Genomic DNA, 72,089 nt, shown 5'->3' on the forward strand with positions numbered 1-72,089 from the left:
ACAACTGTGTTGAGGCAGCATTTGGGGGGGGAACAGAGTAGGTGTTTTACACACTTGTGCACCATAAGGGAATGCAGGGATGCTAACGGAGGCACACAGAACCGCCTATGGAAGGATCCAAGGAGGCAACTGCCCTGAGGCCTGGTTATTCGAAAGGGCCTGGGGCTCCTAGTCCTTTAAATCGCCACTGGAGCACCACACAGCACACTCTGGGTGCCTTATAGGGCTGCCTGGGGACAGGGAGATGTGGCATGTGTACTCCAGGTAGCACTGAGTGCTGGCTGCCCCTTCTGGGAGCATGGAACCAACCCCCGCGCCCCGCACCTTGCCCAGGGGCCCGGCAAGTCTGTTGTCCCCCCTTGGAGGCTCAAGGTATGAATACAAGGGGACAGGCTGGATCCACTCACCATTTCTCCCTGTGGAATGGGTGGTGGGCTATACAAACAATGGCTTGGTGGTCTCAAAGCTATAACTGCAGTTGCTGCATGGCTCCACTGCTGTCCCATGGTCTGATAGAGAATTCCTCTACATCTGCTCAGTTACATCCACTCAGGAAGCTGAGATACCCAAACTCATTTCCAAGTAGGAGGCAGAATGTAACCCACAAGTGTGGGTTTTACCTACGAAAGCTCATGACCTAATAAATTTGTTAGTCTGAGAGGTGTCCTGTGGTGCTTTGGAGACTATTAACAATTAATGTTCAAACAAACTATCACCTTAAGCATTTTTGTTCTAAGATAACAAACATCTGACTTCTAGTTTCTAAAGTTCACATCTCTGAATTTTTTGCATAAGAGTCAAATTATTGTACTTAAAAAAATAAACTTGTGAGCATGAGGTGAGAAAAGCAGGGCTAATAGCACACAGCCTGGGAATATTTTAGGATGCTCTTAATAAATTGTATGGTCCCTTATTTTATCGCAGGCTTTGTTGGCATAGATGGAGCAGGAATCTGGTATGTCAGCCACACAGTCACCACAAGTCCAAGAAGAAAGGAATTAACAGCCTTCAAAAACTGAAAGGTTAAAGAGATACTTAAAAAGTTTGACATACATCCAAGTGTTAAATGGCAAATTCAAGTTTAGTCTCTTAATGATGGAAATGAAGTATCATAATTCAGCATCACCAAATGGGACCTCTTACTGGGGGAGGCGAAAGAAGAAAACTGAACCAGTACAAAAGGAACCCCCTCTAGGGAAGATCTCACACATTTGGGCCTGGAGCCTACTTAGAACAGGCCAAAACCTGATACTTTTATCTCCAGCCTTTGACCCAGACATCTGGAAACTTAGTTTGAGTCAAACAGAAGGAAGTTTTCTTTTCTATTTCAAATACTCTATAGAAGAAAAATGTCTAGAATCTACAGTCAAGCCTGTTAGTACTAACTTCTTTTATTTGTGCACTTGTAGTGAACTCTAAAATATGGAACATTTGTGCAGGATATGCATGCATCAGAACTTTTGGGAAAAGAACAACTTGGCAAGACTGGAACATTGTTCCATGCTTGCATGGGATCCAGATAACAGCCCAGATAAACATCTCCAAGGGGGAGCTGAAGTGTATAAAAGGTCCAATTCCTTTGATGTTCTTAGATGTTCTCATTTAATAGATATCATTCCTGGTGCCAGAAATAACAACATGTTTAAACATTCCATATCAAAACAGAAATTAAATTCATTTAGCGTAACCTGTATTTCCAAAGTTCATTTTCATCTTTAGCTGGAATATGAAGTGTGATGTAACTCATATTCTTCCTGGCAGTTATTTTCATTATTATGCTCATTACTCATTTAAGAGACTTTTTTGAACAGGGGGATTAATGAATTTAGACTGCACATTATAACATCAAAAGCTTTGGTTTCAAATAAGCCCATGTGAGCTACAGGAGATTTTCTCCCCTTATACAACGCTAAACAGCAACTTCAAAAACATATCTCTGTTATAGTATTATTTTCTAGTTGACTGAAGTCATGAGTTTTATGTTAACCTGCTATATTTGCATATAATAAATGACTAGTTATTTGTGTTGTCCAAGTAACTTCAAAAATCCTCAATCTGTTCAGATGTCAGATGCTTACCAATCCCCTCCTCAGAAAGATTTCTGATCAGGCAATAAAACAAAATGAAGCTCAGTCTAAACTCATCATCTCTCATGTGGGATTTGAACAATCATTGGAGGAAAATTACTGAAATCAAAGAAAAATATTTGTAATATTACTTAAAAGCTATGTCTACACTAGCCCCTTCCTTTTGGAAGGGGCATGGTAATAAGGGAGTTTGAAAGATGCTAATAGGGTTTTCATGACCCCCGGGGTTCGAAAGCCCCTTCTTCTCATTTGATTTTAGGAAGAAGGGCTTTTGAAGTCCAGTGGGGTCCTTTCATAAGACCCCTGTCTACATGGGCGGGGCGTATTTTGAAAGCAGCACTTTCGAATCATGTGCAGTTGCCATTATGTTAATGCGGTACTGCATATTCATGGCAGTGCCTGATTAGCATCTTCCAAACTCCCTCACTACTATGCCCCTTCTGAAAGGTAGGGGCTAGTGTAGACGTAGCTAAAAAGGGAGACGATCATGTTGGCTTAGGCCGTTTTTAATATATTATAAAAATAAGAATGAAAATAATTTATTAATACTTTTAAATTTATTTACTTAACCTGACAGTCACTCCAGCTCTCTGGGCCTTCTGTTTATAATTAAAAAGATTTTTTTCACCCAACTTGATTAATGGCAAAAGTGCAAACTATCATCACATGTTCATTAACAGCGCTCATTGAAGTCAACTGGAGTCTCCATATGGAGGGAGAATTTTTGTAAAATTTCACCATTTAACAATGTTATTCAGTCCACACATGAAGATCTGTGCAGGTCACTGTACCAGAAAACCTAAACTATTTTGTGTGAAGCAAACTATGTCAAATCAATCCAGGCAAATTGCTCTGTGGTTCTTTAGGAATAACTATGTTTGTTACTGCTTTATCACCCTTTTTTTAGCAAGTGGTAGAATAGCTAAACTAAAAGAACTGATCCTCCTACCTCCCCATAGGCAGGACTTCATCTACTTCAATGGAATACTCACATACAGTGGGTCCAAAATAAGGAAACCATTTAAAAAACCCACACCTCTGCCCTGTCCTGACTCGAGCCAGACCCTCCCACTGGTGTCTACTCTTGGCTACTTTAGGCAGTTTTCCAACCAGTAGTGAATCATAATGCATTGTACAGGGTTCTTCAGCACCTAGCCTACAGATTGAGCATTGCAAAGCCTAAATTATAGGTAGATAGCAACCCTGGAATTCACAAATTCCTTTATGGATCCATTATGCTAAAGATCAAAGCTGGCCAAATTGTAAAAATCTAATAGATTATATTACTCTTGAGTTCAGGTTCAATTTGTTACCATTCACGAGATTTATTATTCACAAATTCTGAAAATGTACAGGTTTTTTAAGAAAGGTTTTATTTGTCTATAAATTCTTTCTCAAAGTGCATTATTCATTATTAAAATTACCTTTTCATTAACTCCCCTTTAAAGTACATTTGCTCAAGAGAGGAAACCAATACTACATGCCTAAGTCTATGTCTACACTAGGAAAGTAAGTCAATGCAGATATGCAATTCTAGCTATGGCAATTGCATAGTTAGAATCAACTATCTGCGCTCAGCTTACTTGGCTGTGCTTACTGAAGAAGGTCAGTGGGAGAGTTTATGATGAGCAAAAGTGTTTGAAGAAATTAGTGAAAAGTAAAAGTGGAATATTATTCAAAATAAATAATTTGACCAGTGTTCCTTCTAGTCTAGATTTAATTATGCAGGAGATAATAAATAAAAGGACACACATGGGTGAGATTGCAATTAATTAAGGTATGATGTGGGACAGGGCACACTGGGCCAGATGGGTATTTTATTTTCCTAAAGTTTGTTATATTATTAACTCTGAAATACAATATGGAACAGGTTTGCCTTTTGAAGCCCATATCAAACCAACATTTATGATCGTTACATAAAAACAGAGAACCTATCCAAGGCAATTTAAGCAGATGACTTTTTTTCTAAGACTAATGCATCTTCAGACTTATATACAGGAGAGTACCAAAATTTACTGTGTGATTTTAACTGTTAAAGATCCCTGGGATAAAAAAAAAAAAGAAGAAGAAGAAGAAAATTAGATTTGTAAGAGCTTGAAGCAGCTTGTTATTCTCTTTATGTATTTTCCTTTCCCTTTTGGGGACAAAGTCAGTGTTTGTTTTTATTTAGAATTGTGTGTATTATTGTGCTGTGCTTCTTGCCAAGATTCCTTTGCAGCTTTTTGATCTTCAGAATTTATATGTGGGACAAGTTCAAGATATTTCAACACTTTCAAAATTGTATGTAACTCTGAACTTTCTGATCCCTGCTGATCCCAAGCATTAATATACACTTCTGGGTCTTACTACTTTATGCAGGGTAGTTTTAGGTGTGTCAGTCCCAAAATATTAGAGAAACAAGGTGGGTGAGATAATACATTTTACTGGACCAGCTTCATTTGGCAAGATACAGTGCTTTGTCTCAGGGTGGGGAAACGCACTCCTGGCATCCAGCAAAAGGCAAGATGAAAGAGATTGTTTAGCAGAAGTGCTTAGCACATTTTGTAACAGACCATCCAAAGCAGAGCAGCCCACTTAACACCTCTGCCTTGAAGGACAAAAAAAGGGGAGTAATGAGTTGTAAATTGTCGCAATGAACGATAAATCCTCTCTCTCTGTTTGGTCCATGATTTTAGTGTCTACTAGAACTATGGAATCAAGCTCCTAGGCTCATCTTTTAAAAACATTGTACAGGTTTCCTTTGGGATGAGAACTGATAGTCAGCCACAGAGTGATCACTTTGCGAAAAGTGATGACCCGTCTGGTTGTTTATCAGAATCCATTGTTGAAACAGATTATATGGTTCAGGAAGTTGATGCCAGTATAGGATTATTTCAAAGACAGTTTATTGGATAGCTTGAAATTTGGTGTATGAAATTGTGGTGGAAATCTATGAGGGAGTCCAGGACATCTGTCATTGGTTCTGTGGCGCATTTTCCAAAACTTTTTCTTTAGCGTGGCTCATCAAGAGGTTGACCTACTGGGGAGCTATCCTAGTACTCATTGTGCTCCCATGGTTTGGACAAAGTGTTTGTTGTTAAATGTAAAATTGTTATGGGTGATGAATTTGGTGATTTGTTTAGTGTAGATATCTGAGGGCTGTCCATTGTCTTGTGAAAATTTAAGGCAGGCAGCTGTTACTGTGAGGGGTGTTGAGAGTTTTGGTCTGAGGGAGGTGGTTTTTATTAATCACTACTTAATTATTCAAACCCTACTGATTCTAATCCTTTCTCTGACTAGTCATCATACTTTGCAGATAGTTTAATCCATGTGTTTTTCCTGGTTATCTGAACTGTAAGACTATGTCGAGATCGCTGAGAACAATCCACAAAATATATGCAAATTGTGCTATGCATTTGCATATCTCCTGCCCACATTTCTGTCAGGAGAGGCTTTCCCAACATTTGACCTATCCACACCAGGACAAATGTCAGAAAAAAAGCCCTCTGCCGAGATATCCCCTCTTCCTCATGGAGCAAGGAAGACAGGGATGTCAGCAGAATGCTCCCGATGCAGCAGACTTCTGTTGGGAGACCTACAGGCTCCCAACAGAAGTCTGCCATTTAGACATCACCTAAGTGTCTTAACAGAAAGAATGTGCAGGTTCTGGTTACTTTAACAGTCTGTTATTTATCTGTTTTTGCTACAAATGTACAATATCATCCCTTAGAATCGAACAGCCTCCATGAAGTCACCTAATCCTCCAGCTGCCAAATAGTTAATTTAGGGGTTGGAGCCACTCACAAAGGGGCATGGTTCTGCATGCCTGCTACTCCTCACGAAGGTAGACTAGTAGGAAGGGTTTAGGGATGAATAACCTTGGTTCCTTACCTCAACACACCACTGAGCAGAGCAGTGGTAGCATTGAAGGAGAAGTAATCTAGTGTTAGTATCAACCAGCAACAAGATAGACTTCCCCAGAGCTAGGGAAGTACAGGAAGGGAATTGTTCCCTCCTTGTAATGCTTATGAGGTGGCAAACCAACTTAAGGCTTACAATAAAAGACTTGGGGCAATTCAACAACGTGGCTCCTAGTAGTCACACCCTTGCTTGAGGATCTTTGGTTATAGCTACACTGGACTTTTTTGCCACTACTGCAAAGCCCCTATTCTTAATTCGATTTCGAAGTGGTGCAAAACCACCCAGTGCAGAAGAGACATTTGTCTCTCCAAAAGGGCAAATTGGGTCATCTTACTACAGTTTACAAGTATTAGCAGCCAAGCACCCACCTGGACTCTTAGTGCATGGTAATAGTGTTCACATGGGACATTAAAAACATAAGAATGCCATAGTGGGTCAGACCAACCATCCATCTAGCTCAGTATCCTGTTTTCTGACAGCAGCCAATACCAGATGTTGTATACTCACACCCCGTCTGACCACACTGTAACATCCCACGTCGTAAAGCTCTTTGCTCACTCAGGTAAATAAGAACACTACAATCCACAACAAACATGATGTGAAAATACAGGTTAGACAGAAGATAGATAAAATTAGACATAAAACTGAGCAGGATCCAAATTCACTGGGCCTAATCACAGAACAATCTGTTGCTACTTACAAGAATTAGAATCTGACTCATGCTGCTAAGGGCCTGGACTTTACAATACTGTATGCTGTATATTTCTCTCTCCCACAGATCCCAGGGTAGCTGACAGCTACAGATGGTATTTATGTATTTTGAAGTCTAGTCCTTTGCTTCTTTCCCAATACACTTTCCACAGTTTTAAATCTCTTCAGTGCATATTTCTATCCATGCTCAGCTCCCCATATTTTGGTTTCATGAGTGGATGGTGCAATAATTGAACGCCTGGAACTGGAACCAGATAGTCAGGTTTAAGGAGAGACCTAGTTTTGTGTGAGACCAGAAAGGGCGCCATTTCGGGGGGGGGGGGGGAGGAGAGGGGAAGGAACCACAGCTGTGCATGCTGGGATGCATGTAGCTCATCTGCCCAGTCCCCTGACAATCTGGGACCCAGAGGTGCACATGGCTTGTGTACCTGCCCCTCACTCCTGGCTGGCAAGGGGAGGAGGCAGAAGAGTCATTCAAGGAATCTGTGCACTTTCCCCTTGGTCCCTGATAGTCTGCGAACCAGGACAAAGAGCAAGCAGCATCTTGGTATGCTTGGTTGCTGCCCCACCTCTGCCCCCACCACCCCAGCCCCCAAAATGGTTCCCTTCGAGACCAAGTGTGCAAGCTGCTGTTAGATTAGCGCAGGCCTCTTGCTGTGCAACACCGGCCTCTTTGCACACTTAGCTAAGAGTTCTTTCCTACAACTCTTCCAGACTGCCCATTATTTATTCCTAAATAAAAGACACGATACATGGTGAGTTAACATGCTCATTTTTGTACTTTCTAGATCTTTTTCATACAATCACCCCCTGCTTCCAGAAACCCGGAGTCAATGATTTAGTCTCATTATAGCCCGCCAAATGAAACAATGTTACAGGTTTTGCTATTAACTTTAAGAATGGACAACATACTGGTCAGACTGACAAACTGTTAGCAAATTACACAGGAACATAGCTGAGTTATAAAACAATAACACAAAATTTAACAAAATACAGAGGTTACTTTGTGGAAGTTCTCCAAATCCAGGCCAGGTACATGGTGCCTGCAACCCTGGTAATAAAACAAAACACCAGAACTAGCAGTTGGCATATTAACTTTTATTCAGGTACCAGCAAAAAGAACCTATGAAAGAAAAATACATAAACTAAAACATTTAATAGGTGCTTAATCATAAAATCTGCTTAATCGGAACATTTCCCAAGGAACCAAATTAAGCCTAATGATTCTTAATGGTAAGGAATGCTGCTTAATTGGGGAGGTAATTCCACTTAATTGGGAATCCTGTAGGTGAGTAAACAGTGTTCAAGCAACAATATCATATCTGGCCCTCATGATGTTCTGTTCTGGATGGTGCTTTGCCTTCCCAAAAAAAGGCTTCAATCAGTGCAGGATCAGTAAACAAAACTGCCCTCATGCTCCCTTCTAGGCCTTTTCCAACACTTGAACTTTAAACAATAACTGTCTCTGGGCTTGTAATATCACAGTATTTCTCAGGGACATTCAGTAATGCTATATTTACTAGTTACCCTCCTTTCAGCTAGGTATAAAGAAAAAAAATCACTTGACTTTTGTCACAGACTTATTTTGAACTACAGCTCTTTAGTAAGTGACTGAGGGTGAAGTAAAGACATTTGTAAATCATTATTAACCATTCCAGCTGTAAACTGGTATCTTGTGTCACTTGGGAACATCCCTTCAGCAAGATGAAAGGGTACCAACTTGGTTACTGAAGAAACAGCTGCAAGACACTTGCTTAAAAATTATCAATATTAACAAAGTGCAGCAGTGGTTAAGGCCTACGTGCCAATGTTTAGGAGTTTGCTATTTATTGTAGTATTTTGTTTTGATCTACCATATGCCAAAAATAATATGGTATTGTCTATGATTATTGAATTACACTCAGTATAACTCAACTCTTTAGACTCCATCAAAGGCTTTAAGGAACCCAATTGCAAAAGGAAATTAGGCTACTGAAAAGCTAAACTTGTGGTGGTGTTTTCTGAGGTATTGGTCAGTCTTACAACATAGCAGTGGTGAAGTTTTCATAACATTTCTAAACTGAAACATTGGAGCAAAACAACCTTGCTTCAGAGATATTTGTTTTGGAGGACAAATGGCATTTCAACAGCAACAAAAAGTTTAATCAAAAAGTTTTGACTAGTTCTAAGCAGATCTGGTACACTTTTTTCATGGCCTCCTTAGGTGAAGGCTAGCAGCAGCTTTCTCTACGCCAAGTCTACATAAGAGGCTTTTGTCGGGAAAAACCACAGTGTCTACACACAAAATGCACTTTGTGGACAGTGTGTCAACAAAACCCAGCACACCCGTTGCCAGCATTATACCTCTCCCCCTGCACGTATAATGCCTCTCTTGACAGTGTCCTGTCAACAAAGATGTGTAGATGCTCTGGGAACCTTTTGTTGACAGTCAGGGCTTCTGGTTCACCAGGCAGCCCTGTTTGCAGACCTTCCAGTCAGCCCTTGTGTCAAGAGAGGGACGGACAGTCTGGCTGCTCTCTGTCAACAGAACGGATTGCTCTTTTGATCTGCTTTTATGTGTAGAAGCAATCAGTCAACAGAAGTTTTGCTGGGAAATCCCTCTGACAGTGACTTCTGTTAACAGAGGCTTCTCGTGTAGATGTGGCTTATGTGAGGCTCTGTTTATGCACCTACTCCTTTTCTGAACAAATACCCTTTTTATAAAAAGTCCCAGAGCAACTCCAATATGTGTTCCCTTGGGTCAGAGCTCTAAAGTGAAGAGCTCCATAGTTAGTAAGCAGACTCGGAGGATAAAATATTACCCAATAAAAGTTTCAAGCATTAAACTCAAATTTTAGTACTTAGGACTCTGTGTTCTCAAGCATTTATGAGCTGTGGATGCATTTGAAGTAGCTACCATTGGATCATGGGGAAGCAATATGAAAATAGCAATTTAAGAATAAAAATAACTCTTAATCTTCATTATGGAGCTGGCTCCAAAGCTAAGGTGAAGCAGATTTCAATTTTATGAATCATAATGTGATCCTCCATAATCCTTATGATAATGCATTTAGCAAAATTACTTTTAGCACAATCACCATTTTAGCAACAACTGAAAGAAATTACTCAGGGCCTTTTTTTGAAACAGAAGGACCCAACTATAACCTATGTTTTAGATTTTAAATCTTAGTTGAAATTCTGGCCTTACTGAAGTCAGTGGGAATTTTCCCATCAGCATCAGTGCAACCAGAATTTCACCCTTTTCACATGCATGCAGGATACACGTACACATTTGAAATTTGAAAATGCGTACTCATAATAAACGCATTTTAAAAGGGCTTGTCTGAAAAGCATAACTTTGCAAACACTCACTTCTCAATTCTATCACTCATAATACTCATAACTTCTTGTCACATCAGTGTTCTTATTTTACAGATGGAGAAACTGAGGCAAGTGATAAAGTGATTTGCCCAATGTCACATAGCAGGCACTATCAGTCTATTGCTAATACATTGGATGTGTTTCAACTGAAGTATTCTGCACTTCATACAGTATGGTTATTGGCTCTTTCATCTGCCACTAATTGTTCTTCACCTGATCCCTTACACACAATCTAAACATATAGAGGGAAAGACTTCAACAGAAACAATTTTCTTCACTGATGTTACATGTGAATATTACTGATTCTTCACAAGACTTATAAAATATTCACAAAACTAGAAGAATATCATTGGTACTAAATTATTCACAGATCAATGTTAAGGAGAGATAATAGATTTTTCCCCTCTTCACAGTACCATGATAAGTGTAAAGAAAAGTATAACAAATGTATGGTAAAGACTCATCCCATATGTGAGAGCATCTTTGATCCAGCCTCTGAACCACAATCTGAATGTCCTGAAGAGCCACTAAATCAGAGAAAATCAGAAGAAGGTTGCAACCAAACACCCTGGAGGGGAAACATCATCAACAGAGTGAATAATAAGCATCTGTTAAATTATTAACAGAAGCAAGGGTGCAATTTTTTTCTGTTTAAAGTTTGAGTTCATAATTTGCAGCTGGCTCCCACTGACTGGTAACTGCTGTACACTTTGGAACAAAGAAGTAGGCTTGTGGGTCGGCTAGTCTTCTAGAGCTACCAGCCTACCAATTAGAAACAACATTTTAGTAGAAGACAACTGAAATTAGTCAACTGATTTCAGTCCACCGCAATTTCCATGACACAAGATACCAAAATGCAGCACGTTTAAATAAATGAAATCATAATTGTGATGAAGCTGTAATGTCAAACACAAACTTTTGGTGAGAGGTGATTAATGAAGACAAAAAAACTTAAACTGTGATTAGAAAGAGGAAAGAGTTTAGTGTTAGAAACTGGAATTGTAATAAAAAAATCCAAGGACTCTAAAAAGCCTTTACTTTGAAACCCCAGAATAAACCTGTGCTGAGAACACACTTTGTGGTGTAAAGGGGCTTTAAGAAAGGTAAATATGATGTGAACAGAAACATTTGCACTGTCGCTTTTTGGAGTTGAACAGGAGTTAGTTCGTTCCTGTGGAAACACATGACTGTAATTGACGGTCTGAGATGCGCCAGCACTTTAACCGGCACGCAATTTGAGAGCCTTTCCCACTTGCCATGTTACACTAGTTGAAAGGTGAAGCTCAGAATCTAGGCTACTTTGCTTAATTCTCCTTTCACTTACTCAAGTGTAGATCAGTCAATGGACATGAATCAATATAAAAATCAGTGTGAGCAGAGAATTAAGTCTACTGCTTGTTGTTCCGGGCAGCAGGAATCCTTCCTGTCACCTGAGCCTTTCTCTCAATCCCTTACTACCAAAATTTGCACTAAATATCATTTATACTCTCATCTTATCACTCATTTACAACTAACCTGCTCTGGATGCTGATCCCAGATCTGTTTCAGCAGTGACTACAGCTCTGAGGGGCCAAACAGAGGCTGGAAAGTTGTCCTAGCAGTGCTGAAGATTCCTGTATGATGTGGATGCACATCATGGGCTCCTATAAAATGTGGACACAGCAGAGAGAGTCCAGTGAAGGGCAACAAAAATAATTAGGAGGCCAGAGCATATGACTTAGGAAGACAGGCTGAGGGATTTGGGTTTATTTAGTCTGCGGAAGAGGGAGGCGGGATTTGGTAGCAGCCTTCAACTACCCGAAGGGGACCTCCGAAGAGGATGAAAGGAAGCTGTTCTCATTGATGACAGACAACAGAACAAGGAGTAATGGTCTCAAGTTGCAGTGAGGGAGGTCTAGGTTGGATATGAGGAAAAACTATTCACTAGGACAGTGGTGAAGCTATGAAATGGGTTACCCAGAGAGGTGGTAGAATCTTCTTCCCTAGAGGTCTTTAAGTACCCTGGCTGGGATGATTTATTTGGGATTGGTCCTGCTTTCAATAGGGGGTTGGAGTCAATTACCTCCTGAGGTCTCTTCCAACCTTATGATTCTATCATCATATTAGGAAACACTGTGGCCCATTGGAAAAACCTAATGATATTATTACTCAGAAATGTCAGCAAAAACTGTTTAATTTCTTGTTGAAAGGAGTGTTCCCTTTAGCAGCAAGGTATGTCACAAGTCAAGCTAGGCAGTTTTTAAATAGATTTGGATCATTTAAATATCATTTTCAGGCAATCACTACTTCTGCCTCAGAAAATACAGTAGCATCCAACATCTAATTACTGGAACATTTTACATCGTATATCTCAGAACAGGAAAATGAACTTCTATCTGTCTCTCTTCAAATACTGAATGGTATAATGTTTGGCTAAACCAGATTGCACTAAAGTTAACAACAATCAGGTGCAGGGTATTATTATGCTAATTTGTAATCCAACATTCCACTCATCTAGTGTGATGAATTATCTTACTAATGATGACTATACGATAACACCACTTATAAATACTGCTTGAGTTTGACTTTATCAGTTACTCCACACTTAGTTACTTGTTTTAATCACCTAAAGCATCATTTGTCCAAATTACATTTCCCACTCTCTTGTACCTCTCTCCTTGCAACCAAGCCCATTTACACATGCTTCACACAGACCAGCTTCACTGAGGGATGCTTCCTGGGCTGGGGTGTCCATGGACCAGGAGAGGGACACCTGAAAGAGGTTCGTGAATGTGGAGAAGGGGGCTGTGAAGCTGGTGTGGAGGTATCAGGGCAGGGACAAGGAGGACCAGGCTGGGGGTGTTTGGAGGAAGCACCTTAAGAGATGGGTCACAGTTGTATTAAGAGGAGAAAAGAAGAGTCAGACTGGTAGGACAAAGGCAATGAGCAGCATTTGTTTTTTTCTATCTCATGAGGTATTTGGGCCGACCTACGCTTTTGCACAAACCCTGCCTCTAGCCATTATGACCAACGATATGGGTAGTAGGATGCGCCAAAAGTCAACAAAAGGAATTGCAACCCAGTCTACAGGGCTGTAGTGCTGCTCAGGTTTAGCAATTTAGACCAGTGCACAGGCAGATCTGGTGCCCTAGGCAGAGCTTGTCCAGGGATGGGTATGGCAATTGGAGTTAGCTAAAAAGTAGGGAGCTTCCAGGAAGGAACCAGTTTTTGAGTCCCTCTTTGGGGTTCAGCTTATCCTTGGCTCATTTCACCTTCTTGCTGGAGTTGGTTTCATGAGCCACCAGAGCCAGTGTCTTCTTCAGTGTCCCAACAGCCAGCCATCCCAGCACGCAGATCCACTCTTCTTCCCATGGGAAAAAGAACCAGCTTTCTTCATCGCAAGGCAAATAAAGCTGAATTCCACAATCAGTGTCTCAGAGTCAGCCCCTTATTTGTCCTGATTCTGATCAAACTTTTTGTCAAGAACCAGCTAAGGCTCAGTGCCCCTTTTCCTTGGAAGTGGTTTAGGTTTCCTTTTTCGCCTGCCCATTTTTTGAAAAGAAGCAAAGCATCTTGGACTTTGGAGGCTCAGATATCCAGTGCACTAATGTACTTACTATTTTTGGATTCATAGGGTCTTTAGTAAGTTCCCTTTTCTCTGTAGCTGGGGAGCCAGCTGGGCTTGGGTGGGAGTTCATGTCGGAATCACATTGCATAAATACTCCCAAGTGATTAGCCTATTTGCCAATGTTTATCAAAACAAAAGATTAATTTTTAAATCAAATGGCTGCATGCATTTAAATTAAATATTCTAGACCAGTGGTTCTTAACCTGGGGTGCACACACCCGCTCGGAGTGCGTGATTCCCTTTCTGAGGTTGCAAGGTATGCCAGATTTTTTTAGGAGGTAAATCACTGAAAACACAAATTAAGCACAGGTACGTAAGTACAACTACCTTGTTTCATCAAACCTATGTGTGAATTCAGTTAGCGGCTGTTAGCATGTCAGTTACAGTTTACTTCCACAGCAAAATTCGGCAACATCTCTGGGTAGTACTTGCATATTTTTGTATGCCTAGTGTATTATTATTTGTTGTGAGTAATAAAAAAAGTATTTTATATATATTTAATATGCATTTAAAAGTGGATAGCCCCCCATCTCCATTTTTGATTTTTGATAAGGGATGCGAGAACTAATTTTGAGAACCTAAGGGGTGCAGGCTGAAGTAAAGATTAAGAACCACTGCCCTAGACTATTAACATGCTTCTAATTTGATTTTTTAAATATTCTCTAATCTAATAATAATTATTAATAAATGTCCTCATACTTACAGCCTATATATCATATGCTCTTTTTAGTTTAAAGAAGGTGATTTTCCATTATGCTTAGTGTCCCAACATTGTTTTAATCCAAACCTGATCTTTCTTTCCAGGGCTGGGCTCAGTTCAGGTTCTACACTTTTTACTTTCCGCACTCACCTACAACCACTTTCTCCTGCAAGCTGTAGCTTCCCAGACTTCTGAGGTGTTGCTGCTGCCATCATCATCACCATCACAACCATCAGCACTGTCATCTTAGGGAGCGTCTCTTTCTAGCAATACTTTCCAGGTTCCTAGCTCTAGGAATCCCCACAAATGAGCCTTAATAAAATGTTATCAGGCTCCTTAGCTAATTAGCTTCCAACAAGCCACTTAGGAATTTAATTACTTCCCTCTGGAATTGGGTTGGTTCATTCTCCCTTACGGGTGCCAATCACAGGTAGTTTGGTCCCTGACTCCAATGAAAGGACAAGGTGTTCTGGGGTTTCTCAAAACTATCACGTTAGAATAACAACCTTGGTGCTTCTTTTTCCCTTAATCTTTTCTTCTCAGTTATGTCCCACTGCAAAATCCAAGAAAGGGAGAGCCTTCAATAAAAGCAATGCTTAGGTAGGCAGCAGCTGGACAGCATTTGAGAAGTACTTTACCAGAAGCTCTGGTACAACCAGAAAAATGAAACAGAAGTCAGGGCTTGTCCTTGGGACCATGTCTCAACTCTCTTTTGTCCAGACTGTATCTAGGGCTGAGAGTAACACAGCAGTATTCATGAATCTGAGCCGGCAAGGCACTGAGCTTTGGTGGGGCTCTATTTATAAAATACACCAATTAACTGCACTGTTTGGACACAAAAGATTCTCTCTGCTTTGTTTATGCACTACAGGCAAGAAGCAAAGTATGGCTGAGATTCCCTGGGAGCTAGTTGCAGTGGTGGGGTTGGGGGAAAGGAGTCGACTGGAAGTTCTGTGGAAGCTGAAGCATTAGGAGTATTACTTGCAAAGTTTGGCAAACCTATCTCAAGCTCTGAGCATGAGCCCATCGGCACTAGGTCCTGGGACTTGGATTCGTGATAGATACAATATAAAGATGAGTAATTATATCAAATATAATGGTTGTCTCATGATGCCAGACTCACACCACTTGGTTCCAGGTAAGACAATATGGATTTGGCTGGCAAAGGTGGGCGTGAATTTCAGGCTAAAAGATCTAAGGTTACAGAGTTATCATACATGACAAAAGCAATTATGTGAAATGTTTGCTGTGAAACATGATGAAACTATTTGAATTGGCCTGGTTTTATGTGTTTTGCTAGAAAAGATGAAGGTTTGTGAAAGCTTCAAGTTAATGAAACTAGAATAAAGTTATCGTTTTGGGCCCAATACAAACAAAATCTGAAGGAGCATCCTAACACAGATTGCAAACACTTCCTTCAGTTTCAACAACCTCTATGAATCTATCCAACAGAGCTTCTTTTGTACAGCTCTATTCTGCAAGTGCAATCCTGGTCATAACTGGTGTTCTTTTTGTCCTGAAACAACGATAAATTCATATATTACAACAAAAAACTATTTATGTTATTTTGTGGGGGTTTTTTTAAACAAGCACATCATGCTTGTCCTCTTTCAGCAAACAGCTTTAAATCAATGAAAGGTGATTTGCATTCATCTTCTTACCAAAAGGCCAGACAACATTTGTGGAAAACATCCAGGGTTGACTGACCTTTCCTTTGGGTCTCCATTCATATATATCTTCTGCAACCCTTCACTTTATAAATATTCAGCTAGAAAAATGTATCTGCCAGGTTTTAAGATCTCTGCAATATTTCTTATTAGCATATAATTTTCCTAGTCCACCCCCAGTCAATAATACTTACCTTTCTGTTGTAGCATTTGATAGCTCTTAATCCATCCTACAGTATCTCACTCAGCCTGCTGCTCTGGATGTGTGCTGACTTCAGAGGTTGTCATTCCCTGAATATATTCCAGATAATTGTTTGATTCTCTTCCTAAATCCACTAGCAATTTTGGAAACATGCATTACAAATAAAATTATGAAGTTCTTTTAGCTTCAGAACTGCTGTTACTAATTAATACCATGGAAAATGTTATTTAGTGACTTAGGGCCTGATCCTGGTTATATTGAAGTGAACTGCAAGACTCACATTGCCTTCAAGGGGAACAGGATCAGGCGTCTACTTTCCAAAAGGCTTAATATATTATTAGTAGCATTTGATAGACCCTACAACATGAATTCTGCTGAATTCAGCCATTCTTTAAGTGAAATTTAAATGCTTAATAATAATAGGAGAAAACCAAAGACCAGGACAAAGTTTCTAGTTATTTTAATTTGCCTGCATTTTGCAACATGCATCAATCATGAAAAATATTGAGGGAGGCCTTAAAAAGATAATACCACCATTAGGAACTTGAAGGTACAGCTTGGAATTTTGCAAAGTTTTCTGGGAGTTTTGCAAAACATCAACAGCACATCTAGAATTTTGGCATGAGAAAATACTTGAATTTTTGGAATCCAGCAACCCTGGAAAACAGGGTATGTCAGATTAAAGGTTTTGCTGGGCCAATATTGAGGGGTCAAAGGGACTGGGAGGTGTGTGGGGCACTTAGCTGGTGTGGCACATGTGGCTCCACCTCTCACCATTAAGGGAGGAGCAGGGAAAAATTCAGAGAAAGTATCTCTGCGTGTTGCCGTTCCCCCATTGAGAAAAGAGGGAGAGTTGCAGCGTGCAGGGCTGCTTGGTCCTCCATACCACAGGTCAGGAGATGCCTAGAGCATGGAGGTTACAGTGTATGTGTATTTTTGTGACATGTTTTAGTGGTGTGTTTCATTTGGTTTCATAAAGCTCATGGAAAAGATAGCCCAGATCTGTAAAAATGCTACCTTCCACCCACTAAATAAAGAAGAAAAAAAGAACTTTCCTATCCATCCATGTATTTTTATTTGAATTTTGTGGTATGTCACTTTAAGCCCTAAGCTTGGAACAGTTATTCACATGCTTGCGTGACTTTATGCACAAGTGGTCCCTCTGATTTCAATGTGTAAAGATAAGTGTATGTATAATTATCAGCAGGGCCAGGAGTTTCAGCTGTAAACTTCTTCTGGCAGGGACTGTCAGTACAATTATGTATCACTGAACACATGACCAGTGGCAACAAATAATAATCTTGATAATTTTATGCTCAATACATTCCATGCACAAAAACAAAGTAGTTGACTGGAATATTGTTCACCAAGTAACTAGGGAAAACTTACCATTGGGTAAGCCACTGTAATTCCATTTACTTTATTAGTCTGATTCACCTGGTGAGAACTGAGTCCAATAACCAACACAAAACTTCACATTTCAGCACTGATTTTACAATTCGATCCACACATGTGGACCTGTGAATTCATACAGGTCCCTGTTGGACTGTAGTCATAGCCAGCATATTTGTCAAACATGATGCCCGATCTAGCTCTCATTAAAGTCAACAGAAAGAGCTCCACTGACTAGAATGTCCGCTGCATTTGTTTTTCTGCATTGAAACAGCTAGCAGCACCCCAGGTTATTACCAAAAAACCCACCAAACTTCCGTACTTTCCAAAACTGAACCCTAAATTCAAGCGTTCAGAGGGTCTTCCACCCAGTCACTAATTTGTACACATGATCATAATTTACTTTCCACCTTTTATGATGTCTGACTGTTTTGTACAGTGAAACTAGTTTGGTAATTTTCACTAGTTGCTTTTCATCCTCTTGTGCAAAAATGCTGTGTACAGTTTTCTAACTCTGCATTACATTGTTCAGCTCTCACTCCAAAACTATTTTCATGGAATTTAAACAAAATCTGAAAACATATCTAATTACATTTGGTTTTATGACAGCTTTCTTTTACCAATTTTTGGGTCAAAATTTGACAATATCCCTTCAGCAATAGCTTTAGAAACCAACTTGACTGGCAACGTAGGCCACATCTACACTATCAAGTTCTTTCAAAATATTTTTGAAAGAAGGGGCTCTTTCAAAATGTTCAACAGAGTGTCTACACACAAAAATCGTTCTTTTCAAATTAAATTGAAAGAACGTGGCACCCCTTTCAAAAGTGCTCTTTCACTCCTGTTTCAGGAAAAGTGTCTTCTTTTGAAAGCTTCTTTTGAAAGAAAACGTGTAGATGCTCTGTAGGCCCTTTTTTTTTTTTTTTGAAAGACCAGTCCTCATGGCGTCTGATGTTTCGATCTTTTGCCTGTTCTTTCAAAAGAGTGGGGGAAGTGTGGACGCTCCCTCTTGAAAGAGCGGATCACTTTTTTGATCTGCTTTTTTTTGTGCGTGGATGTACTCTTTTGAAAGAAGGTCTTTTGGAAGAGATCTTCCGGAAGAACGTCTTTGGAAAGATCACTGTAGTGTAGACTTAGCCTTACTTGACGGTCCGTAAAAATGGCATGCCTTGCAAATTGATGGATTGGTAGGGTTTTTACCCCCTACCTTCCCCCAGCAAATTCTATCTCATCAGGTCATAGCCTAAACACTAAAATATCGATGGAAATTTTGTTTTATTGATTTTTGTATTGTTGCAAGTATTGACTTCCCTTTAAAGAAATATACTTTGTTTGAATCAATTACTTATCCTTGGCCTATGGGCTCTAACTTCTGATCCCTGCAAATCAGGGCATTTGTTTGTTTTATGTACAGTCATAAAACTAAAACAAAGAGCTGACTGGAAAATCTTTTGATTTTCTTGCAAATTTTTAAAGATAACTTAAAATAGTTTTGATTTTTTTCTCCTCCCCAATTTTTCCAACAAAAAATAATATTTTCTTAAAAATATAAAAAATTTTGAGAAAAAAAACTATTGGAACTTGTTTGACCATCCAAAGATCATTCACAATCCAAAGATTATTTACATTAAAGTCCAATTTTTCTTGAGGAAATTTGTCACCTGTGGTCAGATTTTCCCACCATAAAACCAAGACAATTCTTCAGGCATCATATATCGTAGTAGTTATTCATCTTGTGAATCCATCTGATTCAAATACCTCTACCCCAGGATGTTTTTAAGCTCTATGACATGTTCCCAAATTTCAGGAGTGGGCTGGGACACCCTATCTATATTCATTACTAGCCAATTGACCTGGCCTTGCTTGGGTATCTAAGTGAAGGAAGGTGTTTTTTTCCTGTTTGGAAAATAAAAGGAAAATGTATTTGGTTTATGCAAATGGTTGTATTTCTGGAAAATGTAGGGAAAAAGAAGTTTGTATTAAGTTGAGAGTGATTCAAAGAGCTAGTTGTAGACAACATTTGCAATATTTTTGTCTTTTGCTCGAAAAAATTAGGGGTAGGTGAGTGTCAGGCTGACGTTTGGCTGACAATAGAGGGTGGGTGATGTAGAAATGAGTGCAGGGGAATGGCAGAGCTGGTGAGTCCGGGCAGAGGCTGGAGGGTGTTGCAGTGAGGGCATGGGGTCAGGGACAAGGCCAGAGGGCTTGTGTGGTGGGGCTGAGGGAAAGGGGTGGGAGTGGAGAGGTGAGCACAGGGGTTGGGGCATGGGCTCAGGCCAGGGAGTAGGGGTTGCCAGAGTGAGGGCAGGGTGGTGGGTACTCAGAACACAGTTTTTGAAGTGAGTTGGGGGTGTTTAAATAGGGGACAGGGTGCACCTGTCACAGCAAAGCCAATGAGAAGTCCCGTGGCACCTTACAGACCAACAAACTTTTGGGGCTTTTGTGGGCAAAGACACACTTCATCAGAAACATGACGTGCATCTGATAAAGTGGGTCTTTGCCCATGACAGTTTATGCTCCCAAAACCTGTTAGTCCATATGGTGCCACAGGACTTCTCATCGTTTCTGTGGATACAGACTGACACTGCTACCCCTCAGATGGATGCCACAGCAGGGTTCTGGTGTGGAGATGGCTTAGGGGAGGGTGGAGCGGTGGCAGAGTGAGGGCAGGGGCCATGGAGCCGAAGGATTTTGGCAGAAGGTTGGGGAGTGGGGATGAGCTGGGGCCCAGATGTGGGGATGAAAGACTGCAGAGGCTTGGATGGGCTTAGTGAAAGTGGTGAGAGTGAGATCAGAGGGTTCAGGGTGTGGGGGAGGGTCAGAGCCGAGCATGGGGGTGCAGAGTTCAGTAAAGGTTTTGTTGAGGGTTCAAGGGGGGTGGGAGGTAGTGACATGAGGGCAGTGTGCCGGGTGGCTGAGGGCAGAGGGTTCAGTGGGGGGGTCAGAGTAGGGGGGGGAGTCACAGAGCAGGGGGCTTACAGCAGGGTGTTGGGAAATCTCAGGGGGCTTATTGGGTGCAGCCACAGTGGCAAAGGTGAAGCTGGTCTGTGGGGGAGCAGGGCTGGACTGCCTGGCCCTGGCATCTCCTCATTGGGGGGGCCTGGGTTGTGGTTCCTGGCCCCAGCATCTGCCGGGGTAGAAGGGCTGTGCCAGAGCAGCTTCTGGAGCACCAGACATAGCTTGTGGCAGAGCAGAGTAACCTTCCAACACTCCAGGGGAGGTTGGGGCTGGGCTCCTTGCAGGGGGAGCCCTTCTCCTATCACAACTTGAACGGAGAGGTGGAGCTGTGGCACCTTTTCCTGTCTCCAGGGACAGCTGTGATGGGGAGGGGGCTGCAGTTGTTTTCTCCAGCCCTTGAGAGCAACTGGGGCAGGATGTCACACCCACGGCTCTTTTCCATGGCCCCAGCCCAGCAATAGTGTGTGTGTGTTTGGCATTGAGAGGAGGGGGACAGATCAGGACCTTGGACCACAACTGCAGTTTTTTTTCCTGGACCTGGCACCGGGGCAGCATGGCAGGGAGGGTCAGGGTTGGAGCCAGGGCCAGGCTTTTTTTCCCCAGCCCTGGCATAGAAGCAGTAAGTAGTGGGGCATGGCTGTTTTCCCAGTCCCAGCATGAGATTGAGCGGGGGCACGGCCAGGATTTGTGGCTGCAAGGTATGGGGGGTAGTGGGGCTCCCCAGCATGGCACAGTGGCTGAGCAGCAGGGTGGAGGGGTGTGTGGGGGTAGAGGGATGCTTACCCTCCTGGCAGGGCGGAGACCCTTGTCTCCACATTGCCTCTCTTCTCCTGTCATAGCTGCCCCAAGCAGTCACTCTGCAGAATCACTATTCCCTGTGCTCACTGCCCTCAGTGGTGAGTCTGAAGCACCTCGTCCCTCCTATTCGTGCCTCTCCATTTCTACTTTCTGGGAAAACCTGGGATTTGAGGCATTTCCCACTTTTCAGGAACAACCCAACCCTGCTGTGTACCAAACTGCATGGTCATAGCTCTTATGTTTTAAGAGGAGTACTTGAATAAACATAGCACTGGCTGGCAGACAGACAGACACACTAAAATACACAGTAGATTTCTAGACCGCTGGTTTATATATGTGCCTCTTCTCATATGTTGATTCATGCTCCCACTTTGCAATCTTGTCACACAAACACTTCTGAATAGCGAGGGGAAGACCAAATTAGAATCCTAAATTACCTTCTGCCAAAATGAACACAGCCTTTTATCTCAAACTTATCATTAAGAATTGAAAGTTTGTAGGGTTTTGTTACTGAATTTTTAGCGTTAACAGTCAGTACAATAAATAACAGACCAGCCTCTTTGGTAATGTCATAAACGTTTAGTTGCTGGTGTCCCATAAAGCCTCTTTACAGCAATGCTCATGCTAAGGCCCTGATTGAGGCAATAACTGATTTCTGATTCAAGAAGCATTTTTCACACATTACTCTGCCTCTAAAACCAAATTTGTAGTGCTCTACATGTCCTTTTGGCTAATTTCACTCATATTGATGAAGATTTTAAAGTCTCCCAGATAGTCCTGAATAGCTGATAAGAATACACCCTCTCCTCCACCCCCACATTAAACTGACATGGGAAGTTAGCAAATATGTCTCCTGTTTCTGAAGATTTGGTGATAATCTTTCCTTAATGTACAGTTAGCAAACCTGCTGCTTATCTTAATCCCAGACACCTGGTAGGTTCAAAATTTGGTTCTCTTAAGTCCTTTTCCTGATGATTTAAAGAAATGCTAATATGCCTTGGTCATGAAAAGTGATTGCTTTTAGTCTACAGCTTCCTGCTCAGCTTGGTCAAAAATATATCAAATTCCTCCTCACCAAATGAGTGGTAAATGCATCATATAGTGCAATGCCTAGGAGCCAAGCTCATCACAAGGCGTTGTTTCCACACCATCTATTTTGCTAAGCCATTTCACTTCTCTAAGAGCTCGTCTGGTCATGAGATATTATACCCGAAGACAGTGCAGCACTCAGAATGAAAGTGGACACTTCATTTCTGTAGTTCCCTGGTGCACTGTGGTTGTTAGTTCAGTATCTATGAAATCATTTTCCTCTGCCATTATCCAGCCACGTACCGAGTATTTCTTGATACCTGAATTAGTGGTGTTTAGAGGGGTGCACAAAGAAATATCTTTGGACACATTTCAAGGAATATCATTAGTGGCAGTATAGAGCACCTCTCCTCCTCACCACTGCTCCCTCTTCTTTGGATCAGTGAACTGTTATTTGTTTACAAGAAAATTATGGTACATTTATAAGAAATCTCCTGCCTCTCCTCAGAGTTATGAGGTGCTCCCATCATTTGTTGGCTTGATACTAGTTGGCAACTGCATGGTTCATGTACCAATGGACAATGCTGTCTAGTAGGTGATTTCCCACGCTATAAGCACTGGTGTAGGGCATCACTGAGGATGACAATCACCACTGAGCAGAGATCTCAGACAAACACCATATTACAACTATAAGTAATACAAGACTACAACTTTACAACTGAGAGATGGTGCTTTTCCCAGCTGTGCAGTATGGGCTGGGCTAGGTCACGTCTCTTTTCTCTGAAGATCTTTTCCATTGTCATATGGGACAATTATTACCAAACTTTTCAAGGTGAGAAGTGTGAGGTTTCTTATTATAATGAACCAAAGTATCAATGAATAAATGAGGCTGAGGAAGCCAATTATGAAGAAGAGCATTCAGTTTTAGGCTCACTGATGGGGGAGGGGCAAAAGGGGCAGTCACTGCAAGGCCTGGTGATTCATAGGGGGGCTGTTAGTATGGAAGCTGGAGTCCCAGGCCCTTTAAATTGCTGCTGGAGCACCTCTCCACACACTCTGGCTGTGTTTTTTTATGGGAAGAAGGATCCTTTCAAAGATGGGGATTACTTTTGAAAGAGCCACATCTGCATTGCTTTTCTTCTTTCAAAAGAAGCTCTCTCAAAGATATGCACATGAAGCACCAGATATGTAAATCTGCACCTCATTTGCATTTTCAATTTCCCTCATTTGCATGCGTCTTTTGAAAGAGGAATGCAAGTGTAGACACAGCCTCTGTGTGGCTCTAAGGGCAGAGGAGTGGGAGCCAGTGCCTCAGTCTCGGTGGTACTGAAGGCTGGCTGTCCCTGGTTCCCTCCCCTTCCACCTCAGGCATAGCCCCTCTGGGAGCCATGGAGGACCCCACACACCCTGCCTTGGGGGTCCAGGAACCCTGCTGGGTTTACATATAAGGGCAGTGGGTTCCAGTCTTATGACACACTGCATGTCTTCAAACCATTCCACTGAGCCCCTTCCACCCCACTCACTGGGAACTGTGCACACTCAGCATTTTTCAGAAGGCCTTCTACACCTCTCAGGATTGGCTCCTGGATAGCATATGATAATTCGAAAGCAAATATACAGGTAATGCATGGCAATTCAATTGACTTTTGGTAAAATATTATTTGTAAGCTTCCCTATGTGTGACAGTGACAGGGGTCCTTTAAAACAAACTCCAGAAAGTGTAATTACTTTCTAGCTGTCAGTAGAAGTAACAATATTGAACAATTTACAGTGATTACAAAATCCTCCATAAATATGGGTAGCACTATTCCATGACAATAATTAGTGTACAATTTTCTGTCAATAGTGTAATGATGAATATTTACTTCTGCATCATTTTATTCAAGGGAATTAAAAAAACCCACCACAAGAAAATTGCTGTCCTCTTTGAAATACAGTACCGAAACGAGCAGCAAATGCTGCTTTGTTTTCCTGCTGCTGTCACCCAAAAATAAGTGATGCAAATGGTGCTTTACTGGTTTTAAAAGTAAAGCCAGAAATTATGTGGAGTTGAGACTTCTGAATAATTCATGAGTTCTGATTGAATGGGATCATTATCTCTGGTCTTACAAGCTAATAAATACTGTCTAATGCCTGGATACTGTTTTGATCTAATAGTGTCAGGGAAAAAACAAGTGACTGCTTTTTTTTTTTTTTTTTTTTTTGCAAGCTAGAGCCTAAATTAGGGAGGAGCTCCTTGATGAGTTCATTGTTTTGTTCCCCTCCCTTCTATGCCCCCACCCCCACACACACAGAATACAGGGCTCTGTTTGTGGTTATCATTTTCTGTAAAGGCATTTCAACGTGATCCTGAGGGCACGATGCATGTATACACTTGATGCTCATTTTTCATTCCCTTTCTATTGCCACAACCCTTATATCCTGCCCTCCCCCGATTTTTTTTCCATCGCACATCATATCAAAACCAACTTATTTTCACAGATGCAGATTGCAGCATGGAAAATGATAATGCTAGCTAATCGTTTGCCTGTAAGCAATCAAATAATGTTAAATTGCACAGTTTTGTTTTGTTCCGTTTTTCTTCCAGGGCTGATTTCGGAGAGTTTGTATTCTCTTGGGTTTACTATCTCTATAAACCAAACACATTGCAAGGAACCTGAATTAAGGTTATGCTCAGAGGGCTGTCATGGTAAAAGTGAGTTTGTTACCGGCACAGAGTCAAATATATTTGTTATGTTTCTTGGGGTGGAAAATATTACATTAAAATCAGAACTGGGGTCCTTCATTAAAAATGTTTCTCGATGGAAACTTATAACACAACACTTGTTTTAAGGAGGGAAAATCATGGTAATATTGCTGAAACTTAGACAGAGACTAGTAACTTGGTTTTCATAATATTAACACAACACAGCCCATTTTCTTCCAAAGTAATCTGAAGTCTATTAGCAACATATGGAAGTCTGATGACTGAAAGTCTTCCATTAAATTGCTGGCTTGAGTCTATCAAGAATGCATATGGATTTTAGGTCCATTTTTGCAACAGGAAACACAATACTTTAAAATGGGTAATTTAACTAAGGATTTTTAATAAGAATTACAAGTGTAAGAACTATGTAGTGGGAAAGATTTTGTCACTTAATAGTTCTACAGTAATAAAGGTCACTGCTTTTTTTGTGTTTGCCAGAAGACATCTTGCATACCTGAATTTTAAAGAGTAAATATCTCCAAACAGTTGGCACATCTTAAGCTAAGAAATGCCCAGTTTTATGGTGTTGTGAGTAAAATCTTGTTAAATGCTGAGTTCCATTACATTACAGATATGCAGAGAATTGATAGATTGGCTATTTGTATACACTACTCGGAGACAATAAGCAGGGAAGAACAGATGTGAGGTAAATTATTTCTAAAAACCTTTAGGTTTGAAACTCTATTCACTAGAATAACTCTCCAGTCTCCCTTTTTATGTATAGAGCTGCATCAAATGTACAAAAAATGTCTTTGGTGTTCTTGTTATTACACAGTGATGTGACCCGATTTTTCCACATTTTCTGCATATGATGCCAGTCAAAGAAGTCAGTCAGATCTTCAGATATTAGCCATTATTTGTCACAGTCCTGGACCAGTAGAATAAATAAGATGCCTGGAGGTGTAGCAGTTTGTACTGCTGGTCTCCTTGCGTGGCATATGCCTGGATAGACTTAGATGAGAGGTGATTGCACAAAACTGTGATTGCAAGATGACTTAGCAGAACCCGTGATGATGTCCTAATAGCCTCCTGCTGAGGGGAACAGGGGTAATTGTTTGTCAAGACAGGGAATGCATCTGTAAGAAGGCATCCTCTGCAAACCAAGCAGCCATGTGGAAAAGAAATTGAGAAGCACTGTGCTTTCAGACTGCATAGTAGAAAAATCTCCACTTGAGACTAGTAAAAAAGAACCAGAATACTAAAAAGTGACAAGTTAAGAAGGTTGTAACTTGTGTTTTCTGAGTTAAGAAAAAGCAACCATCTTGACCATGCCAGAGTTAATCTGGATTATAGAAGTCTTCATCAGTGGTTCCTAATGAAAGGGTGAAATTTTATACATAGTAAAGGACATATGACCAGTCCCATACAGAAAAAAAGTGTACACAGTGCACTTGTTACAGATTATCATGTCTAACATTGTTAAAAGTCTAGATGTTAAATCTAATATATTTTCTCCAATGTTTAAAGTCTTAAGTCTTTCAGTTTCAATTATTCTCTTTTCTCGCATCAGTGACACGTAGAGCCTGATGCAGCACTGTTCATTTCCATGAGAACTTTGCCATTGACTTCACCTGGTGTAGGATCAGCCCTGAGACTATATTAAGGCTTCTATAGTCTTTCAGCACCTTCTACTTGACAAGAAGTAAGCTCAGACAAAAAAGTTAATGGCATAACTTTTAATGGTAAATCCTCTCACTCTTTCAAGACCACATCCGTTTTTTCTGAGATGCTGGTGTCAGTGGAGGTTATCTTTATTACAAATAAGTCAAAAAATTCAACACTGGATGTGTAGACGTTATTCATTGAAATAGCCTATTTCAATGTCGCGTGCACGTGTAGACGTACCCCAGATGTGCTGCAGCTGCACAATATTATCCTCTCTTTGAGGAAGAGGTACACTGCAGTGTTTAGGGGCAGGGCTGTGGTACAGGATCCAAAAGGGACAGCAGCATTCTTGGGAACCATTTCTTGCTCATTATGCCCTTTTATATTAGGGAAAACTAATATAATCTCTGTGGATTTAGCCCTTTTTTCTTCAGGATCATGCTTTATTGAGGAGTATGCAATTGTTATGTGTTTGTGTTGTTTATTATACTTTGCCCCGAAATGTGCTGAACACTCTATGTTCATATAACAAACCAAGTCCTTGCCACAGCTGCCAAATTTAGTGCAGCTCCACATGTGATGTATTACGCTAATTATTTAAGATATTTTGAATATTTGCCTACAACCATAAACTTTAATTTAACAAATTTGCATGGCTTTGATGATGATGAAAGAATTGGACTATTTGATCTCTGCAAGGAAATCCCTGAAAGGACCCTTCTGCACACACGGAAATAGTCCCACCCAGCAAAGGAGAGTGGGCACTCATTTGAATGATGATGCCAGGGTCCTCAAACCAATATTACATGGCTTAATAATAGATTGGAACATATGACTAAAGTTGGTTTAAAAATTTCACCAACTAAACTGTTTGTTACAAAACTGGATTTCTGACTAAACCTCAAGTCTTACAGAAAGTGTCAGTTTATCATGGAAAATGTCGACATGCCCTGGCCTCCCATGACCCCCAAGAAAGGGTCTCTCTCTCTTTCTCTCTCTCTTTCTCTCTCCCCCCCGCATGTGTGAAAAGTCTTAGAAAACTGACTTTTCATCAAAAAATATTTTCCAACCAGCTCGATACACAGTCGATAGATCCACAGCATTAACCTCCTCCACTTTATCTACAGGAGTAACCAAGCATTTATGGAAGTTTGCTGTTGGAACCAGACCACAGAGTGAAGCATGACACAAACTTTGTCAGGAGGTTACACATGAAATTTGACTGAACTGTCAAACAGTCCTGCAATATTGTGTATCAGAATTCATGGGGGGGGGCTGTTTTTTGGTTCCAAAAGCAAGTTGTGGCATAGTGATAACATAACCAAGCGTAAATAATGTTTTGTCTGGTTTGTCTGAATTCACAGAATCCAGGACTGCTCGATCTTTCAAAAAAATGTTTGACTTTTTTCAGTTTCATAAGAAAATGTGACCATATCTACCAAATACATTGAGGCAGGAAAGTGGAATGACACTTGACTGCCCTAAAGAGTGCCATTCTAATCACCATGGAAACAATGAAACTGCAGAAAAGAAGTGCAAAAATTCATTTAGATAGTCATTTGTCAGTCTCTGGTCTCCTCCACCTACCAGATGGGATCATCTAGCTTTCTACTTTATATTTAGATTATTTGTCTTTCAGAATCCATGGAAATCTGCCACGCTTCTGCTTTACATACCCTATGCCTATATCATATATATATATATATATATATATATATATATATATATATATATTTTTTTTTGTGCTCAGCTTTACAAAATGGGTAAAACTTTCAAGAACACTTAAGTTTCTTAGGAGCTTAAGTCTTGTTGAAAGTTAGTTCATTAGAGAACTCCTAAAAATTGTCTTCGTTCCTAGAGGCCTTATATTTAAGTATAAGTATAAATATAAATTAAAATTGTGTCCCTGGCTGTGCTTCTATTGTAATACTAAAGAATTTAGATTTTGATTATACAGTCTACCAAAGAGTGCTCTCAAATTGACCAAACAGTAGTCCTGTAAATAGACTTAAAGTACTCTTATATTTTTAAAATAAAAATGGTGAACCAAAAGCAAACTGGCAGCATAGCTCTGCTGAAGTCCTGTTTCATTTCTTCAGCAGTGCACATTTCCTTACTGTCTCTAACCAAATGGAAGATTTGCAGTTATGCTCTCACGGGTTTCACTTCATAGATGTCTGCATCAACCCCATTCTTAGGAATTGCTTTCCACAAGAAAAAAATGGTGGTATTTATAAAATAAAAGAATAAAATCCTGCTCACAAATCCTGCCCATTCCAGAGGCAGAAAGAGTAGTGTGCAATTTCCACCTGTGAAGGTAATGATATCAATGGGCTGTTGCTCATGGAGGAATTTAGAATCCCACCCATGTTCTTCTTCAGAGGTTTTTGTCTATTTCTTTACTAATAGTGGCTGCGTTTCATAACTGTAAAATGGAATTAGGACACTGAGCAGTTTTTCTAACCAAGGTTGACTCAAATAGCTGATAATGGTATTGCTATTTTGCAGTCTTGATTCAACTAATTGTTAAAGGTCAGTAGAATATGTTTTACCAAATATTGATTTTTTTAAAAAATATTCCATATCATACTCATATGCCATACAATCACCTCCTTTAAAGTATTCTAGGTATGTCAACTTTGATCTCATACTTCACAACACAAGACATGGATTTTACAAAACAAGTAAATGCCATATCTTGCTATTATTCTATAAATTGTGGTGGTCACTTTACCTGCAGCACTTATCTCATCCAAGTAGGAATGCTGAAGTTTGAATGGGAAAAATGTGCGAGACAACAAAAGGGATTGTTAAGATTATGCTACTCGATGGCACACTCTTGTTTTTGGTTTACGCCAGACATCCCTAAATAACAGACAAGTGTTCAATTTACCATGTTCTTGCCCAGTCTGATTGAGTATAACATTGTAGCACTCTCTTCAGTGTCTTTTATGTCCTGAGTCACTAGGGCTGTGTCTACATGTGCCCCAAACTTCGAAATGGCCATGCAAATGGCCATTTCAAAGTTTACCAATGAAGCGCTGAAATGCATATTCAGCACTTCATTAGCATGCGGGCGGCAGCGGCGCTTCGAAATTGACGAGCCTTGCCGCCGCGCGGCGCGTCCAGACGGGGCTCCTTTTCGAAAGGGCCCCGCCTACTTCGAAGTCCCCTCATTCCCATGAGCTCATGGGAATAAGGGGACTTCGAAGAAGGTGGCGTCCTTTCGAAAAGGAGCCCCGTCTGGACGCGCCGCGCGGCGGCAAGGCTCGTCAATTTCGAAGCGCCGCTGCCACCCGCATGCTAATGAAGTGCTGAATATGCATTTCAGCGCTTCATTAGTAAACTTCGAAATGGCCATTTGCATGGCCATTTCAAAGTTTGGGGCACGTGTAGACACAGCCTAGATTACTCTGTAGCACTGCTGTTTGAGCCCTGGCCCCTACAGAGAATTAACCATAATAGTCAGAGAAACAGATATAACTACTTATCTAAACCAGTGGTTCTTAACATTTCCATATACCTGTAGCCCTTTCAGAGGTCTGATTTGTACTGCATACCCCATGTTTCACCTCAACTAAAAACTTGGGCTTTGGCTTCAGCCCTGTGCAGTGAGGCTTGAGCTTTGGCATTCACTGGGCCCCAGTAAGGTTAACATTAGCCCTAGTGATCCCATTAAAACAAACTTACCCACAGTTTGAGAAACAAACAAACATTGTACGACACTTGAGTTTAACTGAGATTGCTAGTGATTTCTATGTAGCCTGCTGTAAAACCAAGCAAATATGCAGATGAGTAGAGGGACGCCCTGGAACAGTTCTTTGTACTCTCTTGGCTACATATATGCCAGTGGACAACCACTGATCTAGACACAGCAGTATCCTCTAACACTGACATCCTAGCAGTTTGGTGACACTATATGTGTATGTAGTTTGCACCCCTGTCCCAGAAATGTTTGGCTATGATTATGTAAATCAACACATTTCTTTCATTAGAAAATACAAAAATATGAACCATATTCCCCTTGATTTCTAACTGGCTTTGTGAGTCAAAGGGTTGGCATCCGCGAACTTTCTTCTGTAATGAAGGCTTACTGAGAACAGCACATTCTATAACTGAAGGGACAAAAATCACACCACACTGTTCCAATACAATAATTTTCCTAATTTTCCTATTTATTTTGCTATGGAAATAATTATTATTTATGTCACATTATTTCAAAACCCCATCTGATGTTCTGTCTCTGATTTAATTAGTGGAATACATTCCCACTGCAGTGGAGTTAATATTTTTTGTTTCAATTTGAAATTGTATTTTAACCTCTAATTTTTTGCTTATTTACAGAATTCTACTTTCTTATAGGCACCATCCATAGCCATAGATGGTTTTATTGAATTAAAACATTCAGATTCAGTAATTCCACAAGTACATGATGATGTCCCACCAGTGTTACATACAGGAGGTAGCAATAATAGGCGCTACACAATGACACTATGCTTTAATGCATATCCTTGATAAAAGTCTGAGAACATTCAAAAATAAAGAAAGATGGGTTCTGCAAGGGGTCTTTAAAAACAGTTTCTGATACCCTTTTTCATGCTGAATGGAACTTTAATCCAACAAAAGGCCAACCAATTTCACTGGAACTGCTTGTGGAACTTTGGAGCCATTCAGTTTGGACAAGAAGGTCAGAACTTGGCCCTGAGTTATTGTCACCTTATTAGTTGGCATTTATGTGACCTAAACAGACTATGGCTATGTCTACACTAGCCCCAAACTTCAAAATGGCCACGCAAATGGCCATGAGCTGATGGGAATAAGGGGACTTCGAAGTAGGCGGGGTCCTTTAGAAAAGGAGTCCCGTCGGGACGAGCTGCACAGCAGCGAGGCGCGTCAATTTCGAAGTGCCGCGGCTGCCCGCATGCTAATGAAGCGCTGAATATGCATTTCAGCGCTTCATTAGTAAACTTCGAAATGGTCATTTGCATTGTGTAGACACGGCCTATGAGAGACATTACGAACTAACAAAGAGCTATTTCTCTCCTCAATCTTTTTTCCCCTAAATATTTCCCACACTTGTGGAAATATTCAACTTATATCTTAAACTGAGGTGATATGAGAAGTGGTAGCGAGGCTACATAGGTGATCACCATGGAAATATTTGGAACAGCTCCACTGCCAAGCCTGTAATATGCTATTGCTACTCCCCCAAGAACTCACTAAGTAATGGGCTGATTTCTTCAAAGGTCCCACAGCAATAAGTGAAACTTAACATTTTCTGTTTTTCATAGCACTTAAACACATCAGCACCTTCTAACATTCTCATAGGAGAAAGGTTTAGAGCAAACATCAATCAATACATCCTTCGTAGTTTAAATGGAATTATTTTATAAAGCGATATTATGAACTGGTTTATTCTCTTTACATTGTTCCAAGATTCAGCCCAAGAAAGAACATGGCAGAACTAGGAGGAAAATTCACTGCACTTGTAGACATAAGACTTAGCTAATTAATGGTTCTAAAAACTGGCAGAATTGTTATTTTCCTTATGGTAATTGTGGGGTTTTGAGATGTTCTGTTCAGGTGAACCTCACCTTTTGATGTGCATATGCTCCATATGCACCAGATTTAAAATTTTTAAATGGCAGTGTCTGTTGAGGACTCACATGCTCCTATATAGCTTTGAGCTACTCTCTCTAATGGCATAAAGGGCAGGTGAGCATCATTCAGTCCCCAGAACCCTGATTAAGTCTCCATAGTCACAGGAAAAAAGGCTAGGTCAAGGGATCTATGTGGACACAACTTCTTGAAAAAACACTGTGACTTTTAGATATGTAACCATTCTTTCTCCTTAAAGTATCTTTTCATGCAGATCCTGCCTTTACTGATTTGTAAAAAGTTAACTCCTTGATGAGGAAGAAGCTACCTAAAACAGTGAATAAAGGAAAGCCCAACCAAACTGAACATTATATATAGAAGTTGACACCGCAGCTAATATTGTTTAATAAATGTATGAATCAAACTCCAAATAGCTGCTGTGGATCTACTTCAAAAAGCTATAAATTGTTGGAGATTTACAAAACTGTTTTGCCATATATGGATAAGATAACAGTGTCAGTGGCTACGTCTACACGTGAAGCCAACATCGAAATAGCTTATTTCGATGTAGCAACATCGAAATAGGCTATTTCGATGAATAACGTCTACACGTCCTCCAGGGCTGGCAACGTCGATGTTCAACTTTGATGTTGTGCGGCACCACATCGAAATAGGCGCTGCGAGGGTACGTCTACACGCCAAAGTAGCACACATCGAAATAAGGGTGCCAGGCACAGCTGCAGACAGGGTCACAGGGCGGACTCAACAGCAAGCCGCTCCCTTAAAGGGCCCCTCCCAGACACACTTGCACTAAACAACACAAGATACACAGAGCCGACAACTGGTTGCAGACCCTGTGCCTGCAGCATGGATCCCCAGCTGCCGCAGCAGCAGCCAGAAGCCCTGGGCTAAGGGCTGCTGCCCACGGTGACCATAGAGCCCCGCAGGGGCTGGAGAGAGAGCATCTCTCAACCCCCCAGCTGATGGCCGCCATGGAGGACCCGACAATTTCGACGTTGCGGGACGTGGATCGTCTACACGGTCCCTACTTCGACGTTGAACGTCGAAGTAGGGCGCTATTCCGATCCCTTCATGAGGTTAGCGACTTCGACGTCTCGCCGCCTAATGTCGAAGTTAACTTCGAAATAGCGCCCGACGCGTGTAGCCACGACGGGCGCTATTTCGAAGTTAGCGCCGCTACTTCGAAGTAGCGTGCACGTGTAGACACAGCTAGTATGTCCAGGGTATGCAGCATTGCTTCCCCAGGGTGTGAATGAGGGTTAGGAAAACATACTGATAAATTATGTATTAGCTGAGACGAAAGTGTGAAACCATCTTTGGTATGCCTTTTCCGGACAGGACTTGGTCTCCATGAAAAATTGTAGATGGCGCCTCTGCCATTCATGATGGAACAGCACCTGAATCTTGTTCTTCCGCTCTGAGGTTATTGCTACCAGAAATGCCATTTTTCACTGAGAAGCAATGCAAGGAACACAAGGAACATATTCAAAGGCAAAAGCTCTTTAAGTTCAAGTCCCATGTGTGGAGAATCTTTCTAACAAGTTAAACATACATGTTAATCCCTTTAGATTTTTTAATACAGTCAGGCGTCAGACTGGCCAACATTGCTACCATTGTAAACCTCTCTGAACTAACTGAGAACACCACATAGCTTTAAATATTAGTCCGACATATCATGAACGGAAGTCTCCAGAAGCTGAAGGAAGTCTGGTGAAGGGTTTTCGTCACTAATCAGAATATCTTAAGCCCCTGCAGAACATCTACACACTGCAGTCAACAATGAAGGCCAAACTAAAAGTCCATCCTCACATTAAAAAAGAGTAACAGGACCAAGAATACATGCCCCCACAGTTGGACAGCAAAATAAAAGGGAGAGACAAAAGGAGTATTTCAAAATTTGGAAATCTAATCCTAATGAGGAAAACAGAAAAGACCATTTCAGGCCAACTGAATAGCTGCATCTACACTACATCCTCCTTTCAATAGGTGACTGCAAATGAGGGAGATTGCAAATGAAAAGTTGATTTACAAACCTCGTGCTTCATTTGCCTAATCTCACGAGATTGCGTTTCTGGAAGAGACTTTTTCAAAAGCAGAAACAGCCAGGTAGACGGGGTTCTTTGCAAAGAAATCCCATTTTTGAAAGAACCCCTCTTCCTATTTTGTTTCTGGAAGAAGGGTTCTTTCAAAAATGGGGTTTATTTGCAAAGAAACCCCATCTATACTGCTGTTTTTGCTTTCCAAAAACACGATTGAGTGAGATTGTGCAAATGAAGCATGAGATTTGTAAATCAGCATTTAATTTGTATGTTCAATCTCCCTCATCTGCATTCACCTTTTGAAGGGGGAATGTAGTATAGACACAGCCTAAAAGTACAATAAGGCAGATGAAGAGAGCATTTGAAGAACAACCAGCTAATGACACAAAAACTAAACAGCAATTATTACGTACATCACACTAACAATCACTGAGCAACTGGGTGATTGAGGTGCTGTGTATGCCCAGCTGGCAGGAATGAAAGACTCAGGTAAGCAGGAGGGATTCACAGTAGCAGCCATCCAGGACTTCTTCCTTTAGCTGCTCAGACAACTTCCTCAGATTACTTCCTGGTTCCTATAGACACTCTTAGCTATTCAGGGGACCAGATGTTTTCCCCAGTTGGAAGCCCTAGGGACAGGGTTATCCACAAGTTAACCCTTCCCTGATTACACAGGTGAGCAGCTGGGTTGCAGTCATGGCCTGTGGGCGTCAGTTCAAGGCCTGTGATCCTTCATATCTGTGCAATGGCTTAGAAGGGTTCCCCGTACCTTACTTCTTGGGATGGGTATGTTACTCATGTCTCAAATCCAGTCCTTGACTGACAAATGCTAATATTACTTATTTTAAGGACTAGATTCTGACATACTTACTGCTCTTGAATAGCATCTTATTCCAGGAATAGTCCCATTGTCACCAAACAGGCACATCCATTAAGCAAGGTACCACTCAGCATAAAGATATCAGAATCTTGCCTTAAGTTACTAATAAGTTTTGCAGAAGCTGCTTCACACTTCACTGCTCCCACTGTTTTGCTATTAACCCTTTACTGAGAAGAGGGAGCAAATGATCATTCTCTGTGAATTTAGAGATACGATAGAAAACTGTAAAGCTGCAAGGCTCTACTTTATAAACTGTAACAGGTTCTTATGAGCTGGTCTTTAGCTGTAAAAGTTATTTGGATTTTGTTTGTATTATTAACAAAAAATCAGTAAATGAAACAGTTAATAAATCAACTCAAACATCAGGAGAGATTCTGTGCTGGGATCTGTATTCCATTGCTTAAGCGAGAGAATAGTATGTGAAAATTAATTCTTATCCATGCAATAGACTTTGATAGACAACTGGATTTTTTTTTTCTCTTTTGTATAGCGTATCTTTATAGCATCCTTGTTAAGGTCATATCCTACTTACAAGTCAAAAACAAACAAACAAAAAACCTATGTACTGAGGGGTTTTATTTGTTATTTGCTTTCTTCACAGACAAATGATTCAAATATTCTATATTTGGATACAAAAGAATATAAATTTTTTGAAGAATGCATTATTCTCATAATTTGCTAAATAACATTTCCATCACATTATTTCCATTCTCCCTTTTTTGATTGTGTTAATGCAAGAGGCCAATTTGATAATTTTCTGACTGAAATCTGTCCCAGGTAGGACACATTTGACATTCTTTTTTTTAAAAAAATTCCTTTTAGCCTCGAGGTTCTCTGAAGTTCACAGAAAATGAAGAAATTCCTTTTTGCTGCCCCTTTACCAAGCCGTAGAACGGTGTATCTATATATGGTAATGAAAGGCCCCAGATCTAAAGATAATGAAAGTCACATGACACAAGAATGGGCCAATTGTACACAGATCTAGGATCCATCAGTGTAAGGTTAATGCACTCTTTGCTGAAAGCATATAATCATTTTGAAGTATCTTCTTTGTGGTGCTTTTTTAAAAAAGCATGTTAAAAAAAAAAAGAGCCTAATTTTATGTGCCTGGGAGTAGCTATCTAAGCTTCAGGCAATACAAACGCTGCTATTACTGGAGAGTAAAAGCTCTGCATAATTAACAAAACATCATCAGCCTTACAGTTCCTGTAGAATGTAGTAAGTTCCTTGCCTGAAGGCTGCTCTCATCCCAGTAAGTCTGTTTACCCTGTCCAAGATTAGATTAGTTTAATTATTATGAAAAAGGCTGCTAAGATCTTACAGCCTAATTATGCAAATGTTTCTAAATGTTCACAAAAGTAATTTATTTATTTGGAGATAAATGAATCTGTTTTGTCATAAAACAGATTGCAGTCCTGGCAATGTACAAGAAGGGTTATGTGCCCTTAGGCAAATCTTTCTCCACAAATATCAGTGGGATCCCTGGATTACAACATTTATAAATACATAAATGTTTTTAGCAGGTTTTTATTGTTTTTGTAAATTAAAGTAATCCCAGAAAGAACTATCACAGGTTTAATATTCACCAACCTTGTTATGAAAACACAGTTTCTCAGCAGAAACATTTAAAAGATGCTAACAGCTGAAACATCCCTGGTAGACCTATTAAGATGCACCTGTTTTATTATGGGTTTGTATCAGCTATCTTCAAAAGTGCTCTTTCCTACTTGTAGAGGCTCTTGCTCCTACAATAAATTGGTCCAAAAAAGCACCTTTATACAAAATAAAGTGGACTCTTCTCTAGGCATAGAGTTCAAATCTAACATTAAATAATCCTATTTTAATAATAATAAAATACGTACAACAGCCACAGAGGGTAGCTTTAATTTTAGGTAAACTTCAGTTTGCATCATTATCATCATGGAGTAACATATAAATAGTATATTCACTTCTATGAATATATATTCAATTGGAGGCAGAGCTGTCAAATTCCATAAAAGCAGATTTTAAAATCATATTTTTGAGCTTCAAGAAATAATGGTGACCTCAGGATGTCTTACTGTATGGAAGTGTGGGGCAGGAACAAAGTTTAATCACCATTATCAAATAGCTAGAACTCATACCATCAAGATTAGTTGCACAAAGCTCAAAGACTTTCAAAGTGAGATCACCATCTGTAAATAGATGGTTGTCGATACCGATATCCACTTGAGATTATTTTACTATCTTTTCAGGCTTATCAAATTTGTAGCACGCTCAAATGGTATGCTCAAACTCCTCTGTAATGTCAAGCCCTACCCACCAAAAGAGAGTTTAGTTTGGTATTAATAAAGTTAATAGCAAACCAGGTGAAAAAGAATTCACATCTGTCTGTTACATCTGGGCATATTAAGAAGTACGAGCCAGGTTTATTTAAAATATTAGGGCTTGTCTATTCTGACCGGAAGATTGACGCGCTGACGGTCAATCTTCCAGAATTCCATTTTCTGCATCTGGTGAAGATGAGCTAAAAATCAGTCTCTCTGGGCTTGGCCATGGACCTTTGTACTCCATGCTATCACGTAAAGTAAGGGACATTGACACAAGACTATAGAGGCTTGGTCTTCACTGTGGAAGTAAGTCGATTCCAATACATCGATTCTGGCTATGCAAATATCATAGCTAGAATTGCATATCTGAAATCAACTTATTTCCCTAGTATATACTTACTTTTAATGTCATGTTTATTTTCCATCCAAGAGTTAACATGATGTACTTTATAAAAAACATATTGCTCTAAGAACAATGCAGATTGACTTCTTGATTTGTTCATAAATTAACTGTTATTTAAATAATCTGCGTAATGATTCTATATGGAGATTATACCTAGAGTTCTCCAGTGTATTAAATGGAGAATATGAGCAATGATTCTAACTGGCTGCTATGACATCACCATTATCATGGATATTCAGGACATTAGAAGCTGCTTGCTGTCAGTTAAATGATCACATCGCAAGTGCACCTGCTTTATAATTGTTCATTTGGAGCTGGAACATTAACATATTCCTTAAGTCATTTACAGGCAATTTGACTCTACATTAATGATTTTTTTACTCTTTGTAACAAATTAATGAGAGATATATAAATACATCAGTACAAATGATTCTCCTACATTTTGTATCACAATTAGCATAAAAGTAAGGTCTGTAGGTTGTTTAACTTGCTTCTTTCTAGCAATTTTTTTTATTTTCTTAAAAATTACAGTACTATATAAGATTTATCTTCATGAAATATAGTTGTTAATGTACTTTGCCTACAGTGGTGGCAACAGTGATAAGAAGAACTGAAAATACTGGTACTTTGAATTAATGTTTGTGGACCAAGTTCAAGAGTTTTGAAACAATGAAACTAGACTAGCGGGGGGCTGGGAGATTTATTCAAAATCTTTTCAATTCATAAGCATTTCATGCCGGGATGGCTTGGTTCCAATGTGCTGTAGGTCACAGGCATGGTAAGTCTTTCAGTGTTGTTAATGAATTTGGTACCCACAGAAGGTAACTGTTTAAGAAGCAGAGGCAAGGTCTACACTAGACCTTAAAGTCGATCATAAATATGCATTTCCAGCTACAGCTATTGCATAGCTGGAGTTGACTTATCTGTGATTGACTGACCTGGCTGTTCTCACTGAGGTAAGTCAACAGGAACAGCCCTCCCATCAACCTCCCTTACTCCTCACAAGATTGAGGCATACAGGAGTTGACCGTCAACCCCTGCTAGTTGGATTTTGCATGTCCCCACTAGGCATGTGAAATCAAACCCTGGAAGATCACCCCTGACCAAGTAGTGTAGATGTACCCAGAGACTGACCCTTTCACTTTCCTGAATGTAATAAACATACTCTAGTCTCTAATGCCCATTTCCTATGAGCCAGTGGTAATCTTTGCCCTACGAGTATAAATGTTAATTGTCAGGAAGTAATTTTAGGCCTTTTATAAATTCTGGCAGATTGATTCCTGAAAAACAACAAACAAAGCCAGAAATTATGCAAGTCCATATTCTGACCTAGCCCTAGCTCCTTACATAGCAGTATGACTGTCACAAGGAATGGTAATCTAAAGATGCATCAGTGCTAAAATATGCAAGTGCTAAACTGAAGAGGTCTCTCCCAAGATTCAATGTGACATGTGTTCCAAGAATTGTATCCTGTTTGGCCATTTCTTTTTTTCCATGAAAGAACTTGTGGCCTGCTGAAATGCTCTGTGATGTTTTCATAAACCATTCTCACAAAAGGCTCCCCCTTCTGCTGGGATAAACTCTGCATCCTCAGAGTTTACAAAGATAGAGGGTAAGGATTTGAAGAAGTTATTTGATTGTTTTGCTGTCTTCTCCTGTTAGAACCAGCAAACTGCCCCCTGCCACCACACACACACACTACCCATACACAAAAGAGAAAGGCAACAAGAGTAGGTAAATTAAATTATATCAAGTGCATTTACTGAGCATGTTGATACTAACTATGTAACTAGTAGGGTGGAGGGGAGAGAAGTTCTCCTGATCTGATTTGGCAGTATCCTGAGAGAGATCCATCCGCAAATAGAAAATTCATTTGACTTCCCTTCAGTTTTGTGATAGAACATTAACAAGAAGTTACAGAATCACCTGAAAGGCTTCACCTGCAATTGTCAGGGTCCTGAAAGCTGCCCCAGCAAGGAGATCATCACCATCCAATGGTGAGGGTTACATTAGATGTAATGAAAGTAACCCTAATAAGAGCGGCTGCATTCTTACCCTGCTAGTTGTGATGATAGCAGTTAATAACTGCAAAAAGGGCATGTGAGAGAAGGGGACTTTGTGCAAAACACACAGCACTATATGACTAATATACAAAAGCAAAAGCATTCACCGATTTTTCTGCAACTTCCAGTCTGATATTTTGGTCCCATTAAAGTCATTCAGAATTCTACCATTCACTTCCTTAGACATAGGTCAGTGAGGGTGAACCTATGGCACGCGAAAACATTAGTAGCACCATGATTAGTAGTATCCCTGTGTATTGTGATTCTATTGTCCTAATTCCATGTGAGAAATAATTATTATGTCAGTGGATAAAAGCACTTTACAAAAAAAAAAAAACCTTTTGCCACATATTAACTACAGACTTACAATGTGTCAAGTAGGTATCTAAAAATTACATCAGAGCAATGAATTATGTTATAATATTACTGTGGGGCAGAAAAGGGCCAATTATCATTGTTAGAAGGGAATCATGAATCAAGAAGATTTAGACTCTGATTCTGAAGAATACTAACTTTTTAATGACACAGAATAGCATAGCATAAAACCAGCATGGTGAAAGAAAACAAAAGTAAAACAAACTTCCAGGGCTGTTCAGGCTACAAAGTCATCACAGCCAGGAAATTCAAATGCAATAAACCCTATAATATGAGATAGATAGATAGATAGGTAGTTTAACGAGCCCCCAGATATAGAGTACCTGGGCTGAGCTTGACACCTATAATTCAACCAGGCAAAAGTCAGAGTGGCCAGGTGGCCCTGAAAACTAGGACTCTCCCTTTCCTACTACACCTGTTGGTTAGAGATTCAAAGTACTCACTCTGGTAGTAAAGTAATGAGTAACAAATGCTTGGAGAGATTGAGGACTCATAGGTAGAAAAATCTAGAGAAGAGCTTTGTTAGCCTGAAGCCTTGTTTTTTTTGCCAACAGAATTGGTCCAATAAAAGAAAGATATTACCCCACACACCATGTCTCCTTAATATCCTGGGATCAGACTGGCTACAACACTGTAAACAGCATACAACCATGTAGACAGCACACAACCATACCTGTTATATGTTCTCAATTTGCCCTCTCTACCTTCACCAGGCCTCCCAAAGAGTCACTGCTGTGCACTAGTCTTCAAACTAGTCCAGAGGTGTCCAACATGGGGCCTGCAGGGCAGAACCTGGCCCACAGAGCCTGCAGTGGTGCCAGTCGGAAAGCTGGGTAGGTGGCTCTTTAAGGAGCTGTTTACAGCTCCCGGCGCTACTGCTGCTCACTCCTCCTCAAAGCTACCTGCCCTGCTGCAATGAAAAAAGCAGAAGGGATGTGCCCATTAAACCAATTAAATTGTGTCCCATTATTTCAGTGTGGCAGAGCAGAGAGCTGTATGTGTTGCAGGTGGGGGAGAGAGTAGAAGGGCTGGGGTGAACACGCAGCCATGCTAAGGAGGAGACAGTGGCCCGGTGAAGGTGCAGTTGTGGGCAGCAGCACCCAGAGCTCCTGTGTAAGGTAAGTTCATCCTCGGTTTGGGGCTGCGAGGGGTTTAAGCCTGGGGCAGGGGGTGTGGTTTGGGGCTGAGAGGCATTCAGCCTGGGGATGGGCGGGCAGTTTTGTGTTTGGTCCCTGAACATGTAGAACATTGCCATGTGGCCCCTGATGAAAAGAAGGTTGGACACCCCTGAACTAGTCTTCTCTGGCACATGTGAAGGATCACTTGACTGAACAGGAGGTGACAGATCAGGTAGTGTTTTCCCTCTCTCCATCACATATACATGGCCATCCTTAGGCGCACACAGAGTATGCAGCTGCTTAGGGCACCACTACATTTGATGCACCACTGTGCCCCAGTTTAAGTAGCACCCTGTGCTGCATATGCCTAGCTCTGGTCAAGAGCAGTGCCAACTGAAGCAGCCCCAATCCTCCAGCCTGCCCGGCTCTGGCTCTGGCTCTGCCTCTTGGCTGGGGGTGGGGCACAATCTCTGGCTTCCCACTCTGTCTCCCAGCCTCAGCAGCTGAATCTCTCAGCCTCCCTCTCTGCTGCTTGGTCTCCTCAATGCCCCTGTCTCTGGCTCCAGTGCCCAGCCCTGGTGGCTGGAATCCATGTCCCAGTAGCTAAATCCCCTGGCACTCCAGTCTGCCTCCTGGCCCCCTCAATTCCCCCAGCTCCCTGCTTCACTGCCCAACCCCAGTGGCCCCAATTCCCCAGCCCCAGCACTGGTGAGCTGCACCTCTCCCGCTTCTGCCTGTTCTCCCATCAGCCTCCCAGCTCTGTTCCTGCCCCCACAGGCCAGAGTACAGCCCCTCCTCCCTGCAGAGTTGCTGCTCTGCTCCCTGGCAGGGGATGGGAGGATGCAGGTGCTCAGGCTCTGTAGGGCACCAGACGTCATAAGGATGGCCCTGCACGTAGAATCAAAACTTTCCTGGGTACCCCTCCCAGACCCCCCAAAAAAGAGAGCCTTCCACCTTCCCTTTGTACTGGAGAGTTATGCCCCTCTTTGCCACTTATAAAATGCCTTCACTACAATGACTTTCATGTGGTCTGGGGTTTCATTGTGAACATTTTGAACATCTCTAGCTGGAATCATGAAGGGAACAGCTTTTTAATATCTTCTGTAGTCTGGAAGAATTGTACATTTATTCAGCTGAAGGCAGTAATGGTACGAGAAAAAAATATTATCAATTCTTCGTTCACAGAGCCATTTCCAAGATGGAGCTGGAAGCATCATTTACAGTCTGCTACAAAGAAAATCAAGACACACATTTAATATCTGAATTGTGTACTACAGCAATATGGAGAAAAGAGAAGAAACCGCTGATTATGTAACTCACAATTGGGCAAAAGAACATGCTGATCATGCATATCAAGTAGCAGCAGCCAATTGTTGAAATAATGTTATTCTCTGCTCAGTTAACTTGCCTTTGTGTGGAAAACTACACGTGTGCAGACATTATAGGACTCTAACTCATTATTGAGGTCTCTCATTGCAACAATAAGGACTCTGCAAAAAGACTTTCAGCAAGGTTTTGCTGCTTTAAACTGGGAAAAACTAAAGAGGTCCTCCACAAGATGGCACTCTCCCTCTCCAATAGGTCTTTAAAATGCACTCATGCATCTGATGAAGCGGGTCTTTGCCCAAGAAAGCTTATGCTCCAAAATATCTGCTAGTCTATAAGGTGCCACAGGACTATTTATTGTTCTTGAAGCTACAGACTAACACGGCTACCTCTCTGATACTTGTTTTTAAAAGAAACATTCAAGGAAAAAAAGAGTTTGGAGAAGTTTCACTGCCTCCAAATGGAAACAGAGATATTTAACTGCATTAGAGCAAGGACTACCAAAACTGTTACACAGACTGGCAATAGTCAGCAACTTTGGAATGGTTATTGGAAGAAGTCTAAGATACAACTAAGTACTCCTTGTCCTGGATAAATAAGCAGAGTTGGAAAAAGTACCCAACAAGTTACTTAAGTAAAAGTGCAACTACTTTCACTTCTGGATATTTAAGTACAATTTAGATGTGATCTGTGTGCTTGTGCATGTGAGCACACATGTGCATGTGTGTGTGTGCTTTTACTCCAGGGCTACCCCTACACACAAAATGCGCTTTGTGGACAGTTTGTTGACAAAACCCAGCACATCTGCCAGCAGATTATACCTCTCCCCATTCAGGTATAAGGCCTCTCTCGACAGCGTTCTGTTGACAAAACAGACATGTAGATACCCCAGGGCACTATTGTCAACAGACAGGGCTTCCGGTTCACTGGGCAAGCCCTGTGTGCAGAGCTTCTGGTCAGCTGTTCTGTCAAGAGAGGGCTGGGCAGTCTGGCTGCTCTCTGTCAACAGAGCAGATTGCTCTTTTGATTTGCTTTTATGTGTAGACACAATCTGTCAACAGAAGTTTTGTCAGGAAATTCCTTCCGGCAGTGACTTCTGTCTAGACAGGCTTCTCATGTTGACATAACCTAGTAGTTTTCCAGAGTGACACCAGTAAGTACTTAAGTACATCCACCTCCCCACCCAGCAGCTGCACTTTTACTCAAGTAGCTTTTGCATTCTTTCTCCAACTCTGTAAATAAAACATTTCCCCTTAAATACAAACAGGCAACATTTCTAAAATTTTCAGAAACTATTTTAATTGGCCTTTTTTGTGAGATATGAAAACACTGTCTTTAGCTGGGAATTTTATGTATGTTAGAATTATTACAAATGGCTATTTTATGGGCCACAGAATATTTAACTGGATGATAACAATCTAAAATTCACTGGATTAAAACAACCATTTGAAGATCTTGCATTACTACACTGACTTCAAAATGACCTTTGCTTCTTCCACTGGTTGAGGATCTATCTACATGCAGTTTGTTTTAATTACAGCCATTGTATAGGATTCTGCATTTTTAGGTCTAAGAATTGATCAGGAAAATCTTTTAAATTAGTTCCATTAACAGAACTTGTGACAATTATATTTAAAGAGAATCAAATCACCAAAAAGCAAAGCAAAGCAAAACCAAACCAAGATGTAAGCAACCACTCTTTGGTTTTAGTCTTTTGCATCTCTTACGCAAGAGTGTTTCATGCCCAAAGGGTACAGTGGCAGACAGACAATGACTGAATGGAGGCTTTCTGCAATTTTCTCTTGTCCCAAAGCAGTGCCTGCAGGGACACATTAACTCTTCTGAGGGCCTAGGACTAGATTTTGTGGGGCTCCTCTAGACTCTGGGGTGGGGTCACAAATGAGGAGTTCAATGTGTGGGAGGGGGCTGCCAGGGAGCAGGCTGGGGGGTGAGGCTGGGCAGGAGGTAGGATGCAGGGTCTCAGTGGGAGATAGGGTGCAGGAGTGGGCTGGGGTAGGGGGGATGGAGTCTGAGTGGGAGATAGTATTCAGGACGGGGATGGGGATTCAAGTGGAAGGTCTGGGAGGGAGCAAAGGTATGGGAAGGGGCAGGAGACTGGGGTACTTATCTGGTGTAAATCTTGTTTGATGGGAAGAAACAGGTGGTTCCATCCCACACTGTGCTTGCAGGTACTGCCACCCACTCTGCTCCCATTGGTCAGGAATTGTTGCCAAAGGCAGCAGCAGGGGGAAAGCCTGCAGGCGGGCACAGACACAGATCTTCTCTGTGCTCATGATGACACAGCTCAAGAGGTAACAGCAGTGCCAGCCTGGAATACAGCAGAGAGGGGCTCTATGCTGCAGACCCAGAAGCCCCCTTCCTAACCAGGCACTGTCTGCTTGGTACAGAAGATGGTAGACAACCGATAGGTTGAGAGAGCAAGCTCTGAGCCTAGCGAAATTTAGAACTGCTACTGTGCCACTCCGAGTTGCATCTTTAACTTAACAGAGCCTATGCTAGTGGAATAGGTGTGCAGTGTAACGGAATTCCACAACACTCCCTTCCTCGTGAATATACCTCATACGCAGTGAGAGAGGAAGTCATGTGCCAGCAGAGATGGAGCCCAGCACAGTAACACTCAGTGGAGAGTTCTCCTACACTAGGGAACTTCTGGGTTAGCCGAGTTGATTGGGAATCTCTTTTCCTGTCCCTCAAGAGTTTTCCAGATTCTGATTTTTTTTTCCTAGTCCTGAAAAGGCCTGAAACAGCAAACATCTTGAAAATGCCCACAAACTGGTCATTGGAAAAAAATTCAGATAGGATTTTTGGATACATCTTGTTTTCATAATTTCTTTTTTTTTTTAGATCTTTTTAATCTTTAAACTTTATTAAATATAAATTTACCAAAATTTCTACACAAAAAGTCAAAATAAGGTAATAAGACAAAAAGACAGTTTTGAAACATCTTTGCAACATTTGTTTTTAATCAGGGAACTCCTAGTGGCACAAACACTTTTGTGCAAACTTTTGGGTATTGCCAAAACAATACTTTTCAATGAAAAAAAATAGTTTGTTGGAAAATTCCCAACCAGCTCTTTGCAATCAGATTATTTTCCCTTTACACCCCCTGGATACTAATGAAGCTATAAACTTACAAAGAGAAGCTAGTGTATTAGATTTGCACCGGTCATAAACAGGCAAAATGCCTAAGACTCCGTGGGAAATGAAGTGGCACTTTATGCTGTTTAAAAATGCGCAGCACGTACTTCTCCCAGCACAGACCTTCAGGTACATAACCCTGGCCACCACATATTTAGAGCATGCTTGTACGTCCAGGGGACTGGTGCTCAAGTGATCAATCCACAGGGTTCAATTTAGCTGGTCTAGTGAAGATCCACTAAATTAACCACCAATCAACTCTGGTACTCCAATGGAACGAGAAGTACAAGGTAAGTCGATAGGAGACCTCCCAAAAGGGAGATCTTGGGGCAACTTGACCTAAGGTATGTCAACTCCAGCTACACATTTCACACAGCAGGAGTTGCTTACCTCAGGTTGGCATTGCCCTGTAATGTAGTCTGCCATTAGCTGCATCACAGCAACATTAGCTATACCCTCACATACAAGCATCTCCTGCCTCAATATTGAGCACACTGGAAGGGCAAGAGACTCAGGCGTGCGCTCCTATATATCCCCACACAAAAGCAGGCACAATTTGATCCACATCATAGAAGTATTTTGCAAGCAGGTTTTGGAACAGTGTCTCTCTCTTTCCACATTTGCTGCCAGATAGCTGTGGGGTGTGGGGAGACCAGGAACACAGAGACACCCAAGAATAGCAATGCTCAGTAAATAGTGCGCTTCAGTACGATCCCACTGGCACTGGCTTTATGCTGACTTCAGTGGAGTCACTTATTTGTTCACCAGTGTGAGATTGATCCATCAAGCCTACGTATCGTCATGCAGCAACCAGCACATACAAAGCACCTCACTGCCAGCTTTACTCAGCATTGTCTTCCTTCACAGTCAGCATGGATTTGGTTGGCAGCACAGCTTACCTAGTGTTTAATAACTCCACGCAGTTAACAGTAGGTGAAAAAACAAGATTTTTTTCCCCAATTTTTAACTACCTTTGACAAGGCACTATTAGATTTTGGCTTTGTTTGCCGCTTTTGAGGAGCCTTAGATTTCTGTGCACTGGGCAAAACCTACATCCTGTGCTCTCCCCTATACCTATTACTATTGTACATTCCCTTTGAAGAGCTGACCTTGTATCAGAAGGTCAGCACTTCAGATAACACTGCTGCTTTCTCCGTGTCTCTCTCCATAGCAGCAAACGGGCAACGGTAAGGAGTTAAATTATGATGTGTCAAGCTGAACAAAGTAACTTACCTTCTATACTCAAGGGTTTCTTCCGTGTAGAAAAGAGAGTGCTGTGGTTTTTACTGGACATAGGTTTAACTTCAATATCAACTGACAAGCTGTAATGGTGCATTGACCATAAAAGGAAAAGGAAGAAGGAAAAGTTTGAAAACAAAGAAAAGCAGATGTAGATCCTCACTCACTCTCTCTCTCTCTCCGTCAATATGTTTTAATTGGTGATATACTACTTAACCCTCTGTGAAGCCTGTGTGTTGAAATTTTACCAAAAGATCTAGAATTCACTTCTGAATTCTCCACCACACTACTCTGACTCATGTAACATTAGACATCAAACCTTAGATCTTTTGGTTTTAAAAAAAAATTAAGTCCCAGGCTTCAGTGACCCAGAAATCACTTGGTGCCAACTAGAGGAGGGCACATTGGTACATAGGTTATGGGATCCTTTGAACTTACCACAAAAGGATCATAAAACATTGATATCATTAGTATTTGTCACGCTGGTTATCAAAGTCATTTTGAAAAGTTTGTGCAGATAATGTGTAAGGACTTATGCCTGTCTACTGAAATGTCTGAGCAAAGATAGGTCACCAGAAGATATAAACATATTTTCGCAGGAAGGGAGTTATAAACATTTCTCTCTTTGGCGGACCATTCTATGCTGTATGCCTCTGAGCCAACTCAATCAGCATAAAAAGCAATGTACATATGGAGATAAGCTCAGTTTGCTATCTGGACCAGGTGCAGGCTCAGGGATTTAAAAAACCACAGGAAGCCCAGGAAACCTATGAAGACAGAACCTACTGGGGCAAGGGACCTTATTCTGTATCTGCATAAAAGTAGAGAAGAACAAAGTTTCTTCACACAGACTGTAAAGACAACCTTATGAAAAGGCTGGTTTCAGTCTGGCTAAAAATGCTGGGGAAAGGACTAGAGGTAAGCTATCACATAGAAGACAGGGGAAGGTCTTGACAATTAAATTGGGCTTGAGCAAGCACATTATGATTCTGTTTTATATGTACCCATTAGTTTCTAATATTCTTGTTTTTACTGCCATTTGAATCTCTTTTCTTTAATAAACTTATTTCCCTTTGCTCTCCCTGAAGCATATCCATCTCCTGATCCACATCCAAGTGCTGATCCTTAAGTAAAACTAGCCATCTGGTAGGCCCTATGCCTTTGGGAGCAGAGAATCCACAAGTGTTCAGTGGCTCAGGGGCTGGCCATGCAGTGGGACACTTAAGGATTGGTGTGTGTGTGTCTAACGCAGGCTTGCAATGAGGCAGCAGAGCCTGTGAGAGCGGAGGGTGGAATACTTGTGTTGCCTATGGCTGAGCTTGCCAGGTAGCTGAGCCTGACAGGCTCTCTCATACTACTGGTGGGCAGTAGGGAGATGCCATATAACTGTGGGTACCCCAGGAAGTGTCACAGCTTCCTTTATGGATGTGTAACTGAACTGTTATATTGTCAATTTTTAAGTGCTGCTCTTCATTGAGGGCAATGAAGGGCCCAAAAGCAAGCTATCCCGCTGCATAGGAAAGACAGAAAACATGGCAAAAGACTGCCTTGGCTTAACCAGGAGATCTTGCATGATCTCAAAATAAAAAAGGAATCGTATAAGAAATGGAAACTAGGACAAATTACAAAGGATGAATATAGGCGAACAACACGAGCATGCAGGAGCAAGATTAGAAAGGCTAAGGCACAAAATGAGCTCAAACTAGCGACAAGCATAAAGGGAAACAAGAAGGCTTTTTACAAATACATTGGTAACAAGAGGAAAACCAAGGAGAGGGTAGGGCCATTGGTCAGTGAGGAGGGAGAAGCAGTAACAGGGAATTTGGAAATGGCAGAGATGTTTAATGATTTCTTTGTTTCGGTCTTCACTGAGAAATCTGAAGGAATGCCTGACATAGAGAATGCTAGTGAAAAAGGGGTAGGTTTAGAAGTTGAAATAAGAAAAGAACAAATTAAAATTTACTTAGAAAAATTAGATGTCTGCAAATCACCAGGGCCTGATGAAATGCATCCTAGAATCCTCAAGGAGCTGATAGAAGAGGTATCTGAGCCTTTAGCAATCATTTTTGGAAAATCGTGGGAGACGGGAGAGATTCCAGAAGACTGGAAAAGGGCAAATATAGTACCCATTTATAAAAAGGGGAACAAGAATAACCCGGTAAACTACTGGCCAGTCAGCTTAACTTCTGTGCCAGGAAAGATAATGGAGCAGGTAATTAAAGAAATCATCTGCAAGCATTTGGAAGGTGGTAAGGTGATAGGGAAGAGCCAGCATGGTTTTGTTAAAAACAGATCATGTCAAACCAATCTAATAGCTTTCTTTGATAGAATAACGAGACTTGTGGATAAGGGAGAAGCGGTGGATGTGGTATATCTAGACTTCAATAAAGCATTTGACATGGTCTCACATAATATACTTATTAATAAACTATGCAAATACAACTTAGATGGGGCTACTATAAGGTGGGTGAACAACTGGCTGGATAACCGTACCCAGAGAGTAGTTATTAATGGTTCTCAATCCTGCTGGAAAAGTATAACTAGTGGGGTTCCGCAGGGGTCTGTTTTAGGACCGGTTCTGTTCAATATCTTCAGTAACGATTTAGATATTGACATAGAAAGTACACATTAAGTTTGCAGGTGATATCAAGCTGGGAGGGGTTGCAACTGCTTTGGAGGATAGGGTCATAATTCAAAAGGATCTGGATAAACTGGAGAAATGGGCTGAGGTAAACAGGATGAAGTTTAATAAGGACAAATGCAAAGTGATCCACTTAGGAAGGAACAATCAGTGTCACACATACAGAATGGGAAAGGACTGCCTAGGAATGAGTACAGCAGAAAGGGATCTGGGGGTTATAGTGGACCACAAGCTAAATATGAGTCAACAGTGTGATGCTGTTGCAAAAAAAGCAAACATGATTCTAGGATGCATTAACAGGTGTGCTGTGAATAAGACACGAGAAGTCATTCTCCTGCTCTACTCTGTGCTGGTTAGGCCTCAGCTGGAGTACTATGTCCAGTTCTGGGCACCGCAGTTCAGGAAGGATGTGGAGAAATTGGAGAGGGTCCAGAGGAGAGCAACGAGAATGATCAAAGGTCTAGAGAACATGACCTATGAAGAAAGGCTGAAAGAACTGGGCTTGTTTAGTTTGGAAAAGAGAAGATTGAGGGGAGACATGATAGCAGTTTTCAGGTGTCTAAAAGGGTGTCATAAGGCAGAGGGAGGGAACTTGTTCTTCCTTGCCTCTGAGGATAGAACAAGAAGCAATGGACTTAAATTGCAGCAGGGGAGGTTCAGGTTGGACATTAGGAAAAAGGTCCTAACTGTCAGGGTGATCAAACACTGGAACGAATTGCCAAGGGAGGTGGTAGAATCTCCATCACTGGAGATATTTACGAAGAGGTTAGATAGATGGCTTTCAGGGATGGTCTAGAAAGTACTTGGTCCTGCCGTGAGGGCAGGGGGCTGGACTCGACGGCCTCTCGAGGTCCCTTCCAGTCCTACTCTTCTATGATTCTATGATAAAAAAGGATATTAAAAAAGGCCCCTTAACTTCAGTGAAGTTACTCTTAATTTGCACCAGCGTAAATAAGATGCAGATCATGTACTTGGTCTTTAATGCATGTTTAGCCTCACATAAAGAGCATACACATCTACTATTTTTTCTCTTCTCTTAGAATTCACGTCAATCTCTTCTCTTTTGTGAGAGTTTGGAGTTTTGGGACCCAATCAACATAGTGTTACTTGAAAGCAGCCCCTTTCACTTTTCCCCTCAAAAGTATGCATTAAGCTTGTTGGCATTCTATTTCAGGCAACTTTGCACATTTTGCATTTTTTCCCAGTCAGTTTTAGGAGAAAGGCTATCCTTTTATCTTGAAAAGTGCACATAAGTAAAATCAGTCAACCAAAAACAGAAAGATTCTTTCATGTTTGTTGGGGGGGGGGCAGTATTTTTAACACAGGATTTCCAAAGAACCAAGGTGCATATATAGAAAACTCATTCAATGGTCCTGGTATCCAATCCAAGCCCATCAAATTAAACTGGAGTCTGTCTATTGACTTCAGTGGCCTTCTGATGTGATCTTTGGTGCAAGATGGGCCCAATTTTGAAGCCAAAAGAATCAAAGCAGCTGATCAGAAACTGTTACCTCTCTCAGTTTGATAGCTCACGTCACATACCATTTTTTTGGGAACTGTGCTGTACACTCTGTGACAGTTTTCTCTGCACAGAGCTGACATGAGTATAGCTTGGTGCAATGGAACAAATATTCCAATGCTAAAATAGAAGGGCAGCCTCATGTACGGGGTGTAATTTTGTGGAGAGTGAAGCATGGATAATTTTAACAAGATCAAGATCTGGAGACAGCCCATGATCTCACAATAAGCGTAAGTGGGCAATACGTTGAGAACGCATCAAAGTGACTCTAGTACAGAATACAGCTGCCTGCTTATTAAGTGGCATTTCATCCTGGGAACATATCATACTGATGCTTTGGGTTATCCACTGGTTGCCAGTAAGATTCGAGGTATAGTAATAGGCTAAATCAGGGTTTCTCAACCAGGGGTATATGAGGTCTTCCAGGGGGTACATACAACTCATCTAGATATTAGCCTAGTTTTACAACAAGCTATACAAAAAAAACAGTAGAAAAGTCACTACAATCTAAAAGTTTATTCAGACAATGACTTGTTTCTACTGTTTCATGTCCCTTACGCTGAAATATAAGTACAGTATTTCTATTCCAATTAATTTATTTGATAAGAAGATGGTAGAAAGTCAACAAGTTTTCAGTGGTATTCTGTGATATTTTTGTATTTTGTAAGTAGTTTTTAAGTGTGACGTAACTTGGTGCTATGAAAACCAAATCTGCCTCCTGAAAAGGGTATAGTAATGTGGAAGGGCTGAATAGAACTTGTTTCAAGACCTTAGATTACCTTGGGACCATGTTTCTCAACTGGTGGGTATGAGACGTCTGGGCTATGTTTTATTTATTTATTTATTTTTGAAAAAGGGGTACTTAATAAAAAAGGTTGAGAAACACTGGGCTAAAACTATTAATTTCAAAATGGATTGGAACTAGATTACCTGATACCACATTGTCCAGGTGAAATCAGCTGAAGTCTTCAATACGTGACTTAAAGAGGATGGAGCACCAGCGAGAAATCTTCCATGAGGTGTCATTGGTTCTGAAATTCACTCTCCACACTCATTTCACCCAAATCTCAACCTGTTAACTTTCAGGGCAAAGTTGCAAGGTGCTTATAGTCTCCCAAGGACTTAGCAATGAAGTGGTGGAGAATCAGAGTATTTGTTGTGAGGTTTATTTTACCTTGTGATGTGAATTTAATATATCTTGGAGACAACTGTCCATTCTGGATTTCTGGTGAAATTAAATTAAGCCAGCACACTCAGAGGTGTGGCCATGGTCCCACAGATATTTAGAAATTGGTAATATTAAACAAAGAATGACCCAGGTTCAGAAAACTAACCTATATATTTGTCATGATAACTGTCTTTCCCACATACTTACCCAAACTAATAAATGAGGGAAACCCACAAAAATAATCCCAGCATTTTTTCCCCTTGGACATTAATAAAGGAGGTAAACACCAACAGGCTGTAGAGCAGTGCTGAACAACCTCTGGCCCACAGACCCCCAGCTCCCCTGCTCCACATCCATCTACTGCACACCAGGGCACTGGAGCCCTGCAGTTCCTATGTCTCCCGCTCCCTCTCAGCACTGTTTACTCCATTCAAGCTTTGGAACAGAGGGGTAGGAGCTGGGACATGGCAGGAATCAGGCAACTTGCACATTCTGAAAGTGCTGGAAGGGAAGGGGAGGGGCAGGTAAGTGAGGGGCTCTGGTGCGTGGTGGAGGGGAGCACATGCGGGGCATAAGTGGAACCTCAGTGGGCTGCTGCAGCCCACTGAGACAAAGAAAGGCCACTCATGCAGTTCACCCACTACTTCTAGTTGCCCATCCCTGATAGAGAGTCAGTAGAACTAAGAAGGCATATTCCTACGTGCACAAGTACAATGGCAATTCCAAGCAGATTCTCTGCCCTGTCCCATGAAGAATCCCGCCATTGATTTGACAACAATTGCTGAACTTGTCCTGCGCATACATAAACATCCACTCTGCAGGGATGAGGACAAGCATGCTGCCATCAGTTGGTGTCACAACCTCAGGAAGATGTTGCTTCCTAATAATGAGGAAGCAGAAGGCAAATAACGACAATGACATCCACATTTTGTATCATATAATAATAAATTTACCTGAAGCTCCACACAAACACTGCTTAAGAACCTACAAATGAAAACAAATTGGGTGAAATGGTGCTGCTGGATTGGCTATGCAGCCTTGCTAGCAACACAGGCTCTTTCCTGACAGAGTATGGGGTATGAGGTGTACTACTCTGCTTAGTAGAGATCTTCTCATCCCTAGCAGTCCTCCTGCTCCTTGGTCTCATATTATAGTTTAATGCTTATTGTAGGGGGGTTGGATTCACCACTACAGCACCTCCTGCTGATCACTCCAGGATTAGTTCTGTTCCTCCACAGGGTACCCTCTTCCAGGCAGTGCCCTGACCATCAGCACTCTCCACTAGAATGTCTCCACCATCTGGGACCTGCATCACTCCCTGGACTGAGGCATCCTCTTCAGGATACTGCCCAAAGCAAAGACTGGTAAGTCTTTGTTACTTGTGACCACATACCATTATTGTGGATATCTTCATTTTAGCCAAATGTTGGGAGGAAAAAAGTCAGTCACTAATATTTGTTGGATAATAATCACGAATTCATGTTTATATTCATAATGTCCACGTTTACTGTTTTCACAAGCATTCATCTGAAGACGATTTTGAAAGAGAGAAAGGATATCTTTGTGAATATCTGCACAAATACACGAGTACTCATTAGAAATGTTCAGTAGATATTGCAAGAAATATTGTGGCTGCTGAGTCATCTCATCAGTGAGTTAATATGCAACTTGCTGGGGAAAGAGGCAAGATGGCTTTTGTAAAGGAAGTCTTGTCTCACCAATGTGTTAGATTTCTTTGAGGGAGTCAACATAACGGTTATCTAATCCATAGATTATTAGGATTTTCAGAAAGCTCTTGATAAAGTCCCTCACAAAAGGCGCTTAAGAAGTAGCTTGTGGGATAAGAGAGGTGGTCTTCTCAGGTCAAAAACAATGAGGAGTCCTGTAGCCCCTGAGAGACTAACAGATTTATTAGGACATAAGCTTTTGTGGGTAAAACCCACTTCACCAGATGGACTGAAGTGGAAATACAGAGGCAGGTATATATATAAGAAAATTACTTCAAAAGAAAGTTACTATCCATTGTAAATTAGGGTGATCCATCAGGGTGATTGTGGCCATTCAATTTAGTTGATCGGTAAATGTGAACATCCATGGAGGGAAAGCTGCCCCTCTAGAGTGTTAACCAATTAAGGTCCTTAGTGAGGGCCTACTTGTATAGTACTGAATTTGCAAAGGAGTTCCAATTCAGTGGTTTCCCTTTGTAATGCACATTGGAAACAATAATTCTAACTGTGCATATACAATTATAGATTTTAAATTGCTGTTACCACTCAAGAAAGAGTTCTGGGAGTCCCTGTGGGTAACTGAAAACTTCTGCTCAAAGTGCTACAACATCTAAAAAGGCTACAGATACGTTAACAACTACTAAGAAAGGCATAGGCAACGCGTGGGGGGAGCACATGGGGCCACATATCCTCCCCATCATCAGCCCCCACATTCACTGTCAGAGCCACACAGAGCTCCTTCTGATGAGATGAGAACTGCGTGTTTTTCTTCTTTCTAATCTACCATTTTGATTTGATTTATAAACATCCATGTACTGTAATTTTTTAATCAGAAGCACAACTTTTCTTACCTGAAAGTCTAGCGAAGAAATCTAACTTGGCAATATTTTAGATATCAAACTACCAAAATTTTTTCAACTGTCTCTAGTAATATTCTCTTACTCTCTTCCTAATTCCTTGCAATTGGCATCTATGGAGGAGTTATTTATTGAATCACTGTGTCAGAGTCAAGCAACAAAATATGCACAACAAATCTGGTCATGTTTCAATCCCTGTCAATGCTGAAAACTTACCTACGGTGAGAAACTTCCCCAAATGCTGGAAATTCTTGTAAATAACTGCTCACTTGAGCACGAACTGAAGAAAACAGATTTGACCCTTTTGCTGGAAGTCTAACAGCTTTCTTAACAAATATCTTTGAGCTATAACAGTGAACAGATACTGTATTTGCAAGAAAGCTAGGAATAACTGATTAGGTTTAATACTTTTCCAGTTAAGGGGAAAAAAGAAGACTCTGTTATTGCATTCTTCTTTTTCCCCTTGCTGTTTTCTTGCATAACAATTTTTTGTCCTTATCATTCCTCATTTTAATGCAGAGCATGGCTGAATATTTTCTATGACCAGTGGACACTTTATTTTAATTACTTCAAAAGTAAATGTGTTTTGAAGGCATTTGGCTCCAATTTCAGGGAAGAGAAACAGTATAATTGTCACAGAACTATAGAGGAAAAATGTCAAAAGATGAGCAGAATATACCTGGAAAAATGGATACATAAATATACTGTTCATCTTCCCTTAAACCTTTCTACCATGAAAATATTAACACAGTTTTGCCAATGACTTAATTTACCAGCTAACTGTTATCAAAGGTCAATATGTTAATTTATGAATGGTGAAGTACTACTATTTTGCTGTAGTAATATGGCAACCACCCTCTGAACTCATGTGAGAAGCGTACATCACTTGCATATTTACTACTCTGTTGCACACTTAAGTTTTAAATTATTATTATTATGGCAGTATTACCCACACAATCCTGCAAAGGTGAGAAGCTCAGCTGTCCTAGTCACTGTATGATCACATAGCAGGAGACAGTCCCCGGTTTGAAGACCTTTGGACATAACAATAAATGGATGTAAGAAATAATCTGAGGCAACGGGAAAGGGACATGAGGCAAGGGACATGCCATTTATAGTCTAACATGAAAAAAAAACAAACAAACAATGGCTATGAGTCTCCAAGTCTGAGCCTACAGACTCATGCTTATAGGGCTCATGCTATGGCCCAGTAGATGTTCCTGCTTGCACTCTGAAAGCTGGGCTGGGCTTCACAGCACATGCTCCAGCCTGAACAGGAACTTTTACATGACTATTTCTAGTGCTGCAGCACAAGCTCACGTACATAGTCTCGGGCTCTGAGACCTGCTGTTGTGGGGTTGGTTTTGGTCTGCTTGACCATCCATACTACTCCATAAACCTGGGTTTACAATTGCTGGCCCTGGGTCACACAACCATGCTAACACGTACATACTGCAATACACAGACCTTCTGACTTGAATCTATGGCTTGAGCCAAGCCCGTACTACCAAATGATAGGGCTTGGGCCTGGGCCTGAATCCTAGTGCATAAGCCCCAACTTCTGCTCTTGCTGAGGGGTGCTCAACCCACTCTACACCCAAGACCCCAGTCCCAGTACACCCTTTCCCCGCAAGCCTCTGCCCAAGCCCTGACTCCTTCTGGTCCCTCTCCCATGAACACGCTGCATCCTCAATCCTCGCCCTCCTTCCCAGAGTCTCTGAACCCTGGGAAACAGGTGTTCCATGGCAGCAGCAAGCACGGGGAGGGAAGCAGACGTGTAGATCAGTGGGGCCCCTGGAGAGCTGAAAAGAGGGAGCAGAGTGGGGTGCTTGGCTGCCAGTGGGTGCTGTGCACCAACTAATTTTTCTCCAGGAATGCTGCAGTTCCAGAGCACTCACAGACTTGGTACCTACAGGGCAGTGGGACTAAGGTTCTCACCCACCCCCTTAGCAGGGTCCTAGGACATGGGTCCTCAATGCTTGCAGACGTGAGCCAGAATTACTCATGCATGATGGAAATGGGGCTTTGGCACAAACATGAGACGTGTCTACACTAGAGTGATCTGTTGACAGAAGTTTCTGTCAGAAGATATCTCACGACTAAACTTGTGTAGAACAGATTGTGGCCACACTGCCAAACAAATCAAAAGAGCGATCCGCTATGTCAACAGAGAGCAGCTGGACTGCCTGGCCGCTCTACCAACAAAATAGCCAACTGGAAGCACAGCAGACAGGTTCCCGACGTCCCAGAAGCCCTGTCACGCCACTTTTGTCCTGGGGTCCCAGAAGCCCAAAACACCACTTTTGTTGACAAAACTCTGTAGTATAGACACAGCGTCAGAGTCTGCACTTAGTAAGCAACAGAGAAGTATATTTAGGGACAGATTGTGCGTTAGTGTAAACTGCTATAGTTCAATTGAAGTCAATGGAGCAACATCAACAGCTACCAGCTATAAAGCCGCCCCTTCACCTTTACAAGACATAATAAAAAAGAATCTTGCCAAGGGAAGTAGTAGGAAAAGGAGGAGCACTGATACCACCCCTCTACAATACTACAGATTACTCGTTAGCAGAATAAAATGAATTCATTACAATTCCAAAAGAAAAAAGAAAAACAAACCCATATTGAAAATTACCTTACTGCAGAATAATATTCTGAATAAAAAACTGTGGCTGTTAGCTAGTATCCCATAATATCTAGAGCTGCTAAATGGGTCTTAAAACATCCCTTGGAGCAACAGCAGTCAGTTACTAATTCCATTATACAAACAGGTAAATCGAGGCATAGGTCAATTAAGTGATTTACCCAAGCTCACCCAGAGAATAATTGTCAAAGCTGAGAACAGACTCAGGTTTACGTCTAACAGGCAGCTGGGAGAAGTGATTCCCAGTACAAATTGATAAATTCACACTACCTCAGATTGAGCAAGCACATTATAAAACAGCATAGGTTAGCTGCTTGAGCTCAAGTCCAGAGGACCAGGCAAGATTGGACATTGGGGGCTGGCCCAACCCACTGCCCACATTTAAATATCTTATCTGTGATATTTTCACACACTACCTTAAGCTGAGCTTGGAAGTCTCTCTCCTTGTGCAGGAAATCACAGCTCCCAGCTGTCGTGTATACATAGCCCAGGAGACCCAAAACACGGTCACTAGCCATTAGACAACTTTCCCTCCCAGGTATATTAACAGTTCCAAAAGAACTACATGCATATTTTAATTACAGTAGTAGCTAGAGGCTGTAAGCAGGATCCCATTGTGTCAGACACTATGCAGAAAGAGAGACAAGACCAATTCCTGTGCCCAAGAGTTTTCAATCTTTCCTATTAAACTAAAATACTTCTTATTAAGGAAATGTGTATAAAGATATGATGTACTTCTTCCCAGACCCTGTTTTGAAAATATACAATTTTGACTTGTTATCCAGGAAATTAAAAAGGATCTGTAAAAGACTCCCTCAGGATAAACACTGGTAGTCCTGTACTGTGTTTCCACACACGTCCCATTGCTTCCTTCAAAACGGTTTCTGAGATTAATATACAATTCCTTTCTTCCTCCCAACTCCCCGTCCTGTTGAAGTGCATGAGTAAAGAATGGCTCGACATATAGATTTTAATTGCATTAAGCTGCAAATTATTTTTTCCCTCTAGATATTCTTCATTGTGTCACCAAATCAGAAAAAAAACTAAAAACGCAGCCCTATACTGACTGGAGTTTCTTTTTTTTTTTTTTTTTTTAAAGTTATTCCTGTGAACTGGCTTCTGTCCAATAAGTAACTGAGGAAATTTAAATATGCTTGAACACAGGAAAAATGCTCAAGCTCTGTTGCTCTCTTTGTTGAAACCCATTCTTTTGGAAAATCATTTTCTTTACCCATTGGACAACAAAGTGCATTGTCAAGAAATTTTATAGCAATAATTATAAAAGATGTCCATTTGAACCCATTGAGGTCTTACTGATTTTACAACACCCAGCAGACCTCCCTGCAGGAGAACACTATATTTATGTTAGCAATATATGCGAGAATTGAGATCGTAAAATTAAATGACCACATAGAACTGTCATTTATATGATGAGCGCCTACATATGTGAAGCCTGGTTTATTTTGTGGCATAGGGTAGTACTAAATGGTCCACTCTCGGTGACTGTTTTTAATCACGCATTTCTTCACTGTTTTTGACTTATTACTTCTGAAGGCCTGGTAAGCAGTTTGCTGTACAGTGTTAAATGGATACTGGCACTACAAGCCTGATAGAAGTGCTCACTAAAATAGAAGTACAGTACATATTGTATGCAATTGTTTTATGAGACATATTATGGTTACTAGAATAACATTTCACTATTACCCACTGCTGAGAGAAAAGTCATTAAGATATTTGGTAAGACAGTGTAATTTTTCAGCGAAACTATAGTACAAGACCTGAGAATAGCTTCTGTAGAAAGAGGCTAGCAGTTTCAAGAAAACAACTTAAGTCTTCTGTAACGTTTTATTCATAGGGGTTTATTTTCTGATTCCGATGAAAAAGTTACTGCTTCTGGAGAGTAAACAATTGAGCCTTAACCCTTATTATAACAGTGCAGTTTCAGAGCAGCGATGATAAATCTTGTTGCAGTGTTTCCATTAAAAATCTCTTTTCTAGGGGGTTTGTATGGTCCATGCTGTCACACAGCATAGGCACCAACTCTATAGGCTTCAGGCTGGGAGCATCCACAGACAAAAAAGTTACTGGGTGTGGAGTACCCACCAGCACCAAGCTCTCCTCTGTGCCCTCTCTATCCCTGTGCCTCTCGTGCACTGGCAGCCTTGCGCTTACCAACTCCTCCTCCTCCCTCCAATGCTTCTGGAGTACCACAAACAGCTGATTCACAGCATTCAAGCTCAATGTGGCAACAGGAGAAGCAGGGATGGGGTGTGCTCAGGGCAGGAGGTGGGGCTGGGATGGAGCTGGGGTGTGGCCTGGAGCAGAGATGGGAGAATCACTTTATCTGTAACAAATATAGTCAAGCAGCCACCTGCAAGATGAAAAGTCAGTGCCTATGTCACACAGATTTTTATGGAGGGATTTATATATATCTCATTTTAAAACAAAAGGACATTAAACATGTATTTAAAAACAGTTAAAGGCTGAGAAAGAAACAACAAAAATCCCCAGAAAAATGCACGTTAGAATTTACAGCTCATCTTGTTGCTCACATGTATTGCAGCAATAATAATGCAAAACATTATAACCTTCATGAGCATAGTGCGATGAGTTCTGGAGGCATTACCTCTCTCACAGTAATTTGTGACACAATCCTGGAATTTTTTATCCTTCCATTCATGTATTAGAATCTGAACTACAGACCTATCCCTGCCCTCAATGTTTTTAGTAAATATGATTTTCCCCTGTTCCTGCCTCTGTACTCTAATGATGTGACAAGGCATTGCAGCTTCAAGGTACAAACAACTTTCAACAGAAACAGCCACTATGCATCACCTAACTAAATCCCTTTCTCTATAACAAGTACAGTAATGACCTATTACAGTGTTACCACAAGATAACAAAACATAAGTAACGAGGCCCAGTGCAACCTTACACTTCAAGTTATCAGTGTTACCAACGGAAACAATGCCTTTTGGTTAAAGAGGCCTGCCACAAGATCTCATGAAGGGCTTGCAAACGATGCAGGAGACAACTCAACAAGCTGCTATTTTATTCCTGTAGCCTACAGATTTAAACTGAAGCAATCTCAAGATGGTGACAGATATAAATGGTGGTTGCCGTTTATCTCATTTGGAAGAAGACATTTTTGATATTTCATTTTATCACATTTTGTCCAGGCATGGTAGTTAATAACACACTCAAAACAGACTAACTACCTGAATTGATTCTCGCTCCAGAAAACAGATAAATGTGCCTGACAGATCCATTTGCTAACACTAGAGTAACTCTCTTGAAGTCACTGACATTAAATTATGGAAAGCCCACCTGAGAAAAGAATTATGCCCAGTGTCGTTAGCTGTACTTGGTATAAATGTCTGTTCCCCATGAATGCATGAGGTGGCTCCTCAGAAGAATATGGGTGCTAGTGAATTTCTGATACTTTGTTACTTCTGTAAAAACTAATTTAAAACTGAGAAGGATTTTCAAATGACTCAGAAAGAATCAAAATCTCCCATTTATAACTATTTAAAGACAAGAAATTTTACATTATTCTAAAGCAAATGAATTATATTGAATTACAACAAGAAGTCCTATGGCACCTTATAGACTAACAGATATTTTGGACCATAAGCTCTCACAGGCAAAGACCTACTTCATCAGATGCAGGTGCCACAGGACTTCTTGCAGTTTTTGAAGATATAGACTAACTTGGCTACCTCTCGGATATATTCAGTTATATTTTCTGGAATATTGTAGTAGGTTATTCCTCTTCCACCAACTAACAATAAATGTTAACTGCTCGCTTAATAAATGCAACAAAGCTTAATTGCCTCCCACTTTCTTCCAAATATTTATGTCTCAATTCCGCAAATTTTTACTCATCTATGTGACGCTCATGCACATAGATAGCTCCACAGGACTGATCACACAAGAAAGGGTTCATGGGATCAGACCCTTAGTTCTCCTACATTAAACACTGAATTCCCTGTAATAGAGGTTCTTACTGCAAAAAGAAGTTAAGATTCAAGTAAACCATTAAAAAGTCTGACAGAGCTCAGCTCCCATGCCCTGCTCACCTGCAGAGATAGGATTCCCAATACATACATAACTTTTTAACCAAACATCATTGTGACCCCAATCCCGTAAACACATTGGCTGTTTGTACACATGCCTCTTCCTCAGGAAGGGACATGGTAATCAGCAGCCAGAAAGTGCTAATGAGATGCGGATGTAAATTTGCCATGCCTCATTAGCATATGGCCACATGATTCGGAGTCTGAAAGAAGGTCTTCCAGACTCCAAAATAGCTATGCAGACATGAGCCGTGTCTACACGTGCACACTACTTCGAAGTAGTGGCACTAACTTCGAAATAGCGCCCGTCACGGCTACACGTGTTGGGCGCTATTTCGATGTTAACATCAATGTTAAGCGGCGAGACATCGAAACCGCTAACCCCATGAGGGGATAGGAATAGCGCCCTACTTCGACGTTGAACGTCGAAGTAGGGACCGTGTAGTCGTTGCGCGTCCCGCAACATCGAAATTGCGGGGTCCTTCATGGCGGCCATCAGCTGAGGGGTTGAGAGACGCTCTCTCTCCAGCCCATGCGGGGCTCTATGGTCACCGTGTGCAGCAGCCCTTAGCCCAGGGCTTCTGGCTGCTGCTGCTGCAGCTGGGGATCCATGCTGCAGGCACAGGGTCTGCAACCAGTTGTCGCCTCTGTGGATCTTGTGTTGTTTAGTGCAACTGTGTCTGGGAGGGGCCCTTTAAGGGAGCAGCTTGCTGTTGAGTCTGCCCTGTGACCCTGTCTGCAGCTGTGCCTGGCACCCTTATTTCGATGTGTGCTACTGTGGCGTGTAGACGTTCCCTCGCAGCGCCTATTTCGATGTGGTGCTGCACAACGTCGATGTTGAACGTCAACGTTGCCAGCCCTGGAGGACGTGTAGACGTTATTCATCGATGTCACTACATTGAAATAAGCTATTTCGATGTAGCGTTCACGTGTAGACATAGCCATGAGATCCACAGGGATCTTCTGGAAGGAAACCCTCCGTCCAGAAGCGCCCCCCTCCCTCAAAATTTTGTATTTACAACTCATGTTATTGTTCACATGTATTGCATATTGTATTTTGTATTTATTTGATTTCAAAATTTTGAGGAAGAGGGGGTGTTCCAGAAGGAGGATTTCCTTCCGGGATATTCCCATAGGCCACACATCTACACAGCTATTTTGGAGTCCGGAATAGCTTCTTCCAGACTCTGAATCACGTGGTCACATACTAATGAGACATGGGAAATTTACATACCATTAGCATTTTTGGGGCTGCCTGCTACCATGTCCCTTCCGGAGAAAGGGACATGTGCAGACATGGCCATTGTATACACACTTAACTTTACTACCTTGAGTAGTCTTACTGGCCTGCCCTTCCCATAACATATTCCCCCAAATGAAAACATCTGATTATCCCTCAAGAAACCCACATCATACACATTCATTTTCCCGTGCTCATTCCAACCACCTCTCTACTCATAAAATTCCATAGCAAAACTACTCAAAGTAGTAAAGTTAAACATATGCTTAAGTATTTGCTGGATCAGGGGTAAGAATTCCATGCAGAATTGGAATGTGAGATGTGAATCAGGTGATGCTGAGTTCACATGTGACCTCTTATGAAGTGAGTTAAGTTAATACATTTAAATATTAAGAAATACAGAAATTGTTATTTTCTTGTAAAATTGCAGTTTTAAAATGTACAAAAAAAAAAAAAAGCCAGACCAGAGAATGAAGTAAACTTCATGAACAAGATGCAAAGCATACAAATCCATTCTAGAGCCACAGTGCTACAGCAGAACTGAAGTCCACAGCATATAGTTATGGCTAAAGTAGCTTCTTGAATGAAAATTCTCAACTTTAAAAAAAAAACGTAACTAAACTAACTTACTCCTCAAAAGGGGGAAACTTAGCTAAAGCCTTAGAGCCAGCAGCCACATATATCTCTGAATAAAATGATGAAATAAACCTAGTATTCTGAGGAAAACAAAGTTAACTGTATTTGGGAAGTTAATATAAAAGTAAGTGCCTTCTGCTCTGGGTCCCTAGTGTTCAACTTTTGAATTTATTTTATTTCAATAATAAACAAAAACTTGGTTATTTAAAATATATTTTATGATAGATTTTCTTTTATTGCACATGATTCAGTGAATTAAATGAGAGTTTGACAGTGTTAGGGCTATAGGATACAGAGGTGAAAAATTGAGGTAGTAAACACCTTTTCTTTATTTTTTTTGGTAACCATTTCTGACTTTTATGCCTCATTACCTGTACTCAAAATCTCTCTCTTTGTAGTTAATAAACTTCTCCTATTATTTTGTCTAATCCAGTGTGCTCAAATTGATGTGACTGGGTAACTCCATTTGGCATAACAAGATGTGTTGTAATTCCCTTGAAGGAATTATGACAATGTATTTGTCCTGTTCAGGAAAAGGCTAGGCAGTGTAGGACACATGTTTCTGGGGGAAAATATGAGACTAGGGGTGCTATGGGGTCATCCCATGGTCATTTTTAAGGCTAGAAAGTACCACTATACTGTAGTTGGCTGGCTGCAGTAAACACAAGACATAGCTGAGAGTGAATTACACGCTGGAAGTTGTTTGTGAGTAGCAAGACGTTGTATAGAGCCACGGTGTCCAACATGCTGTCCGTTTGGGCAAACTGGACACTGCAGTGCAGTGAAGCGGCTTGTTAGAGCCACACACGTGAAGTGCCCTCTGCCCCTCCACACACGTGCCCCACCACTTGTTGGGACAAGCGTATGGTGGAAGTGGCAGAGGCAGCTCCTCCTGCAGCTTGCTAGGGGCCAAGGGGGAAAACTCATGAGGCTCAGGCCACACTACTCCGGTGAGTCACTGGCAGTTTGTGCGGCGGAAGGGCCCTGACCCACAACCCTCACTGTCATGACCCCCAACTGAAAAAACAAAAATAGGAGGCACTCGCTTAATTCCCCTCACATACCAGCCCCACAGCCTAGGAAGGCCAAAGCCAGTACATTTTGTGGGCCCCTCTAGGCTGTGAAGTGGGGCCAAAAATGAGGGAGTCAGTGTGGGAGGGGTCTGCCAAGAAGTGGGCTTGGGGTGTGGGAGCTGGATCAGAGGGAGGTGCGGGACGGGGTTGGGGGGTGGGTAATCTGGGCAGGAATATGGTTTAGAAGAGAGCTGTGAGCGGAAGTGCGTCTGAGCAGGAGGGGTTCAGGAGCAGGCTGGAGATGCAGGGTCTGGGTAAAGGGGGTCGTGGTGGGGGGTGAGAGGTCTGGGGAGTCAAGGTGGGAGGTAGGGTGCAGGAAGGGAGTGGGGATTTGGCCAGGAGGGAGGGTACAGGAGTGGGCTAATAAAATCATAAGAACAGTCATATTGGGTCAGACCAAAGGTCCATCCAGCCCAGTATCCTGTCTGCTGACAGTGGCCAATGCCAGGTTCCCCACAGGGAGTGGACCGAACAGGTAACGATCAAGCGCTCTCTCTCCTGCCATCCATCTCCAGCTTCCGACAAACAGAAGCTAGATACACCTTTCCTTACCCATCCTGGCTAATAGTCGTTAATGGACCTAACCTCCATGAATTCATCTAGCACAATTTTTAAACCCTGTTTTCGTCCTAGCCTTCACAGCCTCCTCTGGCAAGGAGTTCCACAGGTTGAGTGTGGGCTGTGTGAAAAATTTCCTTTTATTTGTTTTAAATCTGCTGCCCATTAATAGGAGAACAGGATCTGGGAGCAGGGTCTAGGTGACATAGCTCTGCACCACCTCCCACTACTCCCAGACACCTCCTTCTGCTGCTCTGATTGGCAGAGTGGCAAGATAAAGTCTCCAGACTGCACTGCCAATCATCGCCCCGCTTTCCTTTGACCATCTGGGGGAACAGGAGAGAGGAGAAGTGGCACCACATTCCGTCATTTCCTGCACACACACTCTCCTCAATCCACCCCCCTGCACAATCTGTGGGCCAGATCCAGCCCTGGTTTACCTGACTCCAGACCACAAGGCTCAGGGCTGCATACCCTCCACTACACTGTGCTGTTGGCTGGATGCTGGGGAAAGGAGTCCTAAGCTTCAGGGGCCAGATCCAGACAGTCCGAGGTCTGGTTCCTGACTGCTGGCTGGGGGTTCCCCACCTCTGTCCTTTGTTATGGGCTGCGAGGCCATTTAACCTTATACTGGATCTAAAGAAATACTTGGCATTGACTGGATGGAACCAAACAGCTTTCCTCACCTCTTCTGGTTAAATTTAATAAAGTTGACACCTACTGCTTTCATAACTGCTCCTGTGTCTGTGATTTGTTTACTCGTATAGCCTAATAAAATAATATTTTCAGTAATATCACTTTAAAGTTATAGGGACAATTAAGTTTTAAAAGACCAAAAAGCTATACACTTGTTCTTCAAAGAGATTTCAATGTTTCTTAATGTTCAAAGACCTTGCCCTATTACTTTACATTCTAATTTCTAAAATTCTTTTCTGTTGGGACTTTTCCATTTTTGCGATAGAGTATCATTTAATAATCTTGGATTCTATATATTTCTAAATAAAAAAGATTAAAGTCAGAAAAGGGATCTTCTTAGCTATTTGGGACATTGAGAACTGATTAAATTGTTTAGGATTGTAAATAAAGTTTTAAAAATATTATTCAAAACAAATGCATCAAAGAATACTTTAAACCAGTTACTTAGGAAGCACTGTGTTTAACACAGCAAAAGAATTAGACTTAAAATTATTTGCCTCCAGTGACCCCTAAAAAAAGGCTTATTTTTGTGGTCTGAGTTTAAAAACCTCAAAAATGCTAATCATTCCATCTGGAAATCAAAATGGTAAACTGTTAGATTAATGAATGCTTCCAGTGAGTGCTCACGTGCGGAATAGTAAAGACATTGTTAGCAATTTGTTTTGACAAAAGTGATTAGAATATTTATTTTTGCTAATGCTTTTCTACACTGGGACTTAGAAATTGAAACATGTTTGAGTTAATTCAGTAATACACAATTTTTTATTAAAATACAGATTCCTGCTAAGTTAATTATATGATATTACCAAGAAAAGGGATAATCAACAAACCTTTAGAAGTTTGTAATCTGAAAGGCAAACAAGGTTTCACTGGTCTGTCCTGTAGAGCCACTGAAAGCTATTTTAAATCGAATTGTTCATTTTTAATATTTACTATTAAAATGGCAAAAAATTCAAATCTCCTGATTAGGCTTTTAGGCATTTGTTTCAGTTGGTTTTGATTGCAACCAGTGCTCTATAAATGAGAATGAAGAGGCATTGTCAAGGATATTTTAGAGCATATTTTTCTATTTTTTGCTGGGATCTCCATAATTTGTGAAAATTACTATGAATTTAGAAAATAACACTTTTCCCTGATGGTAAAACTATCTCCTTGGTTAGCAATTAAATTGAAATTAACATTAGCGAAGGACATGTTCTTTCAGTCCATAATGCTTCCCTTCCTTGTTTAGCACCTGCACTGCTCTGGCTAGCTTCTCTTCATCTCCCTCAATGACAATGATATAATCTGTGAACCTCAAGTTGTTAATTCAGTTCCCTTGCACTGATATCCCTTCTGCCTCTTCCTTGATCTTGTCCATCATTCTCTCTCTAGATGTGCGATGAAGATGCTTGGTGATATCAGATCTCCTTGTCTTGCACCTCTACTCTTTCTAAACCAACTTCCCAACTCTCCACACATTCTCACCACTGTCTCTGCCCTGCCACTGATATCCTTCAACACTGTATCAGTCTGCTATCCACTCCGTATGACTCCAACGCTGCCTAAGCCACTTTCCCATCTATATTGTCAATTGCCTTCTGAAAATCAACAAAGTAATTGTAGATGTTCCTGTTCTTTTGTCGAGCTTTCTCTGCTATCAATCTTAGTGCCAACATCTGCCATATGGTACTTCTGTCTTTCCTGAACCCTGCCGGCTCATCCACTATATGTTCTTCTACCTGAAATCTCAGTGTATCCATCAGTATCATCATCAGCACCTTGCCTAAATGATTGTTAGGGCAATTGTTCTGTAGTTTTTGCACTCCAACACACTTCCTTTCTTGTGAATTGTCACTAGTATGGATTTGTCCATTCCTTCAGTGCCTTCCCTTCTTTTCATGCAATATTACATAGTCGGCGTATTTCCTGAATCATACTTTCTCGGCTATATTTGATCATCTCTGCTGTCATATCAGCTGATTTCAAAATAAGGGGATTTCGAAATGTGGGGGGTCCTTTCAAAAAGGACCCCCGTGTAGCCACGCCAAGCCACACGCATTTGAAAATGGCACTTTTGAAGCACCACAGCTGGCAGCATGCGAATGCTAATGAGGCGCTGACTATTGAATTCAGCACCTCATTAGGATTCTTCAATTTGGCCATTAGCACGGCAATTTCGAAGTTTTGGCCAAGTGTGGAGTGCTAAATCTGCCTAGCAACAATGACCCAGATACAACTCACTGGTTGAGTCTGTTCTGGTATGGGTATGGTCTGAAGAAGTGGGTCTGTCCCACGAAAGTTCACCACCTAATAAATTATTTTGTTATAGTATTTAAAGTGCTACAGGACTGCTTTTTGTTTTGACAGAATATAGACTAACACGGATATCTCTAAGACACTGCCAACAGTGTCTTAAAGAGATACTGCCCTATTAGCTACATGGGTTACGCAAACACAGAAAGGAAATTAATCTGCTCCAGGGGAAAAGACACAACCCAGTCCATAGGTTGTTCCAGGGAGAGTACAACTGCATGTGGTTCATTACCTGAGGCCCAAACCCGGTAAAACACATACAACTGAGTCATGCCTTGCTCATTAACTTTCTAATTTGCAAAATTTAGCCTTAGTCAGTAGATCCCTATCACTACAGCACTTCAAAACACAAATAGTCACAGGATCTTCTGTGTGCAAGGCTATCTATGCTGCTCCTACACAGGACTGAGTGATTCAGACAGACTTTTGACAACCCATCCAAATGTTCTCTTCCCCTTCCCCCACCTTTAAATTTGGTGGAATATGTTGGTTTTTTTCAACATAGCCAAGGAAAAATAATCCAGAACGTACTATGATGCTGAAGGGTTGTAAAAATGTTTTTTTTCCCCTATAAAATCTAAATCTTATACACTTAAAAAAATCGTGTTGAGGCACATTTAAGTGCTCACAGGGTCAATGAACCATTATACCCAGCTACAGAAAGGAAATGAGGCTTAAGGTCTACTGCTGAAATGCTCTGGCTGTATGTTATTTGCTTATCAGGTTGTTTCCTGCAGCTTGGACTACAGTTTGGAGTTGAGGCCCACTAATACTTTCAGTGTCACACCTGGCTGGCTGAAAGGTTAGTGTATCCTGAAGATATACATCTGCTCCCTCCACCTGAATAAATTTGCTTGTCCAGCATTAAGACAACAGAATTGGCATGGAGGGCAATATTGATCATGGTGCTCCATGTGAGGGGATAGAGTGACTTGGGAATCCTAAAGTAGAGGTCAATAGTGACCAAAAATATCCACTTTCAATACCCAGACACCCTCCAGAACTTGTCACAAAGAAGAGATTTCATGTACTTCTCCCATTAACTGGCTGTAGTGGACTGGCACTACAAAGAAATGGAAGAAGCCATGGAAAGGAGGGAGGGAAAGATAAAAACTCCTTAGGCATGAAGCAGAGGCCTACGGTATCCAGACAGAGGCAAACCCGAGAGAAGGAGAATAGCAAGAGAGGCCTAGAAGCTGGCAGCTTAAGTAAAAAATAGATATGGCAACAGAGAATAGCAGTGAAGGAAACAGAGGAGGAGACCCGGGGACCTGAAAGAAAAAGACAGACAGCTGAATTAGACCCTAGCAAGTGAGGGAAGGAATGAGATAAGACGGTGAAAACAGAGAGCAAAGACCAAAGAGCATGATAAGATAAGTAGGAGGTCCTGCTGAGACGACTGAAAGTCTGACATGAGTTTATTTTTTAAATATGGTGCCCTAAGGTACATGCAAACTATTTTAAACATCAAAAAGTCTTCACATTCCTTTGAGGAAGCTGTGTCATTCCAAGAACTTTCACAGCTCTTCCAAAGTTTGTTATTTTGAACAGAGCCAGCCTGAGAGCAGGGCCTGCCCAGCAGGAGGAAGATGCAATTTTCACTTGGAGTGCAGGACCTTGAAGGTGCAGAGCCCAAGGCAACCGCCTTGCTCACCCTACCCCAAGGCCAGGCCTGACTTTGAAGCATCATAAAAGGTTGAAACATCAGTAACTTCTCAGCCTGCCCACCAGTCACACGGTCTTCAACATTCCCTATAAGCATATCCTACACACCTTGCAAATCCTGCGCATCCTCCCCAGCCTGTCTTAAAGGTTACACATGTCCTTTCCCACATGTTGGCTTGCCCAGCTTATCTCCTTGGGGTACTCAAAATGGGTCTGCATAAATGGGCACACTCCTCAGCTTGTTTCAGTACACCTTGCAAGTAGCCTCCCATGTCCACACACACTCCCTTAACGTTGTCACCCAGGCACACCTTGCAAATGTCCTCTCTCTCCCCAGCCAGTTTCATGGGCACACGTTGTACATGCCATCCTTCATGACAGTGCACACTCATTTTCCAACATGGTTCCCATTTCAAATTCTAGTCACAACTCAGTCTGGCCCTGGCAATACCATGCACAATCAGGATAAGTACAAACATTCTCAGAATTCTGAATCCTTCTAATGGAACTACATCAAAATTCCTTTAATCCAACATGTCTGGGACCAGAGACGTGCTGGATTACCAAATTTTCCAGATTACTGGCTGTCACCATAACCCCCACGCCCTAGTTCAACAACCCCCTACCCAACCGTGGCTCACCACCCCCACACCCAGCTGCAGCTCACCATCCCCACGCATCTCCAGCTTCTTCACCACCCCCTGTGGGCTCTACAGTGCCACTCACGCACACAATGGCAGGGAAAAAACACGCATGTGCATGCCCACCATCACTGGCCAATGAGCCAGGCCCTAGAAGCCTGCAGAGCTCACTATGACCCGAGCCAGTGCCATGGTGCTAGGGACAATGGCTCTGCAGGCTGTTTTGCCACATGGCTAACAGACACCTGAGAGCCAGGCCCTGCCCTGCATGCACAGGGCCACGCTGGTAAGACGGGGGCAGGATGTGTGGTCAGTGTCCTCCAAGCAGGGGCAGAGGGGGCCGGTCTGTGCTTTGCTGAGCAGACAGAGCCTGGGTAGGGCCTGGGCGCTGCAGGCCCTTGTAACCTGGCGACAAGTGCCAGCTTCCTCCATTCCCGAATGCTCAAGGCTGTTCCAGTCTTCACATTTCAATGCCTGGGTGCGGGTGAAATGGGCAGCACTGTGTATCTCGTGTGGACTACAGATGCCAGACCATCAGAGGCCAGATTAAAGGAATTTTACTGTATTATCTATCTGTAAGATATGGCAGGGACTATACTCTATTTGCAATTCAGATGCCTACTCCAATTCTAAAGCACACATAGGGTACGTCTACACGTGCCCCAAACTTCGAAATGGCCATGCAAATGGCCATTTCGAAGTTTACTAATGAAGCGCGGAAATGCATATTCAGCACTTCATTAGCATGCAGGTGGCAGCGGCGCTTCGAAATTGACGCTCCTTGCCGCCGTGCGGCTCGTCCCGACGGGGCTCCTTTTCGAAAGGACCCCACCTACTTCGAAGTCCCCTTATTCCCATGAGCTGATGGGAATAAGGGGACTTCGAAGTAGGCGGTGTCCTTTCGAAAAGGAGCCCCATCTGGACGCGCCGCGCGGCGGCAAGAAGCATCAATTTCGAAGCACCGCTGCCGCCCGCATGCTAATGAAGCGCTGAATATGCATTTCCGCGCTTCATTAGTAAACTTCGAAATGGCCATTTGCATGGCCATTTTGAAGTCTGGGGCACGTGTAGACACGGCCATACTGTACCAGGCTATGTCTACACTAGGCAAAATAAGTTGACTTCAGATACAGCAACGAAGGGTCCTGTGGCACCTTATAGACTAACAGAAAAGTTTTGAGCATGAGCTTTCATGAGCACAGACTCACTTCATCAGATGCTGGTCTTGGAAATCTGCAGGGCCAGGTATAAATAAGCCAGAGCAAGGGTGGGGATAACAAGGTTAGCTCAGTCAGCAAGGGTGAGGCTTACTACCAGTGGTTGATCTGGAGGTGTGAACACCAAGGGAGGTGAAGTTGCTT

The sequence above is a fragment of the Carettochelys insculpta genome, chromosome 10 (assembly GCF_033958435.1).
Source record: "Carettochelys insculpta isolate YL-2023 chromosome 10, ASM3395843v1, whole genome shotgun sequence".
In the NCBI taxonomy this organism is placed as follows: Eukaryota; Metazoa; Chordata; order Testudines; family Carettochelyidae; genus Carettochelys; species Carettochelys insculpta.